At 28.5% G+C, this 58,123-nt stretch overlaps 9 protein-coding genes across 9 annotated transcripts; 6 read left to right on the top strand and 3 right to left on the bottom strand.

Moving 5' to 3' along the window:
- Nucleotides 1-1,364: 1,364 nt before the first annotated feature.
- MKS88_000478 (uncharacterized protein) lies at nucleotides 1,365-2,699 on the top strand (the record flags this gene model as incomplete). Its single annotated transcript, XM_067215858.1, has 4 exons — nucleotides 1,365-1,450; nucleotides 1,628-1,786; nucleotides 2,038-2,206; nucleotides 2,520-2,699. 4 exons carry the CDS (start codon nucleotides 1,365-1,367, stop codon nucleotides 2,697-2,699), a joined length of 594 nt encoding a protein of 197 aa, XP_067075715.1.
- A 1,097-nt stretch (nucleotides 2,700-3,796) lies between these two features.
- MKS88_000477 (uncharacterized protein) lies at nucleotides 3,797-10,060 on the bottom strand (the record flags this gene model as incomplete). Its single annotated transcript, XM_067215846.1, has 1 exon — nucleotides 3,797-10,060. One exon carries the CDS (start codon nucleotides 10,058-10,060, stop codon nucleotides 3,797-3,799), a length of 6,264 nt encoding a protein of 2,087 aa, XP_067075714.1.
- Nucleotides 10,061-12,576: 2,516 nt separating this feature from the next.
- MKS88_000476 (uncharacterized protein) lies at nucleotides 12,577-14,049 on the bottom strand (the record flags this gene model as incomplete). Its single annotated transcript, XM_067215837.1, has 1 exon — nucleotides 12,577-14,049. The coding sequence occupies one exon, from the start codon at nucleotides 14,047-14,049 to the stop codon at nucleotides 12,577-12,579; it is 1,473 nt and encodes a 490-aa protein (XP_067075713.1).
- Nucleotides 14,050-15,867: 1,818 nt separating this feature from the next.
- On the top strand, nucleotides 15,868-27,471 carry MKS88_000475 (uncharacterized protein; the record flags this gene model as incomplete). The annotated part of the gene is made up of 8 exons (XM_067215827.1): nucleotides 15,868-16,453; nucleotides 16,516-18,377; nucleotides 18,535-18,855; nucleotides 19,729-19,856; nucleotides 20,532-20,676; nucleotides 20,939-21,666; nucleotides 22,062-22,320; nucleotides 22,495-27,471. 8 exons carry the CDS (start codon nucleotides 15,868-15,870, stop codon nucleotides 27,469-27,471), a joined length of 9,006 nt encoding a protein of 3,001 aa, XP_067075712.1.
- A 4,554-nt stretch (nucleotides 27,472-32,025) lies between these two features.
- On the top strand, nucleotides 32,026-39,931 carry MKS88_000474 (hydrolase; the record flags this gene model as incomplete). The annotated part of the gene is made up of 5 exons (XM_067215816.1): nucleotides 32,026-32,671; nucleotides 32,782-35,583; nucleotides 36,024-38,342; nucleotides 38,495-38,698; nucleotides 38,874-39,931. 5 exons carry the CDS (start codon nucleotides 32,026-32,028, stop codon nucleotides 39,929-39,931), a joined length of 7,029 nt encoding a protein of 2,342 aa, XP_067075711.1.
- Nucleotides 39,932-44,524: 4,593 nt separating this feature from the next.
- MKS88_000473 (prodrug activation and resistance esterase) lies at nucleotides 44,525-45,622 on the top strand (the record flags this gene model as incomplete). The annotated part of the gene is made up of 1 exon (XM_067215805.1): nucleotides 44,525-45,622. One exon carries the CDS (start codon nucleotides 44,525-44,527, stop codon nucleotides 45,620-45,622), a length of 1,098 nt encoding a protein of 365 aa, XP_067075710.1.
- Nucleotides 45,623-47,761: 2,139 nt separating this feature from the next.
- Nucleotides 47,762-49,273, top strand: MKS88_000472 (lysophospholipase; the record flags this gene model as incomplete). Its single annotated transcript, XM_067215794.1, has 1 exon — nucleotides 47,762-49,273. One exon carries the CDS (start codon nucleotides 47,762-47,764, stop codon nucleotides 49,271-49,273), a length of 1,512 nt encoding a protein of 503 aa, XP_067075709.1.
- A 2,185-nt stretch (nucleotides 49,274-51,458) lies between these two features.
- Nucleotides 51,459-56,173, top strand: MKS88_000471 (ribonucleases P/MRP protein subunit POP1; the record flags this gene model as incomplete). Its single annotated transcript, XM_067215783.1, has 5 exons — nucleotides 51,459-51,542; nucleotides 51,729-54,951; nucleotides 55,379-55,753; nucleotides 55,938-56,030; nucleotides 56,130-56,173. 5 exons carry the CDS (start codon nucleotides 51,459-51,461, stop codon nucleotides 56,171-56,173), a joined length of 3,819 nt encoding a protein of 1,272 aa, XP_067075708.1.
- A 928-nt stretch (nucleotides 56,174-57,101) lies between these two features.
- Nucleotides 57,102-57,780, bottom strand: MKS88_000470 (nucleic acid-binding protein; the record flags this gene model as incomplete). Its single annotated transcript, XM_067215772.1, has 2 exons — nucleotides 57,102-57,310; nucleotides 57,486-57,780. 2 exons carry the CDS (start codon nucleotides 57,778-57,780, stop codon nucleotides 57,102-57,104), a joined length of 504 nt encoding a protein of 167 aa, XP_067075707.1.
- Nucleotides 57,781-58,123: the final 343 nt, after the last annotated feature.

Here is a 58,123-nt window from a genome sequence, read left to right as displayed (position 1 = left end):
CATATTCACTTGGGTTCTATCTTCTTCTCATAGGAAGCAATTAAAAAAAAAAAAAAAAAAAAAAAAAAAAATCCCTTATCAGTTCATTGCTTTGCCATTTCAAATTTTTTTTTTTTTTTTTTTTTTTTTTTCTAGCTATTTTTCCCTTTTTTTGCTACATTATGCTTAAGAAAAAAAAAAAAAAAAAAATTATTTTTAAAATTAAAAAAAAAAAAAATTTCCTCTTTTTACTAACAATACTTACATTTCCACCATTTACTCAAAATTTTTTGATGTTACTATTGACACCTTTGGCAGGCCAATGTTTAATGGGCAAGGATCCAAGTCAACAGTCCAATGTTCTCTTCTAATTGTTCCAAGTTCACTCTTTAATTACGAGTAAATTTTTTTAATTAAATGAGCATTACATTACTAATGAAAAATTCGAAAACGGAAGGAGTGCAATGTAATTTGATATAACCGAACGAAATCTAATGGAATAGAATAAATAGTAAAGAACATTGGAGAGTGTTGCTTCTATTTTTCTTTTCTATTTTTCTTTTCTTTTTTTTTCTTCTTTTTTATTTTCTTCTTTTTTATTTTCTTCTTTTTTATTTTCTTCTTTTTTATTTTCTTCTTTTTTCTTCTTTTTTATTTTCTTCTTTTTTATTTTCTTCTTTTTTCTTTTCTTCTTTCTTCTTTCTTCTTTTTTCTTTTCTTCTTTTTTCTTTTATCCTTTCTTCTTTTTTCTTTTATCCTTTCTTCTTTTTTCTTTTATCCTTTCTTCTTTTTTCTTTTATCCTTTCTTCTTTTTTCTTTTATCCTTTCTTCTTTTTTCTTTTATCCTTTCTTCTTTTTTCTTTTATCCTTTCTTCTTTTTTCATTTATCCTTTCTTCTTCTTTCCTTCATTTTTCTTCCTCTCTTTTTTTCTTCTATTTTATTATTATTTTTTTTTTATTATTTGTTTATCACTACATATGTTTATTCCAATTTAAGGAAAAACATGAATTCTTAACATACATAGTGTCATGTTCCTTTGAAGATGCTTTAATGTGGAGGAAAAAAAAAAAAAAATGAACAAATAAATGAACAAATAAATGAATAGTGAACGAATAAAAAGTGAATGAATAAATAGTGAACGAATAAATAGTGAACGAATAAAAAGTGAACGAATAAATAGTGAACGAATAAATAGTGAACGAATAAAAAGTGAACGAATAAATAGTGAACGAATAAATAGTGAACGAATAAATAGTGAACGAATGAATAGTTGAACGAGTGAATAACGAAAGAATAGAGGCTTGCCTTTCTGTATAATTTCCATTCACTTTTAGAAGCATATATATTTATTATATCCTACTGTTTCCCCTGGTTTTTTCGAAGAATGAATTGTGTTGTTCTGTTTGTTATAGTAGTTGCTATTGTAACTGTACTAGACCTTTATGAAAATATTCCGAAATTTTATGCAAGGTGAGTGAGAAGACTTCTATATCGATTGCAAAATGAGATGAGTGAACATAAGACCGAGGGGAAGCTTGCTCTTATGCAAGTGGATACATGTACGTGCATGTGATCGTCGATGGACCTTATACATATGCATACGTAGCGTAACGTAACACATTTCATCATTTTATTTTTCCCCCTTAGAAAACTGGCTCACATGTTTTGTGGCATGATCATCTTGCTCTTTGATATGAGTATACATGAAGAAAAAATATCAACGTACTTATGTGCTGACAGTTGTGTAAATCAGAACAGCTACTGCGTTTATTTCATATACATAATAGCAGTTACTTCGGTCTTAAGGTGTTTTTATTATCCTTTTAGGTATTAAGCCATAAATTGCGTACAAAATAAGTACTGCGCAAAAAAGAGGAGCATTTTATTTTTAGCAAATCTTCCTTGTCACTTCGATTTGCTCCACGTGTTTAACACATTAATGTATTTTTATGAATGTATGTATAAATGCATATATATACATATATATATGTATATGTTTTATTTTTTTATTTTTTTCCATATCTTTTCTTATCTCGTCTCGCTTCTACCCATTCCAGGTTTGGTGCTTATGCCGATAAAGGAATAATAATATACAATATAATTGTGTCTTTATTTTTTTTTTTTAAATTGCGCTTGTATGTTTTAACGCCAATATTTTTTGCCGACCCAATGGCAGCTATAGTGGGAAGGAACTTCCCAACTTATTCCATTTATAAGAAAAAAACAGTAAGAAAAAAATAAATAAAAAATATACATATGTATATATATATATATATAAATGCCCAAAAAATGTGCACTTTTGACCGTATGATTTATTTGTCTTATTCATTTCAGAACAATTCGTTATGTCGTGATATGAAAAATGGGCATTCCACCAGTATCCCCAAATTGTCATTTGCTCATTTTTTCGTTTGCTCGTTTACACATTTTTCCGCGTGTTATTTATTATGTATTATATGTTATATATCATTTATTATTTATTTTTTATTTTTATTTTATATAATTTTTTTTTTTTTTGTTCCCTTCCCTCATTTTGTAGCTACAGGGTACTCTTACTTGCTTCTTCGTATCACTTATATCTCTGTACTACGTTGGTAACTACTTGCATATTTTAATTTTAAGTTTATCACTTTGTCTTATGGAATTGTTTGGGGGTACCTTCGACAATTTTTTAATGTGTTTTCCATTATTTATATACATGATGTTTTTTAATGTGTAATTTGGTTTGCCGTTAAATTTTTTGTGATATGTGTTTTGTACCCGTATTTAAAGAGGGGAAAAAAAATAAAAAATAAAAATAAATAGATAGTTAAAAAGAGAATTTTTCTTTTTCTTTTTTTTTTTTATATTTTTTTTAAATTAACGCATTTTTAATTATTGTATTTTCATTTTTCAATATTTGTTTTGTATTCTTAAGTTTTATATTAAAACTTTTTTTTTTTTTTTTTTTAAATAACCGCTTATATGCTTAAAAACAAAATTGTTGGTCATCCTCGAACAGAAAGGGGAGGAACATTTTTGGAAAAATACACGTTTAAGTGTTTAGGTTGTTCCGAGCAATTATTATCTTTTTTTCGTTTTTAAGCATTTTTAAGCGTTTTTAAGCGTTTTTACTCGTACGTATAAATAAATATATACACTTTTCTCATGTGCACACGCATGTCTAAGTATAAACCAAGGCTCCTGGGTTCCCTCTTTTTTGGACGAAAAAAAAATAGCAGCTTGTTTGAAACTTCGTATTTTTGAAGAATAGTCTATTCATGATAATTCATAAAACATAAACGATAGAGCAAGAATTATAAAAAAAAAAAAAAAGGAGAAAAAAAGAGAAATAAAAAAAAAAAAGATAAAAAAAAAGAAAAAACCTTTAAGTTACCATGCAGCTGAAAGGTAATTAAAAAGGGGAAGGGAAGCATTGCTGGTCTAGCAAAATCAAAAAAAAAAAAAAAATCAAAGCTCATATGAACATATATAAATACATACATATATATGTACATATTATGTATGTAGGTATACTTTATGCATATAGCCCTATTTCCGGGCGCACATTTTTGCTTATTCTTTACCCCACGTGGAAGACAACTTGAAACGTAATAACGTATTATGAAAATGCTGAATTTTATATTTTTATTTTCTTAAAAATATATCCATAAATTGTTAATTACGTGTATATGCTGAATTAATCGCTATTTTTTTTTTTTTTTTTTTTAATATTCTGCTGTTGATTTTTCATCTTCATCACATAACACTAATGAGGAAACGACAATGAAATATGTTTAGTTAACCGTTCTTTTAAAATGAAAAAGTATTACTTCTTTATCTTTTTCTATTACTACTCCTTAACTGATATTTTCTGGAACCCCCTCTTTTTGTTTTTGCCTCCGTCAGTAAACTGCCTCTTGGGGGGAGGGGGTTATTTTTACCTTTTTTTTTGTTCGATTTTTCGCTTATCTTTTTGTTTGATTTTTCGCTTATCTTTTTGTTCGATTTTTCGCTTATCTTTTCGCCAGATTGTTCGCTTATCTTTTCGCCTGATTTTTCGCTTATCTTTTCATCCGATGTTTCGCTTATCTTTTCGCCCGATTTTTCGCTTATCTTTTCGCCCGATTTTTCGCTTATCTTTTCGCCCGATTTTTCGCTTATCTTTTCGCCCGATTTTTCGCTTATCTTTTCGCCCGATTTTTCGCTTATCTTTTCGTCCGATTTTTCGCTTATCTTTTCGCCCAATCTTTCTCTTTTTTTTTGGTCCACTATTTCGTTTTTATTTTCACTTTTGATCCTTGTCGATCTCCTTCCCATTTTTGTGTTATTACTATACTCTGATATAACATTACTTACCAGTGAGGTTCTTTCATTGGTTTTTAAGAAAATATCGACTTCATCTCCGTCTGTGGTTATGTTCATGGTGGATATCTCCATTGTAGCTGCTGTCTCTTTTGCAGTTGCCATATCCCTTATAGTACCCACTTCCTTCTTAGTTGCTTCCTCTTTTATAGCGTCCACTTCCACACCCTTTTTACTCACCTCACATGCAAACAATTCATTGAGGATGTATTTTAAGTTGTTCACTTCTAGCAGTAAGGACTTGCAGTTCTCCCTGGATGTAATAATTTCTTTTTCCTTATTTTCTAAGGATTTATTTAATTTTAAAAAATTATTTTCATATTCTCTATTTTTCATTACATTCTCTTCCACTAATTGGTTGTAATATTTCTTCATCAAATTTAATTCGTCTAAAACACATAAATGAAAAGAGAAAAGATCATTGACAGTCTTAAAGCTCAGTTCATCCATGTATTTTTTTAATTCATCATTTAAGTCGTTCATATGGGTATCTTTTTCTTTTACTTTTTCCTTATCCTCATTTTCATATTTTTCTAATAGTTTATTTTTTTCGTCTAAAATTTGATCAAATAACAAATTGTCTGTTCCGACAATTTCAATGGGATCATTTATATTTATTTCTTTTAAAATAATTTTTATTTTATTTATTTTATTTTGTAATATAATGTCTTTCTTTATATATTCAATTTTCTCAATATCGCTAATGATTTTTTCAAACGTGTTGATATACTTACTTATGTATATAAATCTCTGTTCATAATTATTACATACATTTTTATAATGTATTATTTTTTCGTCAAAATATTCTACATTCTTATCAAACGTGTTCATCTTCCCATCAAGGTGTTTCATCATATATTCATATTCTTTTTCTAAATCTTCCTTTTTTATTACTGTTTCTATGTATGAATAGTACAGCTTGTCGTACTCTTCACTATGCTCCTCCTCATTGTCACCGTTGCTACTACACCCCTTCTTAACACTACTCATATGTTTTTCATTACTATTTTGCATAGTCATATTTACGATTCTTACTTTCTTTTCTTCCATCTGACTCTGTTCAGAAGCATCCTTTATTTTTGCTCCATCTTTAGTTTCCTTTTCTTCCTCATTTATTTTCATATGGTTGAGTCTATTTTGCTTATGCTGTAATTTCTCCATCATTTTTTCGATTAATGACTCTTGCTCCTTTATCTTAACATTCTGTTCCTTCGTTTTGTTTTTCTCAACCTGCAGTTCGACGTTTAAATCAGTACTGAACTTCTTTACTGCTTGCAGTTCTTCATTCAAGCGATCCTTCGCTTCCTTTTCCGCTTGCTTCTCTACCCTCAGGTGTGCGCTAACTTCTCTTTCTTTGGCTAATTCTTCCTCCATTTCTGTATACACTCTTCTTTCTAATTCGATGTTCGATTCAGCACTTGCTTTCTTTGCATTCAACAATTCCGTACTCAATTCGTTGTTCATTTCTTCTTTTTCCTCTAATTCTTTACACATATCGATATATTTTTTTTTTTCCTTATCTAATGCTAAGCTAACATCAACAAAGGCTTCCTTCTCTCTGTCTAATTTTATCCTTAGGTTTCCACTCACTACTTTTTCTTCTTCCAGTTCGGTCTTTAGTCTACCACTCATTTCTTTTTCTTCATCTAGTTCGATCATTAGTCTACCATTCACTTCTTTTTCTTCTTCCAGTTCGATTTTTAGTCTACCATTCACTTCTTTTTCTTCTTCCAGTTCGATTTTTAGTCTACCATTCACTTCTTTTTCTTCTTCCAGTTCGGTCTTTAGTCTACCACTCATTTCTTTTTCTTCTTCCAGTTCGGTCTTTAGTCTACCACTCATTTCTTTTTCTTCTTCCAGTTCGGTCTTTAGTCTACCACTCATTTCTTTTTCTTCTTCCAGTTCGGTCTTTAGTCTACCACTCATTTCTTTTTCTTCTTCCAGTTCGGTATTTAGTCTACCACTCATTTCTTTTTCTTCTTCCAGTTCGATCTTTAGTCTACCATTCACTTCTTTTTCTTCTTCCAGTTCGATCTTTAGTCTACCATTCACTTCTTTTTCTTCTTCCAGTTCTATCTTTAGTCTACCATTCACTTCTTTTTCCCCCTGTAATTCCGAACTACCATCATTGTTCATTTTTCTTACACTTTCTAATTGCTCATCCAACTCATTGTTCATTCTTTTACTCCCGTACAATTCATTAGAAACTTTTTTATTCGTTTCTATTTCTTTTATTAATTCTATCCTTATATTCGACTTTTCCTCCTTTTCTCTTCTCAGTTGTTGGTTCAATTCATTCCTTATTTTCTGTTCATTCTGTAACTCTTTCATAATTACGTCATTAATAATTTTTTCTTTTTCAACCAGTAAATGCATTTCTTGATTCTTTTCCTTTTCTCTTTCTAAATTGATGTTTATTTCATTAATAACATTATTTTTCTTTTTTATTTCTTTTCTAAGCTCATCAATGATCTTCTTCTCTCTTTCTAAAAAATCATAGAGCGTCGAATTTTCTCTTTTTGTTATTTCTGATTCATCCTTTATATTATTGTTTCTTCCTTGTGGCACTTCACTTAGATGTTCCTCTTCTCTTCTCTCTTCCACTTCTACTCTTTTAGTTATACATTCCTTACAACTGTTACCATGGTATTTGACTAGGTAGATTAGAATACTTTTTATCATATTTTTTAAGATACATACATTATTTTTTTTTTTTATTTTTTTTTTTATTTTTTGTTTCATTTTTTGTTTCATTTTATGTTTCATTTTATGTTTCATTTTTTGTTTCAATTTTTGTTTCATTTTATGTTTCAATTTTTTTTTTTCCTTTTTTATAAAAAGATAATCTATTTCTTCCTCAAAGGTTTCTCTCTCATCTGTATTCTCTTCGTTATCTCTACAACATATGGACAAGTCATTAACACCTTGTTCATTTTTCATTCCATCAACACATGCTCCATGACATTCAAGTGTACTATTACCGCTACAGATACCGCAGCTGCTAGTGCTCCTACTACTACCATGAATCAAATTAAGGTTTATACTAAAAAATTCTGCACTCTGGGGAGTCGCTGCACACTTGTATTGCTTCACACTATGTGGTTCTTCATCTACTAGGTGCATATTATCATGGAAAGAAGCCTTTAATAACTGCTTTTTAAAATGCACAAATTTTGAATGCTTTCTATGTGCATTTGACGTATCGTGTTCCGCTAAATGATTTTTTTTATGTTGAACTATATTATGTGCTTCCTTTTGTGCTAAGTCATCCTTCGGAACTAAAAAATTGTAAATATTTTTTATTTCAAGAAATACCTCATTAATTTGTTCTTCCTGAAGTTTAGATTGCATTCTCAACATGTCACTGTAGTTAACTTCTTTTGTTAAAATATTGTTTAGATAAATTATAATTTGCAGCTGATTAATATTTAACTCCTGTTCATAATTTAAGGATGAAAAGCCTGCTGCGTTCACGTTACCGTTCCCATCGTTACTGTTTCTATTGTTACTGCTGCTTACGTTGTTGTTAATATCATCTTCATTACTACTTCTACTGTTACTACCGTTTCTACCGATGCTACTTCTGCTCATTCCGCTGATACTTTGGCTTTCCCCCTTTTCCTTCAAATTTTCCACTTCCTTGATGTTAGCTGATTCCTCATGTTCCTTCAAACAATTTTTTACATTAAAACCTGTAAATGTAGATACAGAACTGAGCGCATTATGAGAAGGCCTCATATTTTTTAGTTCTTCATTAGATACATTCCTTTCCTTTAGTCCACTTTCATTTTCATTACACACAGAATATTCCTTTATCAGAGCTGCACCTGTATTTGTGCGCGTATCATCGGAATACGAATGATGCAATAAGGATAAGAGCCTTCGTAAATATATTATAATTTTATTGTTATATTTGCAAAAGTAAATTTTCCTTAGTACAAAATTATATTTAATTAGACGATGATTTACTATCTCTATTTTGTAAACATTTTTCTTATTTCTCATTTCGTATCGGGTAAACTTGACTGAAATATTTACATCCATATTTTTCCATTTTAAAAGAATTCTTATTAATTTTCGGATGGTCAACAACTCACCAACTGTTATTATGCGGCTGCCTCTGTCACCCATCATTATACCTTTTTTCGTACTGTTATTACGTAGAATGCACCTTTTTGCTATATATAAAATGTACTTACTATAATTTATGACTAACTTTTCTTGCTTTTGATATGTATTTATTAGCGTAATTAACATTTTAGAGTCATGTGATAATGCCTTACTTTTATAGCTCAAGTCTGAAAAATCGTATTTCAATAATTCTATGCATGTACTAAATAATGTGTTAATATGTAGAGACAATTTTAAAAACATGTTATAAAAAAATAGCACATTTTTTTTAAACTCATCTATATTTCCATTTGCTGCATTTTTATAATGACTACTTTTATTTAATTCACCACTGTTTTGTGTAATGTTTGGTGACTGCAATCTTTCCTTCGTGTTATCATAACTGTATATTTGTTTTTTTGCTACTTCTTTATTATTCTGATGATGCGACTGCTGCTTTGGATGCAGCTCCTGCTCCTTATTATCCCTACTATCTTTGAATGCATATTCGACTGATTTATCGACTCGATACAACAATTGCTCCTGTTCAGTATGAACACTATCGAACAATATATTTTCTATTTTAAATATGATAATCCTTTTTCTGATATAATACGTATTGTTAAGTCTATCACTTTTTCCTGGTCTCACTTCTTCATGACTATTTGTATAATATTGTTTGCTATTCACAATTTTGTTGTCTATTCCTTTTGACAATTTGCATATACAATTTTTAAAGTTATCTGATGATACTAGCATTGTATTCATGTTGTTTTCGTATTTGATTACTTTTCTTCTCTTCATAAAGGGACTGTTGCTACCATTATCACAACTACTTATCTGCGTTTTTTCTCTTCTCCTTATTCTTCTATTATCAGATGTAGTAAATACTTCTGTACTTCCTACATTGTCTATACAGGATAACTCTTCATTATAGCAAGTATCAAAAAATGTGTCATTCGTTTTTTCTGTTTTTTTAAAAGTATATTCTTCCTTCTTCTTACTTGTCACATCCTCTGTATTATTAACACCCTTTCCATTTTTTTTTCTATATGATTTTTTGTATTCCTCCTTAGATTTAGATGTTTGCATTATGTTTATTCTTTCTATTGTGCTACTGTTCGTGCATGAAGAAGTATTCCGCTTGTTCCTTTCTAAAACATCCTCGTAACTTGGATTAGTACTTTCTTTTTTCTCCTTCTCTTTCTCATTATTTATATAGAAATATTTATCAAAAAATAAATGAAACTTTTTGCTATCAAAAATTTCTACATGACTTATATACCCATTAAAAAATATATCATTTGATGATATGCACCATTTTTTTTTTTCATTATTTTGAGGGGATTTATTTATTTTATTTTTATTTTTTTTTTTTGGAACACACTTTTTTCCAGCTTTGTTAAATAATATCTCAACGAATTTAAAATATTCACTTGAGTTACATATTTTATTTCTGAAATTATTTATTTTTTTGCAAATATTTCTTATTTTTTCTCTTTTTCTCATAATATAATCATCCCGCTTGACATAATTGTCCACCTCATGATATGATGTCCAACATGGTGTATTGTTCACATTACTCCCCTCTCGAATTCTCTTTTTACATTTTAAAACATCATTCATTTTATAGATTTCATATAATATAATAGTAAGCTTAATAAGAACATGGACACTCGTTCAACGGTATGGTTATTATTATAAGAGGGTTGAATTAAAAATATATTAAAATATTTTGAAATAAATTAAAGTACATTGAAATATATTGAGGTATATTTGAATATACTGAAATATATTGAACTATATTGAGGTACATTAAGATGTGTTGACAGCTAACGTTAACGGTTATAACATGTAGAAAAGGTCAAAGGGGGTAGTAAAATTGATAAATCAGAAAAAAGATAAAAAAAAAAAACGTTTGCTTGTATATGTTTATATGTATTTGTATATGTTTATATGTATTTGTATATGTTTATATGTATTTGTATATGTTTATATGTATTTGTATATGTTTGTATGTGTTTGTATATGTTTGTATGTGTTTGTGTGTGTTTTTATATGTTTATAAATTGCTCTAAATGATTGTATATACCTTTGTTTTTACCTTTATTTTGTTGATAAATAAAAAAAAGGTGGGACACAAATATGCTACAAATTATAGTATTGAAAACATGTAGCATTGTTTTGTTATTCTTTATTTTGTTGTATGTATGCATAATACATGGATATATAAACACACATATGAACATGTAAACGCATATACACACATGTAAACAAATATAAATACGTATTTACCCATATAAATACATATTTATACATATAAATACATATTTACACATATATATACATATTTATATACATACATATAGATACATACTTTACAGACAAATTTAAAAAAACAGTGAAACAAGAAATATGCACAATAAAGGATAAAAATAGCATTAATCTTACATTATTAAAAAAAAAAAAAAAAAGATAATTGTCAAAAAATAATAAATAATAAATAAAAACATGTTCATACATGTAATGCGAAAAATGTTAACATGTCTGCGTTTTATCGAAATTTTTTGATTTTTTTACATTAACTGTTAATAATATTCTGAATACATAATATTAATCTGCATTTTAACGAACATTTTTTTGCTGCGTGCAAATTATATGTTTTGTGAATTTAAAAAAAAAAAAAAAAAAAAATATTATATTCGAAAGTCTTTCAAGAGTGTTTTTCATTTCATTGTATGTCATTTAACAATTTTTTTCTTTATTTCTTTTTTTTTTACTTTTGTTCCCACTTTTTCTCCCTTTTTTATTTTCTTAATATGCACTTATATTACATGTAAGTTTGCATGCATTAATCTATGAACAATTTTCACACAAATTTGCGCATTTTCCCATTCACCTGAACAGGCAAGGTTAAACATTGCATTAATTTAAGCGGCCAAACAGATATACATGTATATATATATATATATATATAAATATACGTATATTTTTATATTTGTATATATTTACATGTATTTATATATGCATACATTTTTGCGTATTTAGCGCCAGAACAAATTGAAATTCCCAACTTTTAGCAGTTTTCCCCATTATCATTTTCATATAAATTTCATAAATATATCATAATATGAACTAAAACAAATTTGAGCGTTTTATTTTTCGTAAGACATATTTTTTGGTGAGTTTTTTTTGTTTTACGTTTCATTGTTGTTGAAAGTTATAAGAAAGATTACAAAGGATGATCGAGCTATTCACGTTTTTTCATAAAAATTATATATTTTCCCAAATGGCAAAAGAGCATTATGCACGTGTTAATACCTAGTGGCAGAATAATAAGATCTCGTGCACTAATTTACTCTTTCTTAAAATTTTTCTTTTTTTTGTTTTATGACACATGATTAATTTTATACATGCTTTTTATTCATTTGTTCATATGCATGCTCCCTTATCTACAATGAGAATACGTTTTTACTTCATAAATTGTGTCGCATTTTAAGCACATATATAATATATATATATGTATCGATGATAAACTTTTTTATAAATTTATCACATCCGTACGTAGATTGCAAAGCCCTTTATGTTTTGTACTTGTTTGTTCATGTAGCATGGAAATTACAAATGTTTATTCACATAACATTTCCTTTTTTTTTAATAAAAAACGCTGATAATTGTTCTGTACACATATGCATATATACATGCACATAAAAATGCATACATATATACATAGTCGTATACATATTCATTATATATACACGTTTTCGTTCAAAAAAGGTATGTGAAACACGTAAAAGGAAAGATATAAAGAAAATGGGGAACAAGAAAGAATAAAAATAAAGTGAAAAATTGATAAGCGCATTGAGCATACAAAAACATTTTATATTAACTAAAATACTATAAGATCGTTAAAAAGAAAAGTCTAATTAAATAGACACTTCAAATGTATCATTATCATATATGAACAGATAAATACACATGTATGTATATAAATATATATATATATATATATATATATATATATATATATATATTTAACGATGTTTACATTTATGTGTATATACCCAATGAGACCGCCTCAACTAAGGTATTAACACATAAAACAGTATCCATAATTTAGAAAGAACCGAAATTCGTTCTTATCAGCAAAAATACCTCTTCAGTTCCTCCTTCTTTATAGTGTATTTAATATTTCGTAACTTGGTCTTCAAATCATGTAACCTTTTAATTTCCGTTTCTGTTAGATTTTTTTTTAACTGTACGTGAAGAAGTAGCTGTATTTTTTCTTCAAGTTTTTTTTTTTCAATTAATAATAATTCTTTTTCTTCATCTTTTCTTTTTGATATATTATTTTTTCTAAGATTATTCAGCTCCTCTTTACTTAATAAATAATCTAGAGATAAATTTTTTTTGTCCACATATTTTTCATTATATTTGACTAGTTTGTCCAATATTTGAATTTCCAAATTATCTAACTTTTCTTCATTATGTGAAGAATTATTTTTTTTCATTTGAAAAAACAAATATAAATTTGTTGTTCTATAAAAATTAACAAATATATTTAAATATTGTTGTAAAATGTTAATGTAAAAACTTCCGTTCTTTTGCAGAGTATATGATTTATCGTTCCCCTGGTCATTTTCATTTTTTGTTTTATTTACTAATATTAAATTTTCTATTAATTCTGCAAATTGTTGTAATGAACATCCTGATAGTTTTTTTAATTCCGTTGTTTTGCCATTTCCATTTTTAATAAAATTTTTTACAATTGTATTGTCCTCCCTTATATTTAACTCTGACAAAAAATTAACAGCATCATTAATAAGAAAACCCGAATTCTTATCTGCATCTAACTGAAGGAAATACATGGCAATTTGCTTGTTTAAATTTTCACTCAAACAAGTAACAAATTTAGAATTCTGAATACTCATTTTTTCTTCATATGTATAGATCAAATTAACCAAATCTTTTATTATACTCTCTTCTGCTTTGGATAAATTCATATCGTTTTTGTACACTTTATAAATTATATATGAACAGGCAAGAGTGGTGAGGACATATCCTATTATTTTCATTTTAGAACGCTTCTTTTTTCCCTCCTCAAAGATAAAATTATTTTCCCCCTTAGCCTCTTTATTTGAGTAAGCAGTGTTAGCCTCTGTATTTGCATTTATATTACTGCTGTTACTATTATTTGGTTCCCTTTTTTCACTGACGTTAATAATAGCGCTCAAGTTATTAGAGCTTCCTTCTTTATCTTCGACGCTTTGGTCGGGGGCCCTCTTTTTCTCAACACTTCTACTGCTACTACTACCGTTGTTATTACTAGTCGTGGAAATGGGTACGTACCTTACGAGTGAGACCCCCACAATTGAGTACTTGCCACTGCAGCAGGTGTTACTAACATAGTTGCACTTCTTACAAATTGGAGCACTGGTATTCTTAGTTAACCTTGTTATGGATGTAACGTAACCATATTTGCTTATATTTCTAACGTCTCTAATGTTATGGATGCTTTCGATTGAGCTAATGTTCAACATCCTTTTGTAGGATTTCTTGCCATTTCCATTTCTATAACAATGTAAATTTATATTTCTAAAAGGTGCATAATTCATTTTGCTTCATATATAACGTTACTGTAAATTATCGCTATTACATGAATTTTGTTACAAATACTTTTTTTTTTTTTTTTTCCTAAAACATTATGCAGTTCAAGTGTTTACTATATTTATTATATGAACTGGAATTCAAAAAAGGAAGCTAACCCATAGGTAAAAAAATCAGGGTTTCCCTTCATAGCCTTATTCTACACGTATACACATGTACTTATCGTGAGTACATGAAATACGTATATATGTACAAGTCACACGTAAAACATGTACTTAACAAACGCGCATAGTACACGAACTTCTAACAAACGAACACAAAATTAATATTATTCTCGTTTATAATGTATCCTTTTCTATCCCCTTTCTTATTTTCATTTTGTAGGACCAAAAAAACAAGTTAATGTACTACTTACACTTTTAAACGATATATTTTTCTCACCTTGTCGTGATATACATCTCCCTCGAGCTAAATGTTTATTTATTTTGTTATTACAGCTTTTATATGTGTTTTTTTTTTTTTTTTTTTTTTTTTTTTTAAAAAAAAGGAGAAAATATATAAACAATAGTAAACGTTTTACTTTTACAATTATAAAGAAAATCTTTTTTTTTTTTTTTTTCTGTTTTATGCACAAAATACTAGTGTTGTTAATTATTCCCATAATAGTCAAGCAGAAAAAAATTGGTAAAAAAGTAAGAAAAAAAAATATGCGAAAAGCAGTAAAGGGTCGAAAAATAATAATTTGAAAAGGTGGAAAATAAAATAGGAGAAGGAGGACTACAAAAGGTACAGTAAATAAAGTGAATAATAAAAAATATTAAAGCGAGAAGAAAAAAAAAAAAAAAGAATACTCAAGCATATGAGATGGGAATTGTGTTTAAAATAGATATTATATAAATATACATATGTACTATGTGTAAGTCACGTTTACAATTTATGGAAAAGAATTCAGTGGCTAAATTTCATGTATTTCAAAAATGTAAAATATAATTTGAGGCATGTTTATGATTTTTTCCATATTTCCTTTCCTCGCCTTTTTTTTTTTGCCAATTTTTTTGTTCATTTTTTTATTCTTTTTTTTTTGTTAATGTTTTGCTTATTTTTTGCCCATTTTTATTGCCTAATATTTTCCCATTTTATTTGTTTCTTATTTCCCAAATTGATATAAATAATCAGAGTTATTTTTATGCATATATATTTATATATATATATATATATATACTAATACATATACATACGTACGTTTTTTTTTTTTTTTTGTACTTTGATTTTTCTATTTTTTTGTGCTCTCTATAACTGGGATTATTTTACATTAATATTGATTTATTTTATTTATTTTTTTTTTTGTTTGTATGGAGAGGGAATATATAAGTGCCATGGGCTGCAGTAGTTTTTTCCTACATTAGTCATATATGCGGAATATACGCATAAACACACCATCAAATGTGCTTGTTTTCGTATATGTACACGCGTACGTACATACTTACACGAATATATACATATGCACATCTATATACATCCATACATACACGCATACGTACATACATGCGCGAATGTGTATGGGCTTTTTTCCGCCACATCATGCCATAATTTCAGTGTCTTTTTGCCGAATAGCGAAATAACAGCTTACGAAATTATGCCCCAAAATGAAAGAACTGGAAAAGTATATCTAACGGAATAACTAAATAAGCACATAAAAAATAAATGTGTAATTAGTGTAAAGGAGTGGATGTAATTTATAAATTCATGCGGAATGTAAAACGTTGGTAGGTTTACACAGATTTAGAATCTCGTAAAATGAGAAAGAAACCACAATACATTACAACATGGCAGATGCGAATGATATAATAAAAGAAATAATATATAGATCAGCCGATGAATGCAATTTTAACAATGAAGAATTAAATTTCCCTAGTATACTGAAATATTACTATGATGTGACTAATAAATACAATATAAAGAAGCAGCTGTCAGACGAAATTTTTAATAAACTGTTGACTATATGTAAGAATATAATTGAAGATCAAGGGACGTATGAGCATCCTAAAAGAATGTTGGATGCAGCTGTATGTGAAAATATGAGCAATTCAGGTAGTAATACTATCGATTACTCTATGAACGAAGACAAGCTATGTTATTATAGGAATTATGACTGTGTAGCAACATTAAACAAGGAAAATAATGGAAGAAGGGATGTTCCTCTAGAGAAGCAGAAATACGAACCGTATGGGGGATTAGGAATGCGTGAGAAGTATGATCCTTGTCGGGGATTAGAAGCGTGTGGAAAGTATGAAACCTGTGGGTTGTACGCACCGCATGATAAAAGAAGCAGTAACCGAAGCAGCATTGTGAAAATTGCTACCCTACGAAAAAAAGAAAACATAGAGGACGCAGATCTTATATACAACTTGTGTAAAAACGACAAATTGGGCGTTTTTTCAATTATTAAAAAAAAAAAAAAAAAGACGATGCAGGTGATGGTTATGGTAGTGATAATGATAGTGATGATGGCTATGGTAATGCCGCTGATGTTGACAGTGGTGGGAAGAGGTTTTATAAAAGCATATGTGATATCAATGAAGAGAGATCTAGTAACAAGGAGCTAGTTATTGACGAAAAATCATTCCTTCATAAGAATAGCAGAAATTTACTAAAATTGTTTTTAAATGGAAATATTATTTGTAATGTATATAAGAAAATAGTAAAACATAATATTAACAAAGACGATAGAAATGTGTTAAGGGTTAGAAAGAACAAAGTCAAGTTATACAATGAAAGCAACATCCTGTACACCTTTTATACATTGAGGAGATACTACAACGCATTGTTAAATTATTTGAATAAAAAAAAATTAATAAGAAATAATTTTGAAAAATACACAAAAATGCAAAATAAAAAATTGCTACTGAAATATTACGACTTATGGAATTATAAAAATGAAAAGAAGATATATGTGAGGAGTGTGTATGAAAATATATTTTTCAAAAGACAGAAGAAGAATATGTGCTTATATATGAATGTATGGATAAATAAATATAAGAAAAGGAAAAAAAAGCATTTTATTTATCTTCTTCATATATTTAATGAATGGAAGAATTATGCGCAAAGAAGGAGAATATTACGAGAAGGGAAAAACAAAATAGAAAGGAAAAAAAAAAAGAAATTTTTTTTGGTTTGGAAAAGTAAATATCATAAAAAAATTATAAAAAAGGGAAAAAATAAACAAATTGAAAATGTATATAATAAGAATTTATTAATAAAATGTTATATTCATTTAAATTTGTATTGTAAACACAGAAAAAAAGAGCAAGGTTGTTATTATGTTATTCATAATTATTGGAAAAGCAAAATGTGGGAAAAATATTTTTATTTATTTTTAGAAATATACCAAGAGGAAGTATTTTTTAAAAAATATTATAATGATTACATAAAAAGAGTTAAGATTATTTTTTTGAGAAAATTTTTTTCCATTTTAACAAAGCATATTGAAAAGCGTAAAAAATTGTACTCCTGTTTGAACGAGTTGAAAGAGAAAACAAAGAGAAATATTTTGAAAAATTATTTTAAAAAATTTTTTTATCTATATAAGGAAGAGCAAAAATTTAAGGGTATCATATATATATATGATGAAAAAAAAATAGGTTTTATATTAAAAAAATTTTTCTCAATTTTGAAAAGGCACAAAGACAGAACAATCAACTTGAAGAAAAAATTTTTATTCCTTTATGATAAAAAGAACAAGGATGCAATACAAATTATTTTCAATAAATGGAAGAGTTACTATTTTGCCAACTCAACCAAATACATATTTTTATATAGCAAATACAAGTATAAGCTCATGATACAGTCCTTTGACCTTTTACATAAATATAAAAATTATAAGAAGAAACGAAAGTCTCAGGTCCTACAAGTAAATGACTACTTCCTAACCAAGGTGAAGAAAAAGGTCATTGTTAATTGGCTTAACTATGTACATAGATACCGAAAAAATATTCTGAACTATTATAATTTCAATAGTGAGGGTAATTTGTTCGTGCTCTTTTTATTAAAACTATTGCTGAAATATCAGTCCATATCTAAAATGATCAGTTGTAAATCCTTTTTTGATCTCGTTAATTTTCAAAATATTAACATAAATGTGAATAGCTTAATTTATATGCATAAAAAATATTTCGCTAGTAAAAAGATTATACAGAGTGCAAATATTTTTTACGATAATGTAATGTTTGTTTATAAATCTTTAAACATCATCTTTTCGTTCATCCCCGTTGTATTTGTCGTTAACCTGCGCAAGTTGAGGTACAACTTGCCCTGCCTTTCGGTTTCCATCAAGCTGGTTAGTTCGCGCTTATGTGATGTGCTTCATGTATGGTTTGCTTCATACGCGGCGTGCTTCATGTATGGTTTGCTTCATACGCAATGTGCTTCATGTATGGTTTGCTTCATACGAGGCATGTACCACATGACAACGCTTAAAATTCTTTTCCTCTTAGGGTCTGTACAAGCGCATATTCGACACGTGGCTTTCAGAGTGCAGAAGCATAAAAGTGTTTAAGAAAAAATTAGAAAAAAATATTTTAAAAAAATTTTTTCTACAATATTTTTATCTAATTCAAAAGAAGAAGACACTGGTAAACTTGAAAAGTAATTACCATTTAATAAAAAAATTGAAGTTAAAAAGATATATCTTTGGCAGATGGTTTTCACTACGTATGAAGTATGTAACATTTAGAAAAAATTTTAAAATGTATGACTATAAGAACAAGGAAAAGAGAATGAGAAGAATTTTGTTGACTTGGTTAAATATGATTAAAGTAAAAAATTTAAAAAAAAAAAAAATTATTGACCATTTTAAACATTTATTAATGAAAAAAAAGAAATTGTATTTTAATCTTTTTATTGAATATGTTAAGAAAAAGAAAGAAAAGAAAATAAAAAAAAAAATTTCTATTCTCTATTGTATGAAGAAATATAAAAAGAAAGCATTCAAAGCTTTGTACATATATACAAAAAATCTAATCTACTTTAAATCGTTAAGGAGAATGGCAGAGTCATATTTAAAAGGTACCTGTATAACTAAGTGGAAGAATTTGACAAAGCACTTTTTAAACAAAAGGGAGCAACTCCAAAATAGACTCTCCTATTTTTATTTAAAAATACAGGGGAAATTTTTCAACATACTCTTTATCTACGTTCGCCTTATCAAAATTAAAAAGAAAAAGGTAGGCTTCCATTCTCCTTTTATTACTAATTCGGATTCTGCGTTAGTGTCAGTGTCAACCTCTGCGTCTGTTTATGTTTATGCTTCTTCTTCTTTTTTTTTTTTTTTTTTTTTAATGCACTTGCCATACGAGACAGCGCTGGAATCCGATATTTTCTGCATTTCCATAGCGCTTATAAAGAAGTACATTTTAAGTTTTTATTTGAACGTTAAAGGTGTTAATTGGGGTTTACTTCAGCATGTTTAATGTCGTGTGGCGTGTTGTATAGTTGTATTTTTATTTGTGCATGTGGATATACTTTATTTAATTTATTTGTTATATTCGATTCGATTTTAGTTCACGTATTTGATGATTAGTATATTTGTTAACTCGTTCACTTGTTTACTGACGGAGCCACTGATCGATTCATTGACTTTTTTTTTTTTTTTTTTTTTTTTTTTTTTTCCATTTGCTCACCCCTCTTAGCTGTCCCATTTTAAGGAAATTCATGAGAAATTTTTGTCGTACAACTACCTCAACAAATGGAAGAATTATGTAAAAATGAAGAAAAACAAAAAGGAGTTTCTGAGCAATATGAGGAGCCTTTTTAGTAGGTACAAGGCGGCTCAACAAGCAAACGCGCAAACACACACACACGCATACACACATAGTTAGATATATATATATGTATATACACTTGTTCACACGTGATGATATGTATGTGATGATATATATGTGATGATATGTATGTGATGATATATATGTGATGATATGTATGTGATGATATGTATGTGATGATATGTATGTGATGATATATATGTGATGATATGTATGTGATGATATATATGTGATGATAAAATGGTGATTATATGTATGTGATGATAAAATGGTGATTATATGTATGTGATGATAAAATGGTGATTATATGTATGTGATGATAAAATGGTGATGATATGTATGTGATGATAAAATGGTGATTATATGTATGTGATGATAAAATGGTGATTATATGTATGTGATGATAAAATGGTGATTATATGTATGTGATGATAAAATGGTGATTATATGTATGTGATGATAAAATGGTGATGATATGTATGTGATGATAAAATGGTGATTATATATATGTGATGATTTTTTTTTATTTTTATTTCCCACTTCTTTTCCACTTCACCATTTCAAAGGCGACTTGTGAAATTGCCAACTGGAATGTAATTATATACGTTCGTATGTGTATGTATGAAGGTGCCGATTATATTTTTCACCTGTTTATTTTACTTATTTATTAGGAAAAAAAAGCTAGCCATTTTGAGTAAGTGGTACACACTCTTCGTAACAAATGTCAAGTTTAAGAACTCAGAGAAGATCGTGTCTAGTAAATTTAGTGCTCTTTATTTTTCTCGTCTATGTCAATACAATCAAAAGATGAAAAGGGTAATACTTTAGAGAGGGGATAGTGTTATAAACTATGGCATATTTTATCCTTCGTTATTTTAATATTTGTACAAATACGTATGTGTGTTCATATAGGGGTAGTATAAGTATTCATACATGTACATTCATATATTTGTATACATGTGTATATGCATGGTTATATGTAATATCATTTGTCCAACTGTCCATTTATCCATGTTTCTACTACTCTTTTACTCATATGAAACTAACCCGCGCGTTATCTATACCCGTCCCTTCGCAGGTAGAATTGTTCTTAAGAAACAGATGCAACGTTTTGATGTGCCAGAGGGCACTAAAGCAGTGGAAAAAAAATAGTAGACTTAAGAAAAATCAAAGGGAGATGGTAAAAAATAAATATTTGTTAAGGAAATGTAAATATTTTGAATTATGGAAAAAGAGATTACAAAAAGTAAGCAAGCGAAATGTTCAAGCATGTACATTATATAAATATAGGCAATTGAAAAATTTGAATAGCTTAAGAATTATTTACAATGAATGGAAGACTATATATGCAGAAAGGAAAAATGTAAAAAAATTTGTTTATGTAATAAATAGTTATGTATCTAAGAAATTAAAATATATTTCTTTTTTTATTATTTACAAAAACAATGAGTATTACTTGAAAATGCAACATGCACTTACCCATTTTTTATTAGAACAAAGAAATAAATTAAAAAGAAAAGTATTACTAATATTAAAATATAATAAAAGAAATAGAATTAAAAATAAGACGGCCGTTCTTTTTTATTTTAACAATATCAAGATGAAAATATTTGATGCTCTAAGGGCTTATGTTGATAAAAGAGTAACCTACAGGAGAAATGAATATATATTAATACTAATCAGGAAAAAAAAATTCTTTTACGCTATTCTGAATATGTATAATTTTATTAACAAAGTTAAGATGAGTTTTTACGAAATTAGAGAAAATTTGCACCGGAAGGTGAAGCGGTGCTTCCTCACTAGTTGGTAGGCCAAGAAGGGGAAAAAAAAAAGGAAAAATGAATGCATACATACGTGCTTATATACGTACACACACACATACAAATACGCATGTTTTCCCCTCTATCCTGTTTAAATTGCGCATTAGGGCAATCCCAACGTTGCATTAATTTTGTTTGCTTTGTTTTGTTTTATTTTGTTTTGTCTTATTTTGTTTTGTCTTATTTTGTTTTGTCTTGTTTTGTTTTGTCTTATTTTGTTTTGTCTTGTTTTGTTTTGTCTTATTTTGTTTTGTCTTATTTTGTTTTGTCTTATTTTTATGTTATTTATTATTATTTTTTTTTTATTTTGCCCACACACATATTACTTCCCTCCTGTCTGATACAACACAATGGCACTTTGCTAACTTCCATTTCCTTTAGGCTCTCCCTTACATTAATGAGAAAAAGGGCTAGGGAAACGTCTCGCATGATATTAAGAAAAAGAGAAAATAAAATGAAAGCTCAATTGTTCTATAATATTAAACGAAAAGTAAACAGAAGGAATTACACTGTTCTTTTATTAGGACGAATCAATCAGTTAATAAAAATAAAAATGTATAATCGTGCTATATCTATTTTGAGGGAAAACAGGGTATACGTGAAAATACAGGAGGTTAGAAAAATGAAAAACCGCAGCGTCGTAAGGGAGACGTGTATGATACAAATATAAATATATATATATATATATATATATATATATATATATATATATATATATATATTATATATATATACTCATATATATACTCATATATATGTGAATGTACATACATACGTGAACATCGCTTTCCTTACCCCCCCTTTCCCAACGCAGAAACTTCTTGCAAAGCTAAAAAAGAAGCTACAGATTAAAATTATGAGAAAATGTTTTAAGGCTATCCAGAATAAAATACCCAAAAGGAAGAGGAACGAAGTAGAAAAGGAAATGATAAAATGTTTTTATGAAAGCACATTAAAGAAAAAGTTTTTTAAAATCGTTAGAGAATTATCGAAAAACTCAATGATGACAATGAATAGCACAGTTGAAAAAGTGAGTAGCAATCGTTCAGGAAAAATCTTAAAAAAAATGTTCATAAAATGGATCCTTTATGTGAGAAAAAGAAAAGAATATAAAATGGTAGATAGATTAATAAAAATAAAAAAAAAAGCACGCATATTTTTTTCCCTTCTATATTTAAGAGTTCAAGAAGGGTATCATAAAATTTTGGTTATATATAAGATTTACAGACTTTTTCACTCTGATTGTTTTAAAATGCACCTATTTGATCAATTAGTTCAGTGTGGTAAAAATGTTCATTCTGTTCTTAGTTTAAGAGGAGAAAACATTAATAGGTTTTCTTTCCATGATGCCAATCATAGGAATAGCAGTCGCATTAGTCAAGGGATCGAGAATCGCAAGCGCAGGAGCGCTCCTAACGTTATTAACGTTACAAGTTTCTTCGATCACAGCAACAGCAGCGGTATTAGCGGTATTAGCGGTATTAGTGGTATTAGCGGTGTTAGTGGTATTAGCGGTGTTAGCGGTATTAGTGGTGTAAGCAGTATTAGCGGTGTTAGCGGTATTATCAGTGACGCAAGGGGGGTAATGAGTCTGAAACTCCTTTTGGCATTAAACCGAATTCTACTACAGATGAGAGGGGATGAAAAGAGCGTCTTCAAGGAGAAAGAGGTAAAGAGTAGAAGGAGCCGCCAATTGAATGATTTTTTAAATATTTGCTATATTTTGAAAAATTGTAACATAAACAGACTGATATTAAATTATTTGTTGATGTATGACATTTATGATATGTATGAGTTTTTTCCTCATTTTAAAAAGAATTTTAAAGTTTTATATTACTTTTTTTTTAATTTGTTATCTGTCAAAACGAAAAAGGTGTTACTAAAAGTTTTTAAGAAAAATCAAACTCATTACTTTGTTAGAGTGGTTAGTATAAAGGATAAAGACATTGTACAGAATTTTAAGTTTCTGATTTTCATTTATTATATATTTAGTAATTTGTTCTTGTTTTATTCAACAAGAAACGGCTTAAATAATGATTACAACAAAGGTCTAAGTAACCGGGCAAACTATGCATACATCATTTGCTCAACGCTGAATTCCATGTTTTCGACTTCGTCTGTAGGCATTAGAAACGATCTGAATAAGTCAGGAGAAAGCACAAGGAAACAACAAAATTGTGATAATCATGAGTGGTTTTACCATTCTAAGAAGCAAAATAGTAAGAGGTTTATTAAACATAGTAGAGATGAACAGAATGGCTTCTACCAAAGGAGCAGCGGAAGTAGTTATAGTGAATTAGACATGCAATCCGCTTTATCCGAAAAATCTTTTATGTCCTCCTTTTCTCCTCGTTTTCAAATTAATGGTGAAGAGACGAAAAATGGGGATTGCAAAAAAAAGGGATGGAAAATAATACCTGAATATGTTCATGTGAATTGTAGAAGGGGAGGCACCATAACTAATGACGCTTTTGAAAAATGTATGATTGAAATTTTTAGAAAATTAAAAACATGCATATCAAATAAATTTAAGGAAAATAATTGTATCCTTGCACACTTTTCTTTTCTCGTACGGATAAAAAAAAATAAGTTATTTCAAGTTTTTTTTTTTTTTAAAAAATTGAAGAAATGTGTTCTCTTATGGAATAAGTATTGCATAACAAAGAAAGAATTGAAATCAACGGAATTTTCAAAAATTTCCAGTATAAAAAATAGAAGAAAAAAAGAGACGTTAGAGAAATTTTTTGGTACATGGGTACTATCCTTTAACCAAATTGTAAAAGAGATAAAAAGGAAAAGAAAAAAAATATTAAAAAAACATATACACTTACTTTTTTTATATTGGTATAAGCTTATACTAGTATGTAATTATGACAAAACAAAATTTTGTGTAATAAGAGAGAGAAGGGAATGCAGATTAATAAATACCCATTTTGTAAAATTACATACACATTATAAAAAAAAAAAGAAGGAAAAAAATTGTTTTGAATTAATTAAAAAACATAGTAATAATAAAATAAAACAGACTTTTTTTTATATATGGTTGTTGTTATACAAGTATGAAAAAAAGTGTTACGTGGTAACTCAACAAATTAATAAGAAATTGTTGAAGGTTTTCTTGTCTAGGTGGGTACATATATATCAAAAGAAACAGTTGTACAAAATTTTTATCAAGGCAATATCAGACTATTTTTTGAAAAACATATTCACACATGTAGTGGAAAAATTGAAATTTTATAATTTTATAAAAAGAAAGAAGAGTAAATTGCAAAAAAAATATTTTTTAATATACTATAATTTAATTAAAAAGAATAATATTATTAACAAACTGCAAATATATATATACTCTTCCTTGCAGTATAAAAAATTAAGACACTCCTTTTTTTGGTGGAGGAAGAGGTATGACAAGAAAAAAAATTGCATAAAAAGTTATTCTCTATGTTTGCAAAAAAAAATATATAAATTCTTCAACAAATGGATAACTCATTTTATTCAAAACAACAAATTGTATGAGGAGAAAAAAAAGAAATGGAACAAGTTTTGTATGAATATGTACTTTGGCATGTGGTTAACATATTACCGATATAGGAAGTTGAAAAAAAAGACAAAGAAGAATATATTGAGGAAATATTTTATCTCGTTAAGAAAAAAGTATTACACGAGTGTGTTGGTGAAAGCATACGTACATAAGACAACACAGAGGATGCAACAGAGAATCTTTATCCTTTTTAAAGAGTATATAATTTTTAAAAAAACTAACAGAACTGTTAAGGAAAATTGCATAAGATATAGGAACAATTACATTTTGAAAAAGAATTTCGAAATTTGGGTAAACCATTATTTTAAGACAAAAAAAATAAAAAATGCGATAAAGAAGTTACAACAAATCTGCAATAAAGAAACGCAGAAAATTGTTGTTCTTCTGTGGTTAAACTATACAAAAAAGAGAAGAAAATATCGAAGTATTTATAGGACAATTATACTTAAGGAAAACAAATCATTAAAGAGAATTTTTTATATGTGGAAAAAATTATTCTTTTTTATCATTTATCGGAAAAAAAAAATCATATCAACTTTTTTTTATATTTGGCTACAGAATTTTAAATTTGTTTTTTTTATAAATAAAATAAATATTTATTTTTACAATATATATCAAAATAATATATTTTTTTTTTATTATATTTTGAAAAAAAAAAATGAAAATTATAATCAGCTTATGAATGGTTCCTTCACTTTTGTAAAGAAGCAAATCAGAGAATTTTTAAATTATTGGACAAATCTTTTACAATCCTCGTTTCTTTCGTTGAAGATGTACACACATAAATGTAAAAAATTGAAAAGGTATATAGAGATATATAAAAAAGAAATAAAGGAAAGGAAGAAGAAGCAATGCTTTGTTGTTTTATTAGTGCATTCCAAAAAAAAAAAGAAAAAAGTGCACTTGAATAATTTATACTTGAAATATACTATTGAAAGGAAATTTTATTTGTTTAAAAAATATTTCGTAATACTTATCAACATATATTTTTACAATAATCATTTACGTTTATGTGAACAGACAATTCAAAGCAGAAGAGAATCGAGAATACTAAATGGCTGTCTTACCAAATGGATGAGTTACAAAATATATTGTAAGGAAAATTATTTTTTACAAGATCTATGTAATGACTTCTTAAGCTATAGAAGAAAGTCCGAATTTTTAATTTTGTTAAAACAGTTTTATATTGAAAATAAATGGAAAAATTATTGTGAGTATAATTCTCTAATGTTTTATAAGAGCATTCAAGAGAAAACTTTTATTCGTGTGTTAAAACACTGGATTGATAAAACACGCATCTATTTTGAAAAGAAAAAAAAAAAAGATAATTTTAAATATAAGTATCATATGAATCTTGTTAAGAAATATTTTTTCCTTTTCATTTTTGCTGTCAACAAGTTAAAAATTGAAAAAAAAAATTTCGACATTGTTCGTTTTAAAAAAGAAAAGACACTGAAACAAAAGGTATTAACAACCCTCTACAACATTGCTCTAACACGTTTAGGCACTTATGAAACTATCATAAAGTTATCAAATCGAAAGAGTGAAAATAATCTTTTAAAAAAATACTATCATGTGCTGTTTCATTTTGTGAGGAAGAAAAAATTTCTCAAAAATGGCACTCATCAAATTCAAAATATGACAAATAACAGTCTTTTGAAAAAATATTTTTACATCTACATTTTTAAGTATGTATCCAGTATCAGCCATTACAAGTATTACTACTATAACAAGTACTTGTCTATCTGGAAATACTATGTTGTGATGAAGAAAAAGGATGATAGTTTTGCGCACACGGAAGAGGAAGAAGTGGACGAGGAGGAAGTGGACGAGGAGGAAGTGGACGAGGAGGAAGTGGACGAGGAGGAAGTGGACGAGAAAGAAGAGGACGAGAAAGAAGAGGACGAGAAAGAAGAGGAAGATAAAGAAGAGGAAGATAAAGAAGAGGAAGATAAAGAAGAGGAAGAGGAAGAAGTGGATGAGAATGAATTGGACGCAGGAAATGTGTCCAAACGGAGCAAAAGTGGGGTTTGCGCCTTTTTTCGGCAACACAACGATAATATGTCAGACGACAGTTCACGTTATACCTTAAGGTTTAAAGATCATTCCAATAAAAGTGGTGAAGAGAATGTAAAAGACGATGATTACATTGATGAAAACATAGATTCCATTATTAGTTATATTGCTTCATCAGAAACAAAGGATGATAGTGATAGTTCAGATTCTGTTGAATTAAGCAAAATAAAATTATGAGGAATTTCTCGTCATGCCTCTAACGCATACACCATTTGGGCGAAGAGCCTGTGAAATGCCGCACATGAGCTTACACATGTTTACATACACGTAATTATGTGCGTTCGCATAGAGGGGGGGGGAAATAAAAAGGAGTATGCTAGAATAGCAATATTTTTGTGAATAAGCCAACTGGTGAGGGAATGCTTTTCTCTTGGGTATCCTTATCTGATCTATTAGTTTTCAAATTTTTTTTTTTTTTTTTCTTTTTTTTTTGTCACATTATTTTGAATTTTTTTTTTTTATGTAGATAATGATTTAATTCATTTCTGTTATTTGAAAAAATACCCTTGTGTCGTTTCATTTTTATTTATAGTCATAATTGTACATGCAGCATTAATATAATGTTAATGATAGTTGTTTTTTTTTCCATGTATTACATTTTCTTTATTTTTAAGAGAATCTCTTTAAGCGATATCTTTTATTTTTCTCTTTTTTTTTTTTTTTAAATTATAACACGAATATGCACGTATGTATGCATGCATGTACGAGTGCATTTATATACGTGCGCATGTATTTATGAATATAAAGGGGCATACATTTGTACACCTGTGCGGGAGGGGATAATTCTGCCCTTCGAACGTACGTACTTTGGCAGTGTAACCAGTATACAGTTTTTACCTTATTCATATGTCTGTGTTATTATCCTTTTTTATGCTTCACACATATATATATATACGTAAAACTTTTTTTATTAATTTTTTTGAAATAAGCAAAAATAATGTTAAACTTGATTTAAAAAAAAAAAAAAGAGTTACTTCATTTAGTGCGAATTTTGGATATTACATATTCCTACCACAAATATACGCATATGTATGCATAAGTACAGGAGAAAATGCTGCATATATATGCATGGTAGTATACTTACATGCATACTGATGGAACTGTTGACTATGTAAAAAATAGGATACGTAAAGGAGACGTTTTAATCTTAAGAACCATTTTTAACAAGACCTTATGCGCCTACTCTTTATTTTGAAAAATAATAGTTGTATATGTTTATGTAGAAAAGCAAAAACAGATCGACGTTCAAAAAAAAAATTAAATGGCGCAGAAAATGGTGAAGCAAAATATGGTGGGGCAGAATAAAGTGGAGCATAGTGGAGCAAAACAACGCTGAACAGAGAAAAGCTGAACAATGTGAAACAAAATAAAATTCGAACAGTTAAATAAGCTTTTATAGCATTGTATTGTTTTTTTTTTTTTATTTCATTTTATTTTTTTTTTTTTATTTCATTTTATTTTTTTTTTTTTTTCATTTTATTTTTTTTTTTTTTTTTTTCTGTTCATTTGTTAACATTTCAAAACTGAATAATGTAGAACATTTCCATTTAGATCGGCTTCAAAAAAAAAAAAAATTTTAGCTAAAATACTCTACATCATTATGGAAGTGAGTTAGTGGTTAGCTTAAACACATACAGAGGTGAGTATACTATATATATATATTAATTTATTCATTTATGCGAAATTTTCTGTAACTCAAAAAAATGAACTATTGTATCCTCCATTTACTCTTTTTAATTTGTACTGAGCACTACAATGTGCCATTACACATTGTTTATCTTAAACTTTATTTTATATTGTATAGTTTTCATATTTTATATTTTATATTTTTATTTCAACTTTTACTTTATTAACTTCTTTTATTTTTATTTTTTTATTTTTCTATTTTTTTTTTTTATTTTTTACTGGAAATAAACCCTTTTTCCACGCAAAAATTTGCATAATTACAATTGTGTGCAAAGCATGTTTTTGTTATCTCTTTGCCTTGTTTAGTTGTGTATAAAGCGAAGCAATAATGATTGTAATCACGTGTACATTTATGTATATTCATGTACATATTTCTAGTAGTACATAAACGCCTAAATATACACATACGCCCATATGCATATAATCCTTATATGGGGAATAAAATAAAAATACACGAACTTTTCCGAATGTAACCTTTTAATTTTGTAACTGTAGAACAATGAAGTCCGATACAATTTAAATATTTTTTTTTTTTCTGTTTTAAGTGAAGTGAAAATTTATTAAAGTGCGCATGTTAGCATATGTATATATTTATATATTTGTATGAATGTTTGTATGTGTATGAGTACGTGTATACATATTTATGTATGTATGTATATATGTATATATGTATGTATGCATGTGCACCTCCACGTTTATGAGTTTTAAATCTGAAACAGAAAGCAACTACCACGTGTACAATTCGTTGTTATGCACAATTGACATTTCTCGTTAGCTGCAAATTTCTTTTTTTTATTCTACTCCTTATTTTTCTGTTCGAATCTTATATTTTTAACTTTCTATTAGTACTATTTGTTTTTATATTTATGCTTATATTTTTCCTTTTTTCCATTTTTTTATTTTTCCATTTTTCCACTTTCCATTCTTTCCTTTTTTAGTTTTTTCCTTTTTTCCTTTTTTCCTTTTCCTTTTCCTTTTTCTTTTCCTTTTTCTTTTCCTTTTTCTTTTCCTTTTCCTTTTCATTTCCTTTTCCTTTTCATTTCCTTTTCCTTTTCCTTTTCATTTTCTTTTCCTTTTCATTTTCTTTTCCTTTTCATTTTCTTTTCCTTTTCACTTTCTTTTCCTTTTCACTTTCTTTTCCTTTTCATCTTCTTTTCTTTTTCCTTATCCTTTTTTTTTTTTTTTGTTCAAAAGCATATCATTTTTCTTGAGGCAATTTTGCCCTTAGAGAGAGTGATATTTTTTTTTAGGAAAAAAAAAAATATTTATGTAAATATATGCTCACGGGTATGTGCATGTGTGTATATGTATATATGTATATATGTATGTATATATGTATATATGTATGTACGTATAAATGTATGCATATATGTATGCATATATGTGTATATATTTGTATTCATTGGCCTTCCTATGCGTAAGTTTCTACATATCTGTTTGTTTATGAATGCAGTATCTTTGTAAGACATTCCTCAATTTTAGGATGAAGGAGAAAACAAATTAAGAATAATTTTTTCAAGTAAATTTGTTTGCATTTTATTTGTTTCCTTTCTATGGCATAAATAATATATGTGTAGTCATCATGTGTGTACATATATATACATGTATGTATAAATGTATATATATATAAATATGTATATATATATATAAATGTACATGTACATATTTGCCCACAACATGCTTGTCCTTTTTACTCTTTTTCGAATATCCCATTATACAACTAAACCTGTGTTGGGATTAAATTAAGATAGTGTTAGTTGAATAGCATTACAACGTTTTTGTATATTTTTCTTTTTTTGCGTAATTTGCTTTTATTGTGTGTTTTGCCTTTTTTGCGTATTTTACTTTTTTTTGAGTATTTTACTTTTTTTTGAGTATTTTACTTTTTTTTGTGTTTTTTGCTTTTTTTTGTGTTTTTTCGATTTTTTTTGTACCTTTTGCATTTTTTTGTACCATTTGAGTTTTTTTACTTTTCTTTCATTTCTCGCTTTACTCTTAATGTTTTGCTGTTTTCTTCATTTCCATTTTGAACTCAGCCTATTTGTACGTTTGTTATTGTTAAGTTTTGTTTACAATTAGAAATATTCGCATATATAGAATTGTATGTGCATATATATGTTCATGTGCAGACAGGAACACACATAAATGTAAACACTCAAAGAAAAGGCATTAATAACCTTCCTTTTTTCTTTCCTTATCTCTGCTATTTTTACTACATTATTAACGTAAGAGCGAAGGGGTATATATAAGTTTGTTTTATTGAAAGAATTACATATAATCTTATATGTATGAACATATGTGGTAAGCAATGCTTAGTTATATATATATATATATATATATATATATATATGTTATATTTTTATTTATTCCTTTTTAATGCATATTTGATACAACCCAGGTTATTTGTGTTCATAGTGATGTTTGCGTTTCATTCGTAGTAAATGCTACGGAAAAAAAAAGAAAGAAGAAAAAGTACTAATTAATATTAGGCTACATATATATTATTCTTTGTTCTGTCGTTTGGCGTCTGCCTTTTGCATTTTTCCTTCTTCTTCTTCTTCTTCTTCTTTTTTTTTTTTTTTTTTTATGCTTATTTAATTAATTCTTTCCATAGATAAATCATATTTCTTCCTTTTTTTGTTTTCACTTTTATTTTGTATTATTACTTACCTGCACAAATTGACCTAAAAGTTTTTACTAAAATATGTACAGCAATTTTAGCTCAGAATTAGTTTCAGTCTTTTCCCCCTTAACAACACAATAAAGAAGAAGTAAACAGGAAAAATAGATGAACAAAAAAAAAAAAAAAGATAGGCTAAATAGGTTAACAAATAAGACGAAAAAAGCTGATTCACCCAGTATATTAGCTAAAAATAAAAAAAAAAAAAAAAAAAAAAAAAAAAGCAAAACAAAACAAAAAGGCAAAAGGCGCAAAAGTAGTAATGCGCGAGCATCAAACGGAGGTAGACTAGACCAAAGGGTAAACGGCAGTATATACTGATATATAGGGGAAAATAGCGTGTAAAAAGTGGGTTAGAATAAATCATGAACGGCTACAGGGGGGATCCTGTAGAAGTTTTAAAGTGCAGCAAGTACAACTGTAAAAACATTGATATACTCAAGGAAGAACATATAGCGAATATACTACTAAAAGATGGAATAAATTATATTGAAAATGAGAAGAATGAAATAATAAAAAATGACACATATGTAAATACATTACTGTTCGAATATCTAAATGTAGATGCTACAAAAAAGGACAAAGTAAAATGTCTACAGTTATTGAAAAGTGAATATCTTAGTAAGAAAGAAAAACACTATTCACAGGTTAATGAATCGAATATACGTAGCAGCATGATCATAACTGGCAGAGAGAGTGTTTATGACAACAGGGTTAAGCAGCATTCTTCCATTAAGAATAGGAATGGTAGCTGTAAAAAAAAAGGGAAAAGAAAAGATAAGAAAAAAGAGGAGAAGGAGAAAGAGAAGGAAAAACAAAAAGAATGGAGCAGATTAAACGTATGCACTAGGAATTACTATACAAGTGATGGAAAAATAGTAGTAATCACTAAAAAAAAAATACGCAAAATAGGAAAAAAGAAAGTACAGGTTATAGATTACAAATCCAGGGACAAAACGACAAAAATTATAAGGAATTATAATTGCAGAAATTGCACGGACTCCTGCAAAAGTAACATGTTCCTCTGTGTACGGACAAAAGTGCATGATAAGGAGCAATTGAGTAATACGCCAAAAGAGTACAATGACCATCGAAGGCGCTTCTTAACCTTTTTTGTGAAGAAAAAAAAAAAAAAAAAAAAAAAGATATACATACAGATACAGAAGACACAGAAAAGGTAGGAAAGGTAAGAAGCATTGAAAACAAAGTGGACATATCTACGGCGAAGCTATCCATTTTAAAAAATAAAATACTCTTAAAAAAAAAAAAGAAAAAGAACATTTTCCCTATGAATCTAATGAATAAACAATTTTTGAAACTCATTTTTGATGAAACTCCTCCCCTGGATGATTGTATATATGGGAGATTGAACCCTGAAAAGAAAAGCGATCAGCTTTTTCAGAGTAATATACATAAAAAATTTTTTCATGCACAGAATGTATCTAGGCCTTTTTATACCACAAATTGCATGTCGTGTATGGATTATGAAAGGCATAAAAAGGATGAAGAAAATTTCAGCAATGTTAGGGTGCAGTATTACAAAAGGGAAACAGACGATGAATCGAAAGGTGTAGTTAATGCAATCTCTAGAGGAAGACAAAGCAGGAAAAATGTAATAGATATAAAGGAACAAAACAGTAAGAATTTAATGCGACAAATAAGTGAATATATAAGTAGCAGTGCACTTCAGCAGGAGGGGAATATGTGTCACAGTATAAGTAAACATCTAAGTAAAAATCAAACAGTAGCCTCTCTTGATGAAAACATAAAGGAAACAGAAATGGCATTAAGATTCTCTAATTTGGGAGGAAAAAACGAAAAAGGACGAAGTGAAAATAATGATTGGAATAACCGGAATGAAGAGAATGGATCGAAGAAAAAAGTCGTGGGCTCATCAAGGGTAAGGAAGAGCATTTCGTTTAATAGCGATTTAAAGGAGGAGCAGATAAATATACACAATTATATGTACAGCGGTTTTGATTTTAAAAATATCTTGTGTTATAATAACAATTTGAAAAGTGCATTTTTCGAAAATGCAAAATGTGAAAATTGTTCCACTATTTTTGATAAATCATATGAAGAAAAGGTAGAAGACGGTGAACTACACGATCTGAAAGGGGAAATTACTTTATCAATGTCAAGCGATGATGTGGGTTATGGAAAGAGGTTCAGAAAAGACGTAGGAAGGAGGAAGCACTATCACAATTCCCTGAGGAGGGAACGAACCCAAAAGGGCAAGAAGGGAAAAGCGCGAAAATGGGGAGAAGCCCAAGAAGGGGAAAAACTGAAAAAATTGGAAAAATGTGAAACATTGGAAAAAACGGTAAATCTGGCAAATATGGCAAATATGACAAATATGGCAAATGTGGAAAATATGACAAATATGGCAAATGTGGCAAATGTGGAAAATATGGCAAATGTGGAAAATATGGCAAATATGGCAAATGTGGAAAATATTCCCGATGGGGATGCAAAAAATAGGAATATGGAAAATGGCTACATGAAGTATATTTACAATATGGGGGGGAATAGGCCGTATAAAATAGGGCAGGATAATTATGGTCCATTCGACAAAAATAAACAAGGAGCTGGGGATGAGGAGAAGGGTGAATGGGAGGAAGAAGAAGAAGAGATAGTGTCAGATGGGGAGAAAACGAAGAAAAATACAAGGACGAGGATAAGGGGACACAGTGCAAAGAGCATATTCCGTAAGTACGAAGAGCAGACTAGCAGTTTAGTTAAAGGGAGGAGAAGAAAAAATGAACATGTTCATAAAAATGTGTATGGATTTGGGGAAACGTTAAAATTTATGAAATATCGTGAATTGTTAAGAAAATACATGGGAACTTTTTATAATTACAGCTCCTTAAAGTGCGCTAGTTACATTATTCTGTACGCATTAATAGTAAAAATAATTACTCAGATATCGAAAAATTTAACGGTTTCTAATATTTCCAATGAACAAGGGAATGTTTTAACAATAGCAAGTCATACAAATGCAAATTTATTTTTAAATATAAATGACATTGATGGAATCATACAGTCTCTATGTTATTTTGTTCTTATAATATGCATTATATTATTAATAAAACTTGGAATACCATCGAATTATTTATTAGCTGGTAGATTAACTATATTATTCATGTTTTTATTTATTGTCCAAATACCTATAATGATATATGCAAATTTTATGTATTTGAAAAAAGAAGAAGGAGGTGAAGTAAAAAACTCAAAATTATATGAAAAGAAGGATTATTTTAATTTACAGTTACAAAAAGTATATGATATATTTTTTATGGACACAGTAAACTTAATAATATATACTATTTGTATTATGTTAGTATCTATATATGCTACTTACCATAAATTAATTTACCCTCATTTGTTGAAATTTTATTTAGACACCTTTTTTTTAAATTCATATTCTATAGTAAAAAAGGAAATGATTCATTTTAGAGTACCAAATAATATTGATGCATATTATTTGAACAAAATGAATAGTTACTTGTTCAATACATTATATAAACAACAAGATCAACCATCGAAGGAAGATTTAGAGAGTACCACGAGAAGTGCCATTGGATATAATATTGTTATTAAGAGAGAGAAATCTCCTCTTTTGATGAAATTCTTTAGCAAAAAAATGTCCAACTCCATTTTTAGAAAAAAAGGAGAAAAAAAAAAAAAAAATTTTAACTTCTACATTATTTTTTATATAGGAGAGTTAGACAACAAAGGGAGACCCCATGGTTTTGGTTATTGGAGAGGTATTAACCTCGAAGGAGAGGTTTTAATTGGTTACTGGTTTCATGGAATTCCTGTCGGTCCTTTCAAGTGTCGAGATTTCAAAACTGGTTCTGGATTTATGTGCATAAAGATAGGATACGGAAAGACCAACTGCGAGCCGAACGACCTGGAAATAGGTGAGTGCAGATAGGCAGCTTAATCGGAGCGGTTTAATCTGAGCGGTTTAAACTGAGCAGCTTAAATTGAGCGGTTTAAACTGAGCAGCTTAAATTGAGCGGTTTAAACTGAGCAGCTTAAATTGAGCGGTTTAAACTGAGCAGCTTAAATTGAGCGGTTTAAACTGAGCGGCTTAAATTGAGCGGTTTAAACTGAGCAGCTTAAATTGAGCGGTTTAAACTGAGCGGCTTAAATTGAGTGGCTTAAATTGAGCGGTTTAAATTATGGGCTACATTTATATGGCTGTATATACGCGTTTACGTGTAGGCTGGTACACTTACACTGCTACACTTACGCTACTGCATATATTCTACTACATTTACACTACCACACTTACGCTACTGCATTTACGCTTCTATATTTACGCACTTCATGTGGACCCCTTTTTCCCCCCTTGCAGGCCTAGCCGACACAGAGTGCTGTGTGAGTGGCGCCTTTTACAGGACTTTTCCCAGAGTTGTATTCTACGACCTTAATTTGACTAACGGAAATATGAACCATAAAAAGTGCGATGAAAAACATGGAATAAGAGAAAAGAGAGAGTGTTGTGAATATCTGATTGTTAATAAAGCTAGTAATGACATTTTAAGAGTCAATTATACAAAACTTTTAGAAGATAGTGATTCGGATGATTATAATGAAGACGATGGTAATAATACATATTTTGAAAAAAAATTAGATAGTTCGATTAATAAAGAAAAAGGTATTAAAAGTAATAATATAAATCCTAGTTCCTTCACATCTAATGAAAAAATACAAACATCTCTTTTGAACAATGAATCATTAATAAAAGGAGAACTGTTAAACTATGATGATATATATAATTTAAGCTACGATTTTAATGATTTTTCCTTAGAAAATGAAATACAGTTTGCATTAAACAAAAATGTAGAGAGAAGAAATGAAGGAATAAGTTGTGTCTTTGGAACGGATGCAAGAGAAACTTCTTCCGGTTTTTATAACCCTGTGGTAGAGTTTGCTCTCCGTGGACAGGGTAATACTAATAGTGATCATGTAAGTGGTGGCAATGCCAGCAGTGATGGCAGCGGGAAAGGCAGCGGGAACGTCAACACACGCGTAGAAGATACGACGGAGTCCCGGTTTGATAAAGGAGTACGTAATAAAGTCGTTAAAGGAAAAGGCGTGATACATAATTGCACAGAGAATGACCTAGATACTCACAGGAATAGTATAAAATCGGAAAAGGGAAAACATGATAGCAAAGTGGAGCATGTGAATAATATCAATAGTGCCAATAATATCAATAGTGCCAGTAGTGCCAATCATGTGAATGTCAACGAAAAAGAGAATCAACAAAGGGGGATTTCAGAGAATCTACTAGAGAGTAGAGAAGAACAAGCCATTTTATCTTCGAAAAATAGAAAAACAGACACATACAAGAGTGATAAACCAGTAGACAAAGAACAAGACAAACTTGTGCAGTTACTATCAAGCAAAAGTCACGAATACGCTTGTGGGAGGTTTGAAAATATTTACATAGAACCGAAAGAAATAAATAGAGTAGTTGAAATAAATCATGGATCGGTAAACAGAAGTCATCACTTGATTGCAGAAAAGGGGAGAGAAGATGAAAATTGCTCTGAGATATATCCGGGGATGGAACGGAAAACGAAAGGGCGTGAGGAGGCCCCAGAAAGGGGGGCGCAAAAATGCGAGGGGAAAAATAAAAGAAATGTTGTGATACCAAGCCGATTTAACATGAGAAATAATAAGCAATGCATGGGAGAAGAGGCGAAGGGTGATAATGTACTCACAGAGGAAAGCATTTGCAGGAATAGTAACCATAAAAGGGATGAGGGCGCAGAAGGGGCTGAACGAGGTGAAGGGGCGATTGCTGAAAGGCATAGCGGCATGAATGGCGGCATGAATAGAAGTGTAAATAGAAGCGTAAATGGCAGCGGCAGTAAGGGGTTCAGGGACCCGTTGGTGGAGGGGAAGAATACAATGGTGATAAATACAAACAAGTGTGAGGGTGAAGGTGTAGATGCAGATGCAGATGCAGATGAAAATGAAAATGAAAATGAGGAAGAAAGGAAAGGAGAGCAGGAGAATGAAAAAAAGAGAAAAATAAAGAGACACATAGGCTACAGTATGACAGGAACTCTATTACATTTAAATAGACTCAAAAATTTAAGGATGAGAAAAAAAAAAAAAAAGAAAAAAAAAAAAAGAAATCCAAGTAAAAGAACATTTCTGCCAAAAGCTTTATCAGGAACATTACCAAAATTAAAGATAAAAAAAAACAGGAAAAAATTACTATTTTCAGATACGATAACAAATGTATATAAATCAAAATGCATGAATATTATTCTTCAAAATTTATGTCCGCATATGCCAAATTTTGGAATAATATATAACACAGATCTTCATATATCAATTGATGCAGAGAGGGGGTTATATATAACAGGGTATATAAATAAGAAAAATTATAATTTGTTTGGAAATAAATGTAGAAAAAATGATTTTGAAGATAGTGAAGTCAAAATAAAAATTATAAAAAAAAAAAAAAACACTTTTAACAAAAAAAAAGGGGTAGATAAACGTTTATATTCATGGATTGATAATATAAAAGAATTGAGTTTAGATGGTTGGGTTAAATGTGAATTAGCAGGCTGTTTAGAAGCAGTAATTTTTATACATGGTTATAACACAAGTCATTTGGAGGCTCTGCAAATTTTAGGACAAATGGCATCTTTTGGTAATTTCCCGAATTATATTAAGCTGTTTTTATTTAATTGGCCATCAGGAAATAACATTTTAGAATTCTTCATTGCAAAGGATAATTCCAAAAATAAGAAAGTGCACCAAGCGTTTAAATCTTTTCTCGACACACTCAGGAACAACGGTGAGTAACTAATGGTGGTGACAGCGATGGTTCTCATAGAGACAATAGCGGCAATAGCGGCAATAGCGGCAATAGCGGCAGTAGCGGCAATAGCGGCAATAGCGGCAATAGCGGCAATAGCGGCAGTAGCGGCAATAGCGGCAATAGCGGCAATAGCGGCAATAGCGGCAATAGCGGCAGTAGCGGCAATAGCGGCAATAGCGGCGTTTGTGCACAATTGTCTACACCCCTCTTTTGAAGGCGTATTCAGGGCACAGACCCAGTGTTACATTTGTGCGTTAAGTGTTCAAATGAGTTCATATGTTTCATAAGCAGCTGTGTATATTCTTACCATTTGCATGTGTTATTTCTTAACCTTTTTTTGTTTTTCTTTTCTACGTGCAGGTATAAGGCAAATACACATAATAACACATAGCATGGGGACGAGGATGTTTCTGCTTGCCTTCCATGACATAGTAAAGAGCGAATTGTTTTCAACTATTGATGAAGAAGAGTGTGGAATGGGAAAGAATAATATGATGAAAATGAAGTTAATAACAATAACTATGATGAATCCCGAGTATTACCTAAGCGATTTTGTTAACAAGGAATATGTATTCCTTCGGTCTTTTTGTACTGTTATTTCAATATATTGTGATTCGAATGATAAAGCATTAAAATGGGCAGAAATATTTAGTGGTACAAAATCTCTAGGTAAGAATATATTTGATCTAAATGTTTCTAAAGATGATGTTTATCATTCGAAGAAATGCAATGGTTTTGAAAATTATGTTTTTGATAGTAATAAACTGGACTACTACTCCATTCCAGTGGATAATAGAGGAACAAAACGTGAAATACCTAAGGAGCGCGAATCAAGTGAATTACATGAGTCAAATGAAGAAGGTAATTCTCCCCTTGGTAATTCGTCCAAATTAGTATCTTCCTTTTTTGACTGTGAAAATTTTGATATTTCAAATAAAAAAATGAAAAATAGAGAATTTATAACAAAGCTTGTGCAAAAATTACGAAAAGTTATTCATTTTTTTTATAAAAGAAAAAAAAATATGACCATAAATAATATCAATGAACAACAGTCTATAGATAATGACCAATCCATTTCCAACAAAGAAAAGACACAAAATTTACTGCATCAACCCCCTATGTTCAGAAACACTTTATTAGTCTTTACTGGCATAGAACCAACGTACTGTTATCGTGATAATAGAGATTGGCTAGATGTGGATGTCATTGATACAACGTGGTTAGGATCAAATGTACATACATTAAGACATTCCTACTGGTCTCTGAATAGAGAAATTATTGAAGATATTCGAGAATTAATAGTTACAAGGAAAAGAGCACGGCAAAGAACATCACGATTAGACAGAAGAGAGGGAAATGTATGGGTATATAGAGTAGCCCCATCTCACCTTAAGTCCATATTCGATTCTAATATATAACGTAAAAGCGGGTGCAGTTGTTACCATTAATTTGGTTAAGTGCTACCAATAGGTAAAGAGAAAAAAAAAAAAAAAAAAAAAAAAAGGGTATAGGAATAGAAACACTGGCAGAGATAAGAGCCGGATATATTATATAGGGAACAAAAAATTAGATGTATGTACACCGTGGGGGAGTCAAAAAAGAAAGAAATAACCATGTGTACGTTATACACGAACACATAAAATACATCCCTTACATTTTATGCAAAAATAAAAAGTGTTCAACAAAATAGTAATTGTGTATATATCCATTACTGGGGTAATCCATGCACAAACAATTTATGTGTTAAATTTTACGTGTTAAGTGATATACATCTCTTTTTAAGTAATCATGTCAACTTCGGTTTTTTGGCATAAGAATTGCGAAGACTATTTTTTTATTAACCTTGCTGTTAATTTTTCTCTCACGCTTAGCGCGTTGGTATGGTTATGCGGGCACAACGGTTACCGCAGTTACCGCAGTTATCTATTCGCCGTTGCTACGCTTGAGTATATCTTGTTATGAACTTATAGTAATTTGTATATTTGCCTGAGCCATCATTTTTCATGTGCAATTTGTTTTTTACAAATTTGCTATTTTTTGTGAGTTCCATAATTAAATTTTCAATTTATTTTCCCTGTATATGTTTGTATATATGTGTGTGTGCACATATATACATATATTTACTTGTGCATACGCGTACGCGTACTTAGGTGTGTATTTGTACAATGCATCAACTTCGAAAATTTTTTTTAAAATATTTTCAAAAAAAATTATACTTAAAAATGCGTAAGTAAAACTACTGAAAAATGTTCGATCTTCATAATTTTTTTTTTTTTTTTTGTATTCTCAACTCATCAATATTTTTGTCCTAGCAATATAACGCAAATAAAAAAAAGGCATGTCTTCATTTTATTTACGTGGGATCACTCCGCTTGCTCGGTTTCCTTCAATGGGTTTAGAGGAACATACTTATATCCCTTTATTGCGTATATGATTGGAGACCTGTCAGTGGATGTACGTATATCTACTTATAAATATATATACACCTACGTATATACATATCTGCATATACATACGTATATATATATATAACGATCTGTACACATTTGTATACATGATTACCATGAATTACTACGCATTATAATGTTTTCTTCCGTAGTATTTCCTGTTGAACCTCCTGAATGGCATTATTTCTACTTTCTAAATTCTTAGAAATATTATATTTTTTCATTTCTGGTTTCATAATTAAATGCACACAACATGAGCCCATAGCCATGCATAAAAAGGAAGTGGACACAATGAAGAGGTACTTTCTTAGAGGCACACCTAAGGGCATTATTCTTTATTGAGATGTTGCGAATATATTGCTAGATATCTAAAAAGGTAGATTTACGTAGTTGCTTCATGTTTATACAAACATACACACGTACATACGTGCAGAAGTACATTCGTATATATGTACATTTTTACATGTGTGCATATATGTACAAATTTTATTTTATGCATGGGGCTTCCCTGCTTGTGCAACAGAGAAGGAAACAAACGCCAGCAAATGGATGGACCGTTCTTCTGCACACCTATATATGTCTTTATATATATGTGCATATATATACATGTTTATGTATGTACTTACGTGTACAAGTCAGGCGGCACTAGAACGATGGTGCTTCTGTAATTCAGTTGACCGTAGCGGATCTTATGTTATACCCTTCAAGGGATACAATTAAACGTATATATGTGGTTCCCGTAAATAAACGGTATTTATTTATTTCTATATATTCTTTTTGTGTCAAAAGAGGTACGAACAAAATTAAATATGATAATGATCATTTAAACGCAGAATGAAATTCTTCCTATATTTCTGTTAAGAATGCTTCTTAATGCAATAAGAGGGCACGGGAGAGTGAAAAAATAAAAAAATTTAAAATACCATTTCGGCATTCAAACATTCTATATTATATTTGGACTGTTTGGGAAATATTGTTTTAAAAAAAAAAAAAATATAAGTTTAAGCCTAAATTTACATGAAGAAAATTAGAATTAGAAGTATTGTATGTAAAGAATAAATATTCCTTTATTTTTTTGAGAATGGTACGAAAAAAAAAAAAAAAATTTTTGGAGCTAAAAAATATAAGATGGTGCTCTAAGTACAAGTATAAATAACTGAAGAATTTTATAAATTATAATTATTTTGAAAATGGTGTTTTTAAACAATCGAAATTATGAATAACGATGATTTAAAGTATACCATAAGAACACCGTGCGTAAATATTTATATACACGTCAGCAAGTGCACGTTATCGGTACGTGTTGAACTTGAAGAAATGCATATAACACAGTTTGCACATTTATACCCCACGCAAAATATACATACATATATACATACGTACATATATATATATATATATATATGTGCCAGCTGAACTTAGTGGTGGAAAATGAGGGGAACAAATTTTTTCCGCTAAATTTGATCCTAACATTATGAAGATATACAAAAAGAGTGAGATTAATTTTTTTTTTTTTTTTTTTTTAGTTGCATTCTTTTTTTTAGACCTGCATCTCATAATGCTGTATTTCCCCGTAGGTTACGTTTCCATCCTGCTATAAGCTTAATATATAAAATATATTTACATATACATGTGCAAATGTATGCGCATATTATTTTACATGCATAATAGTGTTACTAGGGGGATTACCCCTTCGCGTATTCATATGCAGGGGAATAATTATTTACGTATAATTACATATATATATATATATATATATTGCATATAAGATGGGTTTAAAATTATTTTAGACATAATTTATTTATATCATCATTAATAAGGCGCAATTATAAAAATAAAAGTATTATAAAAAAAATGCACGTTATAAGTATACAAAAAATAAAACGATGTTCAAAATAAGGATTGTTAAGAATAATTGATACTAAAAATTAAATTATTGTTCATAATAAGGCGAGTGAAAAGCTGTGTTCCATGCTTAAAATGCCATTATCCTTTATTTCTCAATACACTCTTTTTGTTTAATTATTTTTTCCTCGTATTACTAATAAAAATAGCCGCGCTAGTTCGTTATTATTATTATATAGAGTTGCAATAGTATTTTTTTCCCCCTTAACACTTTTGTATTTTTTTTTTTGGTAATTTTCCACTTTACTTTTTTAAGTGAACACTTGTATTTTTTTTTCTTTTTTTTTTCATATATTTTACATGCCTATTTATATAATATGTAACTGTTAAAAAGGTGCCATATAGGCTTTCATTTCTTAAGTTATTTAACAAAATTATGCAAAATTAAAGCGGGTTAAAATTTTGAACAATTTCGCATTTTTTTAAATTAATAGAGAAATTTTATATTTTTTCGTTTCGTTCTGTTTGTTTGTTTGGTTGGTTGGTTGTTCGTTTGTTCGTTTGTTCGTTTGTTCGTTTGTTCGTTTGTTCGTTTGTTCGTTTGTTCGTTTGTTCGTTTGTTCGTTTGTTCGTTTGTTCGTTTGTTCGTTTGTTTGTTTGTTTGGTTGGTGGGTTGTTCGTTTGTTCGTTTGTTTGTTTGTTTGTTCGTTTTTTTTTTTTTTTTTTTTTTTACTTTTTTCCGGCCTATTTTTTTTATATATCCTTTTTGTGGCTTTCCTCTATTTTTATTTTTCGTATTATTATGTATTATGTATAATTTTCGTATTCCAGTATGATACGCATGTTTTTCTGCTTTATTATACATATTATATATATTCATGTTACTACATACTAATTTTATGTATTTTTAAAAATATTATGAAGCTGTTTTCTTGTTAACAGTAAATAATGAAGTGCTTATAATCTCATTAATCTATTATTTTCTGCGTTACTTTTACAACTCTGTATGCAAGATTGCCCAAATAAGAAAGAATAAAAAAAAAAAAATAATTAAAAATAAAAAAATAAAATAAAAATAAAAAAAAAAAAAAAAAAAAAAAAAATAAATAAAATAAAATAAAATAAAATAAAATAAAATAAAATAAAATAAAATAAAATAAAATAAAATAAAAAAATAAAATAAAATAAAAAAATAAAATAAAAAAATAAAATAAAAAAAAATAATAAAATAATAAAAAAATAATGAAAAAATATAAAAACGATGGTCCATAAGTTTTACAATTATTTTTACTGTGGCGTTTAGTGCTTAACTTTTTTTTTTTATTTTTTTGTAATTTTGCATTCCTTTTGAGGATTTAAAAGTTCGCAATTTTTTCTACACTATTTTTTGCATATTTTTTGTGCTCTTGTTTTTTCCAGTAAATTAAAACATATAATAAGTATTCCCTCTTAATAAGTTGAGGCTGCTTTGTTCATATAGCATATATATATATATATATATATATATATATATATATGTATATATGTATATATATGTATTTATTTACGCGTATATAGTATATATATACATAAATACATACATATGTGTACATGTGCACGTTATATATATACGTATGCATGTATTTGTTTGTATAAGTAAGTATATGCTCCCACCCCGTTTTATTTTTTATGTTTGTCGCATATTTTTTTCATTTCATCTTTTTTTTCTTGTTCTCTCTAATGGCCTCTGTTCGTTCGACGGAGAAGGCCATGAAAAAAGGGGGAAGTGGTTGTACGCTAGCTGCAAATTTAAAGCTAGATGGAAAACCAAAAGTGGATTCGTTTAATAATAAAGACGGTTTATCAATAAAGACATACTCATGGCAAGTTAAGGACCCCCAAGGTATTATGTTTTTAGTGCATGGTTTAAATACGCATGTAAGATTAGAGTATTTAAGGCATAATGTGGAAATAGAAGGAAATAATGAAAGAGCTGTATTGAAAGATGCTGACAATTATTACATATACAAAGGTAGTTGGATAGAGCATTTAAATAAACAGGGTTACTCAGTATATGGTTTAGATTTACAAGGACATGGCCAATCGGATGGATGGAAAAATTTAAAGACGAATGTAAAAAAGTTCGATGATATAGTATATGATGTATTACAATATATTAATAGAGTACATGATACGTTATGTTTATCACATAAAAGAGGTACTAATGGATCTATTCATGATAATATTACTAATACAAAAATTCCACCATTTTATATTATGGGTCTATCTATGGGGGGTAACATAGTTTTAAGAATTTTAGAAATTTTAGGTAAATCAAAAGATAGTAATAATAAATTAAATATACGAGGTTGTATATCATTAGCTGGTATGATATCAATAGACGAGTTAGCAACAAAAGCATCATATAAATATTTTTATATCCCTTTTTCAAAATTTTTTGCTACCTTTTTTCCAAGTTTAAGAATTAGTCCCACATTACATTTTAAAAAATTTCCATATATTAATGACATTTTTCACTTTGATAAAAATAGATATAATAAAGCTATAACATGTAAACTAGGTTATGAACTTTTAAGTGCAATAGAAAATTTAAATAACGATATGGTACACTTACCTAAAAATATACCAATACTCTTTATACATTCAAAGCAAGATAGTGCTTGTTTCTTTGGAGGGGTTCAAACATTTTATAATAAAATTGATTCAGATAAAAAAGAATTACACATTTTAGAAGATATGGATCATGTGTTAACAATGGAACCGGGCAATGAACAAGTCTTAAAAAAAGTCATTGAGTGGCTTTCGAATGTTTCTTAAGTGGCTCGCCATTGGCACAAACAAAAAAAAAAAAAAAAAAAAAAAAAAAAAAAAAGAGATATGGTTAATGTATTTGAATCAATCCGACATGATAGGTATTATCTCTCTCTTTCCCCCCCCCCAACCCAAAACATGTGTGAACTTTTCTTTTATACGTGGAAATGTGCATATGGGAAATCATTTGGGACGTATGTATGCATGGTCATATATAACTCCAAGATGCAACTTAACGCAATTTATAATGCACAACAAATTGTACACTAATGGAAGACGTGCGCCGCAGTTTTTATACTCGATTTTAGAGATATAATGGGGATTATTTGATAACGTTTGGTTTAACCCCTTCCTTTTATTTTCTTTTTAATTTCTTTTTTTTTTTTTTTATTTGGAAATTTCTTTTTAATTTCTTTTTCTTTTTTTTATTTGGAAATTTCCTTTTAATTTTTAATTTTTTTTATTTATATAAATAATATAAGAAAAGGAAAAGTAAAAATATTTTTTATTTATAACTCTTCATAGCACTTTGTCACAATATGTTTTACATTAATTTTCATTTCTAGCAAACCTTAAGTTTTTTATTTATATAGTTAATATGTATATATTATTTTGTATATACTACGTATGTTTGTACTATTGTTTATATTTATGTGCGTATAATCACCTATATTACTTATAGGTATTCATGTAAATATTTTACTACTTTCACATTGGACTTTTAGCAAAATTGATAATTAAAATTAAAAAAAAAAAAAAAATTTCTTTTCTTATAACGTCTTCGGAATAGTAAAAGCATATGAGACTAATTTATCATGGCCCCTTTTATCTTTATATATACATGTATGGAATGTATATATACATATATATATATATATATATATATATATATGTACATTTATATTTTAAAATAGTACTCCCACCTAGCAAATATTCTTCGTATTTTTGTTCCTTGCACGCAAAATAATTTGAGCCGAGATACTAATTTTTTCTTATTTCTCTCTGGAGAAGAATAAATTATTTTATATGTATAATTTTTTTTTTTTTTTTTTACTTTACGATAATATAAAAATAATTAATCTAAATGAAAAAAAATAAAAAATTATAATATTTTTATTTTTTTTTATTATTATTATATATCTATATATAAATACATATATATATTTTATATTTTTTACAAATAGTTTAAGCAAAAATAATATTATTAATCGATCCGTAACCTTACTGCAAAAAAGAAAATTATATTTTTTTGAAATTCTCAAGGGATTTTATTATTTTTTTTTTTTTTTGTAGAATTTTGTTCATTTTTTAATTATTCTCTATTTTTAACCATTTTGCATGTTTCAAAATATTTTGTATATTTTTTACAATTTTGTATATTTTTGACCGTTTTGTATTTTTCCGACTATTCTGTACTTTTTTGGACTATATCGTATTTTTTGGACCATTTCGTATTTTTTGGACCATTTCGTATTTTTTGGACTATTTCGTATTTTTTCGACGTTATCGTATTTTTTCAGCTGTTTCGTATTTTTTCAGCTGTTTCGTATTTTTTCAGCTGTTTCGTATTTTTTCAGCTGTTTCGTATGTATTCAGATGTTTCGTATATTTTCAATTGTTTCGTATATTTTCAACAATTTTGTATATTTTTTTTAATACCTTTTTTTTCATGTCAATTTTCTGATATTCAAGTTTTTAAAATATGATAACTTTACGAACAGTCATAAATATATTTTAAGGCATATTAGAACATTTCAAGGCATTTAAGACAATTTAGGACATTTAGTTTTTTAACGAATTTGTGTATCTAGGTCTTTTATTGTTTCTTTGTAATATATATATATATATATATGCTGTGCGTTGCCTTATAGTTAACTTCGCATATTCTTTTTCTTCCTTTTGGACAATTTAGTCCCATTTTTAGGTCTTTTTTTTTTTTTTTTTTTTTTTATCTCTAATTAAAATAATCGGCATTTTTATACAGGAAAAAAAAAAAAAAAGATTTAATCTAAGTAATACTACATACATATATATATATATATATATATATAATATATATTTACATACATACACTTAGTAACTTTTACCCCGATTGAATCAAAATTTCCATCTGCACACTTATCTTCTTTGGTATCAAAAAAAGATATGGCAGAAAATTTCGAAGAAACCGCTCCAGATAGTCAGGTGATGACTGTACAGAACAATTTTGAAGAAAGTCTAGATGGAAATCCCAAATTAGGTTCATTTGTTAATAAGAATGGGCTGTTGCTTAAGACATATGCGTGGTTAGTTAAGTATCCAATAGGTATTATGATATTAGTGCATGCTTTAAATTCTCATGTTCGTTTTGAATATTTAAATCATAACGTAGATATACAAAGTAATGATAAGGTTGTATTAAAAGATGCGGACAACTTTTACATATACAAAGATAGCTGGGTAGAGCATTTAAATAAACAGGGGTTCTCAGTATATGGATTAGATATGCAAGGTCATGGTGAATCTGAGTGTTATCAAAATGTAAAAACGCACATAAATGAATTTGACGACTTCACTGAAGACATATTACAGTATATGAACATAATTCACAATTCGCTATCCCAGGAGGAGGATGAGCATACAGGTAGCATTGGAAGTGAGACAACAAGTGGACTAAGTAGCAACGGAGGTTATCTTCCAAGTGATCAAGGAAGTACTGGAATTGATGAAGCAGGTGATCTAAGCGGCATTGGAAGTGAAGGAACAACAAGTGTTCAGGGAAGCACTAATGGTAGTGACCTTCCAAATGGTTGCAGCAACATTAGCTGCAGTGTTAAGGGTTCAAAGAAGAAGGTCCCGCCGTTCTTTTTAATGGGTTTATCAATGGGAGGTAATGTGGTATTACGAACTTTAGAACAAATTGGTAAATCTGAGGAAGATAGTGATAATAGAAAATTAAATATAAGAGGAGGTATAACACTAGGTGGAATGATATCAATTGATAGTTTAAAGGAAAAACCTATTTTTAAATACTTCTACTTGCCTATATCTAAAGTAGCAAATTATGTTTTCCCAACTCAAAGATTTGGTCCATCCTTAAATTTTGAGATGTTTCCATATGTTAATGATTTATATGCTTTTGATAAGCATTGTTATCATAAGCCTGTAACTAATAAGCTTTGTAATGAACTTTTAAAAGCAGTAGACAACTTACATAATGATATGAATTATATCCCTAAAAACATTCCACTGTTGATTGTTCATTCAGTGTTAGATAGTGCTTGTTGTTACAAAGGGGTTAAAAATTTTTTCAAAAAATTAGAAACAGAAAATAAGGAAATGTTTACTTTAGAGGATATGGATCATGTACTTCCCCTGGAGCCTGGAAATGAGAGGGTCTTAATGAAGGTCAGCGACTGGATAACGCAAAGAGTGGATGCAATCCGCTGTGCAGATTGCGATGATTGCAGTGATAGTAACGATGATAATGGAAGTGCTGCATGTAGCGGAGATGCCAGTAGTATCGATGATAATGGAAGTACCGCATGTAGCGGAGATGCCAGTAGTATCGATGATAATGGAAGTACCGCATGTAGCGGAGATGTCCGTAGTAGAAGCGATAATGACAATGTTAGCAGCAGCTGCGCCGAAGACGAAGTCAGCAGTTGCGGTAACTGAAGTAGTAGGCTTTAACAGCATATAGCAGCAAATAACAGCAAATAAAAAAATTATAATTTAAATTCAATAGGATCTTTCGTGCGAAGAAAAATTAAAGGCAAAAAATTTGCCAAAAAAAAAAAAAAAAAATTAAAATATTAAAAATAAAAAAAATAATAAAATAGTAACAATAAAATAATGATAAAATAGTAACATTAAAATTATAAAAAAAAATGTAAAATTACAAATTATGCTTCACAAAATGCACATATCTTACGGAGTACCTTAATTTGGTACTCATATGCGCATAATATTCATACGGTGAAGAACTGCCGTCGATGATGTATATATATATATATATATATATATATATATATATATATATATATATATATATATATAATACATGTTTGTATGTGTGTATTTTATACCATAATTGTGGACATGTCAGTTCAACATCGTATGCGCAGTTGTACCAGTAGACAATCAGGTATTTGAATAAATGGTAAAAAAAAAAAAAAAAAAAACTGTAGTGCCTTTTGAACGCATACCTTATGCGCCCCTTACCTATTTTTTTGACCCCAAAAAAAAAAAAAAAAAATTTTGCATTATTATATGTATATACAAACACGTTTACCCACAAACGTATACACACATATATACATACATGCATATATATACACACATATATACATAATGCATATATATACACACATATATACTTTATGTGCACATGTATACTTATATGCACATATATATACACATATATACATGTATATATATATATATTTGTATATGCATAGCAAGAAAACACCGTCATCCGGGTATAGAGGTGTTTTATTGTTGTATGATGCTATTTTGTGCAAAGAGTAACCATTCGGATTTTAATATTTCATCATTATATATAATCCATTATATCGCCCTGTGTATTACTCATTACACAAAATTATTTTTATACTATAGTATTGTATTAACCCGCGAATTACTACCATATTATCATAAATTTGCTATATGCTGTTATGGTAGTTTAATGGCTACCTTTTATTTCATTTAATGATAATGTTAGATTTTAATTATTGGTTATTCTTTAAATTAATTAATGGTTATTTTTTTTTTGAATTTATTTATAAGGTTAATTTTATAGTACCTTTGTAAATTGTTGTTGTTGTTGATGATTTTTTTTTTTTTTTTTTTTTTTTTTTTTAGTTGATATTACATTTTTTGATTATTTTTAATAATATTTTAAAATTAACCTTATTTTTGTATATATTTATTATTTTATTGGTAACCATAAAAACAAATGGGGTCAAAAGAAGATATCATTTGTAGGTAATATGGTGAAACTTTTCTTGTACACAATGTACTATATAACTTATATTAACTACATATTACCCATTACCATATTAATGCTTTATACATAAGTGACAACATCTTATGTGCGTATAACAGTTAACGTTGGTTCCATTTAAATAGAGTATGTTTAAGAAAACCTCTTTCATTGAATTTAAAAAATTGCGTAAGCCCTTTCATTAATTTCGGGGAATGTTTCCTTCACTTATTCCGCATAGTATAATTCTTTTTACATTTTTTATATTGATTATATTATATTTTCTTTTCGGTAAAATATCATTACATGACAACTGTGCAATTATGCATTTACTGGTACACGCAAAAATACGTGTAGTATTAAAAATCATTGCCTTGCCATCTTATGTTATGAATGTGCCTTAATACGAAACTATTGAAGAGAAAAAAAAAAAAAATAAAAATAAAATAATATAATATACATATATGCATATATGTGGTTTTTCCTACCCGTTTACGTAAGCATATGCAATGTTATAAGCAAAGGGGGAGAAGAATTTAGGCATAAAAAAATTTTTTTCAGCGGACTCTACAAAAATGCAGTAATAACTGCTTAGAAAAAAAGTAAAGCGGTAAACAGGTATAGATATAAAGAGATGAACAGGTGAGGTGAGGTGAAGTGATAAACAGATAAACAGATAAACAGATAAACTGATGAACTGATGAACTGATGAACTGATGAACTGATGAACTGATGAACTGATGAACTGATGAACTAAAACAAAGGAATTGAAATTTAACAAGCTAAATTTTAGCAAATAAATAGGCCAAATACACAGGAAATAATCTGCGCAAAATATGTTCGATTATTCTCACTTGTGAAGAACAATTCACAGCATGAATGGGGCTAAAAGAAGAGGTAAAAAAAAAAGAAAAAAATAAAGAAGCAGAAATAGAAGTAGAAATAGAAATAGAAACACGTATAGTAAAGAAATCTTCTTTTTTTTTTTTTTTCCTCTTTCTTTTTTACCTCTTCATTTTGCCAAATTCCCTCCTGCTGATATTTAACATTTACATTTTCCACCACTAGTAGTTTATAAAAGAACAAAAAAAAATAAAAAACATATTTTAATTTTTTTTGCATATTTCTTTTTTTAATGTTAAATGTGAGACACATAAGATGGTTACTTTTTTTAGCGGTGGAAAACGGAATTCTGACAATTCTGAAAATTCTGAAAATTCTGAAAATTCTGAAAATTCTGACAATTCTGGCAATTCTGACCATTCTGACAAGGGTATATTTGACAAGGATGAAAATGACAAAGACAAAGTAAAAGGCAAAAGGAGTAGCTCTAAAAAGCAGTCAGTCGATAAAATTGAGAAGCCTCCTAAGAGCAGCTCTGGTATTACAGACCATGGGAAGGTATCCAAAAAGAATGATAACAGAAGGAAGAAAAATGAGAAGGACGAACAGATGGCAGCAGTTAAAGAATTAGATAAACAAAATGATAAGATATATAAATCTATATACGAAATAAATAATAACTGTTCAGACACGAGTTTTTTAAACTACAACTCTATACCCTGGGTCTCTTCCTTTTTTAGTTTAAAAGACGAAGATTTTGCCATTTTTGGTAATGAACTAAAAAAAAGAAATATATTTAAAAGATGCTTTCAACGTATCCATAAAAACAGGAGAAGGAGGTGTATGTCTTTTAACCCTTATAGAGTTCCTTTAGTATGTAAAAAAATAATACTTGAAGAGATGTTAATATCTGAACCGAATATAAACAAAAAGAAAAAGAAGAATAATAGTAGTAATAAGAAAAATAAGAAGAAAAAAAAAAAAAAAAAAAGTGGTATGATGCCTTATGGGTATTTTTACAAAAATTTTATTATGAGAGGTAAAAAAAAAAATTGGCTAGAGACTCATATGTATCATAGTAAAAGATTTCGAATGATAAATATGTATGGGTATAAACTTGCTTTAAAAAATTGTAGTAAAATAAGTAGAAGGATATTTAGATATAGCAAGAGGAAGTCACTAATACATGACTTGTCTTATGTGGAAATAATTCAACTAAGCGCTCATGAAAATATCATTATTGACATTCTGAAAAAGTGTACTAATGTTCTTCAGGCAAACATGCTAAGGAAAAAATATTTGCTAGGATTACTGTTAGGAAAGATTTTTATTCATAGGTATGATCCTGATGAGTTCGCCATAGGAGGTGGTGCATCGAGGGGTTCATCGATGGACATTACTGGTACTACCGCCAACATGACTGCTAGTTCTAATGCTAATGCGTCTGGTACTTATGCCAAAACGGCTGATAGTACTGATGCTATAAAGAGAACAGATGCTTCTAACCAAAATGCATGTACGGTAAACAGTATATCTAATCCGAACTCCTTTGATGGAAGTAATTTTTTCAGTGCAAACAATTCGCTAATCTGCCCAGCCTACTTTTTATGGCGTTCGAAATTGAAGTCGTACAAGTATTTTAAAAAAATTAGTAATAATAAGATGAAGGAAAAAAATAGTGATAGTATTGTAACTATCTCTAATGTGAGCGAGGCTATGAGGAACCATCTTAATTACAATTGCCATAGTTTTCAAAAAGAAGAACATGGAACAGAGGAAGAAACAAAAAGAGATCTGTGGGTATTCGTTCACCCAACGTGCTTAAAAAAAGTAATTGAAAATTTCCAAAAAATTAATAATTCTCAGGTCATTATAAAACATATAAAAAATATTTGTATGTATGAATTAATGGGACCAAAGAGTTTTCAACTGTTAGTAAACATTTTGAAAGTAAAAAATAAATATTACATGGAAACACAAAAGGATCATGTCTATAATTATTCTTATGAAGATATAACATTGCCATATGACTTTGTAATTCCGTTATATGCCATCTTACCAAAGAGTATAGGTCCCTTTTTATTAAATTACAAAGTTAACGATAGCAAGGAGCAAAAATGGGGGAACGAAGAAATAAAGAGTGTTAATAATAACAACAAATGTAGTAATAGTGGGAATAATTATGACCAAGTCAGGGAAAACAAACTTTTCAATGATAAAAAAAAATACGATAATTTTATTGAAAACTCTTTTGATTATTTAAAAGAAAAAAATGGAAACGCAGTTTTAAATATGAATAAATTTAGCCCATATGATAATAATATTCTTATGAATGAGAAAATAAAACAAAACGTGATAAAACATATTAAAGTTAACAAATATGAACATGTTAGGAGCAGTAAAAAAAAAAAAGTCAAAACATGTATAATGAAAATGCTCAAAAATAACAAGAATATTGAAAGCTATGATGTAATCAAGCAGAGAAGGGAATCAGATATGTTGTTTATTAATATGGGTGAAGAGTGTAGCTTAGACAAGTCAGCAGTAACAAAGGTGGTGGGCGCAAGCGCAGAGACAAATGTAGAGAATAAATATGTTTTAAGAAAAATGAAGGGAGATAGTAATTCATTCCAAGGAGGCCAAACAACCGAAATGGACAACTTATCTAAAAAGCATGTATGTCTCAGCAAGGAGAAGGAAAAAGAAAAGGAAGAAAAGGAAAAAAAAAAAGGTTTTGAATCATTTAGGAATGAGAAATTATTACAAAATTATGTGCACGAATTTTTGGAAAATTATGATAAAAAAAAATGCAAAAAGGAGGGAATATTGGAAAGAAATGAAATGTATGATATGTACAGAGAATTAAAAGAAACAAAAGAAAAAATATCGCATAATATGAAAAGTTATATTAAAATACCCATATTAATTATAAATCAAACAAATGGGAATAATAAAAGATACTTTATTTTATGTCCATCCAAAAAAAAAAGCACCGTTTTATTTCATTTGTTAGTGCGAAATGGTTCCATAGCAATAGGTTTAAAAGAAAGAGAAAAAATTCTGAAATGTTCAGAATTTTTATGTTACCCTAAAGATTTCCCAGATTCATATGGAGGTATTTTATATAATAACTTTAGGGAAGAATTATCAAAAAAAAATTATTTTAAAAAGCCAATTGGGAAAAGAATAAATTATTATTGTTTAGGTATTAACAATCCTTTTAACTATTCATGGTTTTGTATATACCCATATAATGAAAACATTAAAATTATAAGATGTACTGATCCGTACAATCAATTTTTAATTAAAACTTTTTTACACCGATTTCTTACCATATCATTCAAACGAATTTATTCATTGGACACCTTTGAAACATTTGACAGTTTTATGGAAGAATTTAAAACCAAATTTTTTGTTTTCTCATCTTTTTATATCTCTGTTTATGTGCACGCGCATAAGGGTGGTACACCAAAAAGGATGGCCCATGTTTGTTCCCTGACGCTGAAGAGGCTGATTAAGCTTTTTATGAGTAAGGACCTGGAGGGGGGAACTTGCGCCACGCCCGCATACACATACATATATATATATATATATAATATATATATATATATATATATATATATATATATATATAGATATATAGATATAGATATAGATATAGATATAGATTTATATAGATATATATAGATATATAGATAGATATACCCATTCTTATGTACATACACGCACATATATATAAATGTATTTATATATACCCATGCATACGTACGTACATACATGTATATCCGCTTTTGTGCTTCATGTCTATTTTCGCGCTTAACGCGCAAATTTAAAAAAAAAAAAAAAAAAGCACCAAATATAACCTCAAGCAATAGTTCGGAAAGCCGCATTTCAGCGCTTCATTAATATGTAAGCTTCAGTCCTAATTTTTTAATCCTTTTTTTTTATTTGAATAGAACAAGTGGGTACAAATAAATTGCATGAGTGGGTTATGCACAAACGAATAAGACACACAAATAAGAAGAAGGAAAAAATAAAAAAGTTCAAAGAATCAGTAATTCATAAATATAAAAACCGAATAATGAAAAAGAGTAAATCTGCAAAGGGAGATGTTAAAGTACAGACAAATGGACAAATAAAGGGGGATATAAATTCAAAAACGTGTGAAAAGAAAGATATAGATGAAATAATTTTACCATCGAAAAAAATAATTGGTTATGTTTCAAGTGGCGGACATGTGCTGTCAAAAGGATATGGGTACGGAGTTGCACACATTTCTTTTTATTTACTTTTGCAGAATTTGCTGCATCATATATTTGCCTTGAAACTGAGTAAACCTTAAACTAAAATTGAAATATAATAAAAATTATTATTTTATTCAGTATTTATATATATATATATATATATATATATATATATATATATATATATATATGTATACCTATCAGTACATTCCATTATTTACCTGCACACATGTACATGCACAATGTTTTCTTTAACTCTATTCCTTTATAGTGGCGTCCGATCCACTCAAGATAAATAACAGAGCAAAGGAATTTCCATCTTTAGCTTTAATTAGAAATATTGATTCGGTGCATTACTATCCTGGTATGCCTTCATTTCATCGTCAGTTTGTTGTATCATTATGCTGCGCATTTTTTATATGTCTCCTTGATAATTTTTTTTTTTTTTTTTTTTTTTTTACAGTTTGGCTTAGCCTAGTAACGGAAGATAAGTACCTGCCTTTTTGATCTCCGCAATATGTGTACTCGTATATGTATAAGCATAAATATATATATGTTTATATACACGTATATGTATAAGCATAAATATATATATGTTTATATACACGTATATGTATAAGCATAAATATATTATGTATGTATATATACACGTATATGTATAAGCATAAATATTATTATGTATGTATATATACACGTATATGTATAAGCATAAATATTATTATGTATGTATATATACACGTATGTGTATTTATGCAGGAAATGCCCATCAACTGAGTTGTTGCTTCATTCATCAGTTCCTCTTTTACCATGAATTCTTTTTTTTTAATTTTCACGTTATTTGTTTAACTTTTTTTATTGTTTATTTTTGTTTAGCGACATTTAATTTATACATGTGCATATAGCTATGCAAAATTTTTTAATTTTTCGAGTTAAAAATAAAACTCTTATATGCTTTAATTCGTTTAAGTACACAAATACATAATTCGAAAGAGACAAATTTTAAAACAAAAAAGAGGGTGAAGTGGGGAGACGAAAGGAGAAGAAAAAAAAAAGGAAGTGAAATTATGTAAAATGATGAAAAAAATGATAAAAAAATGATAAAAAATGATAAAAAATGATAAACAAATGATAAACAAATGATAAAAAAATGATAAAAAAATGATAAAAAATGATAAAAAATGATAAAAAATGATAAAAAATGATAAACGAATGATAAACAAATGATAAACAAATGATAAACAAATGATGTAAAGACAACTTAAAAGAATGTTATGATGAATGTTATGATGAATGTTATGATGAATGCGTTTGTCCAGAGGGGTACCCAAAATTTTGTAGCTACAGCTAGCATTTAAAGAAGGGTAAAAATATAAAAAAAAAAAAAAAAATCCTCCAAATAATTATCTTATTTTTGATATTAATTTAGCACAATGTTCTAGTAGGATGATAAAAAAACATCTGAGTTTATATTTTGCATATAAATATTTATATACTCATTAACTATTTCGAAATTAATATCTTCTAAGAATATTACTCCTCTTGTTTCAATTATTTTTAAGTCATCTGATACGGTACCTTTTATGCCTACGTATTTTGTATGTGCTTTGAAATTCCTGTCTTGGATGACACACTCGACACATTTGCCTGAGAGCAGAGAAACAAAAATTATTAACTCAACATTTTCACGTAATATCCTCACTCAACTCTTTCACGCAAAAATGTAGATATCAATTTTTACGCATAATTTATGGACAAATGTAAAAACGTGCTTGTGTGTGGCACTTATGTAAGCTTCATTAATGTAAAGTTTTTACATTACCATTTACTGATTTTAGGCTAATTTTATTATCTTCTATTCCAACAACTTCTCCTATAAAAAATATCTCTTCATTTATAAAATCAGACAAGTATTTTTCTGATATAATTTTCCCCACTAAGCTATTAATGACATTTGCATTATTCTGATTTGCTTCGACATCCTTTTCATCAAATGCATTGTAATTTATATTATTTTTTGCATAAGGGCTGGAAACATGGTCAGTACTCTCAACATAGTCAGCATTGTCAACATAGTCAGCATTGTCAACGTTATGAACGTTATTAAAGTCTTCCATATTTTTAACTTAAGTTTTGTACAGGTATACTTTTTGCTTAATTTTTCCCTTTTAATTTTATTTTACGCTAACTTTTACTTAACTTTGTGCGGAACACATAGCCGTAAGGGGGTAAGCTTTTTTTTTTTTTAAATGAATAGATAAATATATACACATATATATATGTATATAAACATACATATATATATATATATATATATATATATATGTGTATATATTACACGTTTAGCGATGCGCGAATAACGGAAAGGGGGAAAAAATGAGAAAGGAAAAGTTTCCTTTTTCTTATTCTCAAAACTGGGTATCTCTTATCAGTTTTTCATTTATTTTCCAGATATTTTTA

Source organism: Plasmodium brasilianum, chromosome 1 (assembly GCF_023973825.1).
Source record: "Plasmodium brasilianum strain Bolivian I chromosome 1, whole genome shotgun sequence".
In the NCBI taxonomy this organism is placed as follows: domain Eukaryota; phylum Apicomplexa; class Aconoidasida; order Haemosporida; family Plasmodiidae; genus Plasmodium; species Plasmodium brasilianum.
The sequence above is the reverse complement of the archived record's forward strand: the minus strand, read 5'-3'. Positions and strand labels throughout refer to the sequence as shown.